At 38.1% G+C, this 61,172-nt stretch overlaps 3 protein-coding genes and 2 long non-coding RNA genes across 6 annotated transcripts; all 5 read right to left on the bottom strand.

Annotated features, from left to right (window-relative positions):
- Positions 1-12,321: 12,321 nt before the first annotated feature.
- Positions 12,322-15,624, bottom strand: LOC131314071 (glutamate receptor 2.8-like). Its single transcript, XM_058342566.1, has 4 exons — positions 15,253-15,624; positions 14,825-15,131; positions 13,887-14,257; positions 12,322-13,031 (listed from the first exon to the last, which is right to left on the bottom strand). Exons 1-4 carry the CDS (start codon positions 15,622-15,624, stop codon positions 12,621-12,623), a joined length of 1,461 nt encoding a protein of 486 aa, XP_058198549.1. The 3' UTR covers positions 12,322-12,620.
- Positions 15,625-22,503: 6,879 nt separating this feature from the next.
- Positions 22,504-24,150, bottom strand: LOC131313304 (uncharacterized). Its single transcript, XR_009196160.1, has 3 exons — positions 23,572-24,150; positions 22,923-23,053; positions 22,504-22,676 (listed from the first exon to the last, which is right to left on the bottom strand). It is a non-coding gene; the product is annotated as an uncharacterized LOC131313304 (long non-coding RNA).
- Positions 24,151-29,934: 5,784 nt separating this feature from the next.
- Positions 29,935-34,660, bottom strand: LOC131313307 (uncharacterized). 2 transcript variants are annotated; one of them, XR_009196164.1, is made up of 4 exons: positions 34,526-34,660; positions 34,316-34,427; positions 34,106-34,208; positions 29,935-32,113 (listed from the first exon to the last, which is right to left on the bottom strand). It is a non-coding gene; the product is annotated as an uncharacterized LOC131313307 (long non-coding RNA). The 2 variants fall into 2 exon arrangements; XR_009196165.1 differs by lacking the exons at positions 34,106-34,208; positions 34,316-34,427; positions 34,526-34,660 and adding exons at positions 32,484-32,607; positions 32,718-32,928.
- Positions 34,661-37,009: 2,349 nt separating this feature from the next.
- LOC131313294 (glutamate receptor 2.8-like) lies at positions 37,010-38,909 on the bottom strand. The gene is made up of 3 exons (XM_058341531.1): positions 38,685-38,909; positions 37,860-38,230; positions 37,010-37,569 (listed from the first exon to the last, which is right to left on the bottom strand). Exons 1-3 carry the CDS (start codon positions 38,896-38,898, stop codon positions 37,159-37,161), a joined length of 996 nt encoding a protein of 331 aa, XP_058197514.1. The 5' UTR covers positions 38,899-38,909; the 3' UTR covers positions 37,010-37,158.
- An 8,665-nt stretch (positions 38,910-47,574) lies between these two features.
- Positions 47,575-50,332, bottom strand: LOC131313291 (glutamate receptor 2.8-like). Its single transcript, XM_058341527.1, has 4 exons — positions 49,808-50,332; positions 49,234-49,540; positions 48,417-48,787; positions 47,575-48,134 (listed from the first exon to the last, which is right to left on the bottom strand). The coding sequence occupies exons 1-4, from the start codon at positions 50,147-50,149 to the stop codon at positions 47,724-47,726; spliced, it is 1,431 nt and encodes a 476-aa protein (XP_058197510.1). The 5' UTR covers positions 50,150-50,332; the 3' UTR covers positions 47,575-47,723.
- Positions 50,333-61,172: the final 10,840 nt, after the last annotated feature.

Raw genomic sequence — 61,172 nt, forward strand, 5'->3', positions numbered from 1 at the left:
AGACATTAGCAGCTAATCGAGAATAATGTTTCTGGAATATCTGCATAGAAACATGAATGAAGATTAATTCTCGTAACCTTGGTTAGTTTAAAAGTTTATAAATAACATAAATGAACTGTATATTATTAGTCGGTGTAAAACTAAACGAGAAACAAAAAAAAAAAAAATTTATTATGGCATGAAATTGCTCATAAAAGTTATGACATAAAAAAAAACTATTAATCTTGTAGAACTTCTCTTATCAGAAGAACCACACAAAAGTAATACTACCACTTATCAAAATCAAGGCAAACTTGCAGGGCTAGCTGATGATTTCCTCCTTCGGAGAGACGGCGAAATTTTGAAAGATTATTATTTTCTAGCACTTTTTTTTTTCCCCCCCCATTCCGATTGATGGGTGTACAACGATACGTTATTAGTTTCAGTGGTGAGTATTGGCGTCACTGGAGAAGAAAAAACGAAAACGTTATTGTTTTGTTGTTTTCGCCAGTCGAGAAAAGAAGTATCTCGACGGTAAATTAAATTGCTCTTGATTTTCTTTTTAAACTTTCTTTTTCTGATAATCCTAACAATAATAAATAAGGTGATCAAAGATTAACAAAGCTAACCAAGGTTAAGTAATACTTATACTACACCTTTTTCAAACCTAGATATAGTTAAAGATAGTGTACGTATAGAATTTGTTATCTACTTAAATAAGACAGGAAAGGGCTGGGGACTCTTTCTATAACTAGAATGGTGATGTTCTGGTGTCTCCACCTTTGTAAGGGGACATGGTATACCCTCTATAATATATCCACATGAAGGCAAAATATTAACTAATCGAAGGCATAACACTTTTTAAAATGACATAATATTTATGATTATTATTATTATTGTATATATAAGGCCATAACACTTTTCAAAAAATGACATAATATAACCACTCGAAGGCATAAAACTTTTCATAAATGGCGTAAAATTTTTACTGTTATGGTGTCTCCCAAAAATAACATAACATAACCACTTGAATGTATAACATTAATCATTTGGAGTCATAATTGGGGACATCTTAAAAGGGGGACACCAATAGTTTTTCCCTAACTAGAATAGAGTAACCATTTATACAAATAAGCAAGGAAATAGAAGTAGGTTTCGTGAACATTGATCCTATGGCATTACGCAACTGTCGAGTCAACAGTCCACCTAGGTCGGATTGAAGTTCTTGGGAGTGAAACTTCCGGAGAATGTTTCATTTTTCGTTTTTTTTCTGCGAGACAATAAGATATTAATTGTTACACTGGGAGTTGAGCAACTTCTCCATGAGGACTCGAACTCAGAACCCCATCTTAAAAAAAAAAAAAGAGTAAAAATGAACCAACAGTATTAGAGAGGTATTTACGGTTGAAAGTGTTTAGATATGGAGCAGGAATGGCAGGTTAGGCAATCACATCCGTCCGTTTAATTATGAAATAGATTAGCAATAAGGGATGCTGCATTTTGTGCTTGCAAGGATATTGATGGTTCTGTTAAGGAAATAGAGTTTCACTTTGCTTGGTAGTGAAATGAATGATCACTTAATAACCATTCAAAAGTACTACTCGAACTCAATTTCGGTTACTTAGTAGTGTGTGTTATTAGAGCATGAGCGTCCTGTTGAGGTAATGATAGTTTAAGTTAACCCTAAGACCGCTACTACATGCTTTACGGTCATCAAGTTCTTTGGAATATTAAAAGGAAAAACAAGTGCAAAAAAAAATGGAAAAAACTAGTGTTCAGTACTCACAAAGCCAAATCCTCCAAATCTTTGCGTCCATCGAATGCCGGTAAAATTCCCGCAATGTTTGTTAATGAAAACTTTGGCATAAGGGCTCTCAAGAAATGCTGCCATGATCTTGCCAGTCTCGAACTGCGTTAGATACTCATCTTCGTCCTTGATAGTAATTGCATTCTTGTAGTGAAGCTTGTCTTGAACGTATTTCTTTATGAATGTATTTTCATCACAACCGACTTTTGCTCGGGACCATTGTTTCGGTCGGAGTTGTGACATTGTGAGCATTGTCGTGAGGTTAGAGCCATAGCTTTGCGTCAAGACCAAAGCCAAAAAAAGCCACGCCACCACCACAACCCGAGCATAGTTGCTCTGAATCCTCTCCCCTGCACAATTCAAATATTAAACTTTTCTTGTCGCGCAATTTAATTTGTTCTTTTTTCATGATCAACTATATATCTATAGACATGAGTGAAGAATTCAACCCTAATACTTCTATAAAATGATTAGAATGGGCAAGAGTTTGGGACACACCATAAGTACGATAGACGTGTGATTGGGCTTAAAACGCTTGTGAGTTTGGTGCAATTTATGGTGCATATGTAGCCTTGCATATTGGAATATAAGTTAATATTTGCATACATAAATATACTTTTAGGAAGCATTCATGCATAAGGATTGATGGGGTGTGAATATATATTTTGTTCCAAACCACATGCACTAGAAGAAATTTGAGTTTTAGCTAGTGGCGACCAGAATTTGTAATTAAATAATAAAAAGTCATAACTAAAGAGTTTACGTTATCTTTGAATGAAATGATAACGTGTTTCATTAGTGTTTTGAATGAAATGATGGCGTGTTATCTTTGATTGGATATGCATAAAACCTGGCCTATATGTGTTTACGTTACATGCGTTTGTTGAATTAATCAATCTCATTATATATACACACGTACACTTACTGTGAGCGAGGAAGAGCGATGTAAAGGTGAACCAGAGAGCATTTCCAAGTTGATCATACCACCGACCCTTGAAATCTGGATTGGACCGATGTTCGACGAACCAAACTGTGAACATAGTGTAGAACAAAACAACGCCTATAGTCAACCACGTCCCCAAGGTGAAAGGCGCGAGAAATATCCACGCCTTTGGACCAGGTCGCACCGGAACTACCAACGTTAAGCCGGATTCCGTAAATGGTACGGTGAATTCCACGTCATCCCAACGATCAGCCAGTATTGTTATGTCGCCTACTGCTGCGCTATAAGTCTTCCATTTGGTAGTTAATCCACATGTTGAAAAGGATATGTTAAAACATTCAAAAGTATAGAAACAAATTAAAAATATATACTGAAGATTTTATGTCATTACCCGTTTTTTAAATTGGCAAAGTTCAATTTTATTTATTCCCTAAAACCACCTAAGTACACCCCCAGAAGTTTTTTCGTAAAGCGTCCATAATATATATGTCACACTGTTACACCAATTCATTTTTTTTTTTTTTGTGTAAATGTGCTTTTCAATTGTAACTTGTAGCAAGACTAAAAAAGGACACGTAAAAGAGAAGTGTTAGCATACACATTAATTCCTAGTGGTGTGTACGGTTTGTGTCTCCTAATCTCATTCCCTATAGTTTGCACAAAAATTCCTAACATCAAGACGTAGAATCATTACATAGGAATGCTATAAATTCAACGTGATGTTCTGAATTTCTATGCAAACCTTTTGGTGAATATATTTTACGAAAGCTTTGAATTCAAGATTTGTGTAATATATAAGTTATGTCCATCTCTCTCTCTCTCTCTCTCTCTCTCTCTCTCTCTCTATATATATATATATATATATATATATATATATAGACACACACACACACCAGTTTTCAAGTCAGGGATTCCTGATTTTGCTACGGTCCGCACCTCCTCTTTTCTGATCGAATTTTAATGATCCAAACCGCTCAATGTGATTAGAACGTGATTTTAAAGGTATTTGAGAGAAATCGGCAAAAAAAATTAACCGGGAAGGGCTTGATTTGAGATTTTTTTTTTTGAACAGTTCAAACAAAACTGTTTGGATGAAGTCCTTTCAGGTCATTTTTTTTGCCGTTTTTTGCAAGTATCCTTAAAATCACATTTTGAACATATTGAGCGGCTCGGATCTTCACAATTCGATCGGGAAAGAGGAGGTGCAGATGGTGCGGACAGTAAGAGGGTGTGGATAGGAAGAGGACTCTCTCTCTCTCTCTCTCTCTCTCTCTCTCTCTCTCTCTCTCTCTCTCTCTCTCTCTATATATATATATATATAGATAGATAGATAACGAAAGGGGTACATTTTGCACACATCCAAGTATGAAATGTGTCCTGTATAGTATATCTGCATATAAATTATAAAAAAAATCAGCTCAATGCATAATGAAATAATGAAACACAAAAGGTACAGCGACGTAGTCATGAAACCAATGCAAAGGATCGGAAAAGAGGCCGAAGAGAGATTGATTACCTTGTTGGTGACATTTTTAACTAGTTCATCGTACGTCCCATCGAACTGCACAAATTCGTAAGGCAGATCACAACCCCAACTCTCCAGAGCCTCTTTAAAAACATCAATGCAGTAACCGGAGTAATTCTTTTCGTCTGGATCCTTAGAACTTGGCGTTATATTCACCAAGGTTTTAAAAGAGGCCTTGCCTGGAACTGCAATTGTAAATGTGTCATTCTCATTATATCCTTCACAATAGTCATGACCTTCACCAACAGAGACTTGAGAGAGAACAAGAAGGAATGACATCAACAGTATCGGCATGGGCAACAAGATTGGTTTAATTGTGCTAGAGTGGAGGAAAGGCATTTTTTGGGATTTAAAATAATAATGGCAAGAGTCGTACTTTAAAATTAATATAGATTATTGAACTACTAGTGGTTTAATTTATAGATGAGAGAGAGAGAGAGAGAAGGTGGATTAAGAATAGAGAAGGTGGATTTAAGAATAACATTTAAACTCTCTGCGCGTACGGAAAGTTCAAATATTGAATAGTAATGCTGATCAAGAACCAAGTGCATGACTAGAGTCAAGTGCATGCAGTATCTTCCAAGTAAATAGTTGTTTTTTTTTTTTTTTTTGGTCAAGAAGTAAATAGTTGTTTTGTCAAAGACTCAAAGCTTCAATAATTTTATCGGTCGCATGCAGTATTTTCCTAATATTCCGTCAACCAATTCCAATTGCATCTCTAAATTCTACATCCCCTTAATTCCTACACTAACCGCGGCCATAAAGTACGAGTTTTGCCTGAAATTCTCTGTATTGAAATTCTCCATATCTCTTTAACAAAATGCATTGTTGGTCGTTGGATCACATCAAATTTTTTACGAAAAAAATTTAGCACAATCTAGAGACCCAAAATACTTGAAAACAGAGATACAGATAATTTCGGTGGCACAGAGGATCTCGACAATGGAAAGTTCTTGGTGGATTCTTAGGACTTAAGGAATTTGAAATTCTGCCTGTATGAAAGTTCAAATTCTAATGATGCTCGAGAACAAAAGTCGAGGACTTTGAGTCAACAAGACTTTAGCAATGCCGGTCAGTATGCCCCGGTCCAAAAAACAAAAATAGTAAAATCTCTGATGAGTGTCAGATTTCACTTTACCCCCTTCTTTGAGAAAATCTTTCGCATTGCCCTTTTAATCCATCATTTAGCTTCTCTTTGCACTTTTAATTTGTTACTCTTCCGTCCAAATTTGCACGTGAAACTGCAATATGACATGAATATATGTCTAATTCAACACTGAAATGCTCCCTTCTTCTTCTTCTTTTTTTCCAAACGATAACAAATGATATTATAATTCCAACGAAAGATTACATTAAGATGAAAACTCGTTCTTAGACAAATGACCAAATAACCAAGACAGCGGGGATTCATTTCATAGACTATATCCCAAACCAACTAAACTTTTTCCTGCGAAAACAAAAAACAACCCAACTCGGAGAAACCCAGTCGAGAGAAAGGGTAACGGCAAGAGAGAAAAACCTCCACAAAAAGAAGAAGAATAAGCAAAAGATCGCAAACCAACAAGAAAATTAAAAAACCTTGCCATCATCATCCACCAACAAAGATCTCCAACTCTGGCAACCCAATCATGCACAAAAAGCTCCTCACCCACAGCCGCACATCTAAACCGCACCACCAGACAAGTCACCGGCAAACGGCGAGTATGGAGGAGGTCCGACGGAAGAGAAACCAAGAAGGCCAACGCATCGGAAGGCGTGAGGGGAGGATGAGGGTAGATAGTGATGAGAGGAGGGAAAAACAGATTTTGATCGAAGGCCAACGGAGAGAAAAACTCCATAAGGGAGATCGCCCCCCCTCCTCTGCCCGTGTTAGGGTGAAAGCCCTAGAAGGAGGGAGGAGAAGGAAGAAACAAAGATGTACAACGGCTCATGGAGTACTATTATAAATACCCTTTTGATTCTTCTTCTTTAGGAACCTCCTTTCAATACAAGGAACATGCTGCTTCGATCTGTTGGTAAATCTCTTGGCAACTAGGGCCTAGCTACTATTGAGCCCGATTGTTATGATTGAACTCATTTCGAGTCTTTGCGAGAGCCTTGCAAGTAACTGTTGAATCCAAAAAAAAATTCCAAAGTTGGGGAAGATCAGAGCTGGACATTGACAAAGCCACAAAGGTACACGGAGTTTATAGACTTTCGATTAATTACAAATTTTCAATTAAATGAGACAGCAATTGTATTTTGGTGCCCAAAAAATCATATTATTAATGTTTCGTCAAAGAAACTACAAACGGAACCACTAGTAGGTGTATTGACAGCTTTTAATTTGGAGTTTAATTTCCACACGCTTGAGTATCCGATTTCCCCACTCCTCTCCTCGACAAGATATGTGGCCCTGAATAATTCCCATGCACACTATCTTCAAATTAATGTTCCCTCATCAACCAATTCCAATTCCTGATTCCAATCTGTCACATTGTACTGAATTTTAGCTCCCATTAATTCTCCAAAATGCTATGGGTACCGAACCATTGCGTACAGATTACGCACAGATGGCATGTGCGGGCGGCTATAGGATTCCACACGGATAATCCGAGCCATTCAATGAGTTTAAAATACTTTTTCAAATGGCCTCGTAAGATATCAGCTCAATTCAATGATAGGTGCGTAAATACATCTATTTACGCCCCCTAACTTAGGTTTTTTATGTCCATTTAGCGCGTTACTTGGGGTTTGATAGTTGTTCATTGCATTTCAGGACGCTCAGAGTACATGGATAACATTTGGAGCTAAAGTGCAAAATAATACTCCGTATTATGCAAAGTCGATGCCAATCCAACTGATTCGGAGACAAGACCAAACTCATACTAGATGACGAGAAGCACCCAATCAAATTCCAACATTACGGAAATCTGTAGCAATAGAATGGTTTAAAATCAAAAAGCATATGAAGAGAATGGGCCAGCTAATAAACCTTTTGGTTTGCACGTGAAATATGAGGCCCGGTAGTTGACAAGTGAGGCCCCTCTTTTTCTCATGGGTTTTCGACACTACTATCAAAGGAGGAGGAAAAAGGATTTCGAGGGATGACTTCTGACGCACGCAGAGCAGGCCGAACGAGGGACGGGGGCTGCAAGACTTTTGGTTCCGATAATTTTCTTTTGAATTTGGTTTCTTTCAAGTTATTTAAAACTTTGTTTAATTACTCGTACAGAGGTAATTCATTTAAATTTTTTATCTTAATAAAAGTTGCTTGTTTGTTTTTATTTGGTTTGGATATCTTGTTTATTTTTCGTATCGAGTAATAGAAGCATGGTTCAAATTAGGGTTTCTTCTTTTTCATGTATAATGATTAGTGAGTAGTCATATAGGTAGGATCGCGGAGTGATTAGCACACCGTGGTCAATTCGGGCACCGCTCCTATTTTCAAACAATAAAAAAACGATTTTAGATTGGAAAAATACTTCCTGTGGACGAATCCAGATATTGTTGGAGTCCATGTGAACCGGTGAATGGGGGTCCAAAACTCATTCTCTGTTGCGCATGGGTAAACGGCGACCCTAAGGTTTCGCATCTTGCAGGGTATCTTTTTCAATCTAAAATTGAACGTTTTTAAGAACACCGAATTGAGGAGATTAATTCGGACTGGTTACGAGAGCTATAAACTCTACGACCGTACCTCCTTTTAATTATTTGAAGAGAACAGTTGTTTCCTTAAGTTTTAGTTAATCTCAATCAAATCGACAAGAGGTGAGAACCAAAGAGCCAATTTAAATAAGTAACAACCCGAGTTTTTAGTCAGCACACATTACTGTCTCTGTGGATTTGACTCCAATTTTACCGGATATTGTGCTGCGTCGGTGTCCGTCCTACGCTTGGGCAATCCTTTATTTTAGGACTAGGAAATCGTCAAGCATTCAATTATGTGTAAGCGCTTCATCAAACATTTCAACTTTTCAATCAAAAGTTAGGATTCGAAATTCTGAACAAAAATTGAAAGATTGGATCGACTACTTAAATGTATCCAAATAACCTGATTTTTTTACGGGACTAGTCGAACAAACATTTTAAATTTACGAAACGGTTTCGGAACATCCGTGTGGAACCATTAATAAAGGGTCCAACACACCATATGTACATGATATGTATCCTATATATATGGGTCGGGTACCCATAGTCGTCGGTCTTAATTTCTATGTCTTCCCTACGTACAACAGGACTTTGAAAGTAAGAGATGAAAATCATGAGGACATTATTGGATTCTACTCAGCTGGCTCTGAATTTTCCCTTGTAAAAACTAAGAGTAGACAACGAATCCAAAGCTTTGATATCGTACGTGAACGACTAGGTTTGTGGAGAACAAGTCAATCAAAGCCCGGGTAGTCAAGATGACTAGGGACCGACATATAGCTAGTCTGGGCACGGGAGACTACCGTGGGCTGGCCTGTTACAGGTATTCTCGTGCATCCATCCAGCTAGAAGCGGGTCACAAGTACGATTTTGAGCTCCGGTTTTAAAAATTGTAACCAAATACCGAACATGATTGTTAGGATCGAAACAAATACACACACGATTCACAAGTATAAAATAGTAAAGAAATCTACACAGCAATATAAGTGGTTCCCCAAAGCCGGGTACGTCCAAGAGAGCGAGAGCAGTTTTTTATTGATGATCACATTACATAGGGTTTTACAATAAAGAATATTTATACCTCCTCCTCTATTTCTGTCTGGCCTTATAACACCGTACCATATAATATACCTAATTGAGGAATTTAGTCTAACTCTCCACTAAATTTTAGATATAGCTATTCCTCTTACGTGTTACTATCAAAATTAGACCACGGCAATATATTTTGAAAACTTGAATCTTCTTTGTTACATGGTACATGCTTGTAATTGTATGGTTCATTCGAACGGTGTCCCGAGCACTAGGGGACGTTTAAAGAAATTAGTGACGTGAGGTTATAAAGTTGGAGATGCAGCCAGGCATCATCAGATATTGATATCATACCACTGTTCAATGGGGTCGCTCCCCAACCGACTGGCAACTATTATTGATCGAATGTGCAAAAATGAAAGAGAAATGAAAAATTCATCTCCTGGACCAAAGGAACGAGCATATGAACTGAAATGGCATGTTACTAGAAATTTAAAGAAAATATTTGAATGTTGCTTTACTCATGAACTGTTATATAATGTAAAGTATTTTCATGGTCAAACTTGTAATTTTGGTATATGTATCTCACTTAAGCTTTGGCTTATGCAAAACCTTTTACATTTTTCCAAGAAAATGGCGTGTCTAGCCATCGATTTATCAAAGCTCATTGGTGTTATGTGGACAAAAATAAGTTGCCTAATGGTTTGTAATTATTATACTTTTACATTTAGAAGCTCTGGGATTAATTATGTTATTTATTCAACATTTCTGCATACTTTTATTTATATGGTTTAAAATGACGATGATGTTAGAAATTCCTAAACTAGAGTATGAGCAGGCCTTCGACAGCTTAACACCTGCTTGGCCAATCACAACTTTTAGGGTCGGTTTTGGGTCGTGACAAGAGGCATGCACGAAAAGAGACAGACATATCGAAGAAAAGAGCTTATTGTGAAGAAAAAATCAATCATGAGCTAAATTTGTTTTATCCACACTTAGAGAGAGTGTCATCTGCGAGTTGAATTTCATTATAAAGGGGGTAGTACACTCGTATTTATACTTTTGTGTGAGTTGATAAGCGTGTAAATTTTCACATACGCGTCCCTTAATTTATCTTTGCTAAGTCTTTTTAATATTGCTATTCGGAATTTAATGCTAAATTTTTGTGTTGTAGGTAATTAGAGGCACTACGCCATTTTTTTCCATTAGCGGCATTAAAAAACTGCCGGTAATAGTCTCAAAACCGCCGGTAAAAGTACATTACCGCCGGTAAAAATAAATTACCGCCGGTAAAAGTTTCGTCGGCAAAACAATTGTCGGGAATACAAAAACGGCGGTAAATTACCGCCGGTAAAGGTTTCGAACTATTAACGGCGGTTTTTTTACTGCCGCTAATAGTTTCGAAAAAAAAATGACATTGCCGAGATTCGAACCCGCGACCCGTTGGTTAATACCCGAGCACTTACCAACTAAGCTACATAAAATTATGTGTTTTATTAGAAAATTAATAATATTTATATTATAATGTATTATTACCGGCAGTTTTTGCTTACCGCCGTTAATAGTTACTTTTACCGGCGGTTTTACATTACCGCCGGTAATAGCAACTTTTACCGGCGGTTTTACTAATGCCGTTAATAAACGGCGTTTATAATTACCTTTTGCGGCGGTTTGTCATTACCGCCGGTAATAGGACTCTTTTCCGACGGTTTTATTACCGCCGGCAAAAAAACCGCCGGCAAAGGCAATTTTTGGCGTAGTGAGGGTTGATACAAAACGAGCAAAGTTAAAATATTAAACGGTGTTTGAAGAAGCAAGTCCATATGGATCAAGAGTTTAATAGCACTGGACTTAATCAGTCCGCACAAGGCTACTGAATTGCAATTCAATTGAGTGGGCCCAATGCATTTGACTAACTGGTGGGCTCATATAAAAGGTATTAGGCCACGAGGGTTTATTAGTCGGCGACAAAAAAATAGGTTATAAAGGAAAGAAAAGGGAAGCTGCGCAAGAGGATTTTTTTCTTCGGACGTACGGAACAGGAAAAAAAGAAAGACGGAAAACAGTCAACAGAACGGGGCTGCCAAGGGTTTCGTTTGTACAGTTTTTCTTCCCAGTTTTATTTCATTCAAGTTATTTAAAGCTTTATTCAATTATTCAAATTACGGTAATTCGTTTTAATTTTTATTTTTAATAAAAGTTATTCGCTGGTATTTAATTAGTTTATATTTCTTATTTATTTTTCATCTCGCGTAATAGAAACATGTTTTAAATTAGGGTTTCTTTTGTTTCTTTCTTAATAATGAGTGAGTAGTTATTTAGGTTGGGTCGTGGAGTGATTAGCACACCGAAGTCAGTCCGGGCACTGCTCCTATTTTCAAACAATGTAAAAATGATTTAAGATTGGAAAAATACTTCCCGCGGACGAACCTGGGCATTGTCGGAGCCCATTTGAACGGGAGAATGGACATCTAAAACTCATTCTTTGCTGCGCATGGATAAACGGCAACCATAGAGTCTCGCATCTTACAGGGTATCTCTTTCAATCTAAAATTGAACGTTTTTAAGAACATCGAATGAAGCAGGTTAATCCGGACTGGTTGCGAGTGCTATGATTCTTACGACCGTACCTCTTTTAATTATTTGAAAAGAAGAGTTGTTTCTTTAAATTTTAGTTAATCTAAATCAAAACTACAAGGGGTAGCCACCTAAGAGCCCGTTAAATTAGTTAAACCCGAGTTTTTAAGTCAGCACACATCACCGCCTCTGTGGATTCGACTCCGGACTTACTGGATATTGTGCTACGACGGTCTCCGCCCAACGCTTGGGGCAACTCATTAATTTAGGATTAGGAAATCGTCAAGCATGAGTTTATCTTTTTGTGAGTGATTTTGAAGGAAAAAAAATATTTGAGGGTTAGGTGTTACTAGCTAGTTCCGGCATTAAAACTAATTGAGTTAGGGATGACTAGCACCCTAGTCAAAATTAGTCTGAGCGATTGAGAAGAATTGTAAAGTTTGTTCGGCACCCACGAAGCTAGAAGAATTGTAACTATTGGAGATAGTGCACCAAATCTTGAGTTGGACAATTGGGGAGTACTGGACTAAATCGTGAAGTTGCGGACTGAACCACTATAAATTCTTGTGTTCGATTTCTCTCTCCCCTAATCCTTTACTTTCAATTTTGCATATCAATATTGCATGAGCAAAATGGTACTCCCTCAGTATTTTTTTAAATGTTCATTACAGTTATTCGTACCAATTTCAAGTGTGTCTATATATCTTAATGTATATTGCTAAAAATATGCTATATGGATCTTGTTTGATAGATTCCAATTATTTCTGCAAGACAATAATTTTAATTAAAAATATAAAACATCATAAATGTTGTGTGATATAAACCATTGACAATAGCACGCAGAATCGTAATATGGACACTTGAAAAAGGGACATAGGGAGTATATCATTGAAATCAAAATTGTGATTGAATAGCTTGCAGAATTAATAGTTGATTAGTTCCATATATTAAAGTCCTAAGAAATCTGTCAATTAGTTCTTTGCAGTTGCAGTAATTCTGTTTTTGAGCTTGCTCCAATTATTCTGTTACTGTGCTACTTACTACTTACTACTTACTACTTCGAACCTGGACCAACAATGGCTTTGTTGTTCATCACAAGTTAAAATGTCCACCGGACCCCATCCAAATATTTAGCACATTTCAGTTTCAGGTACTACCCGATCGGAGGAAGGGGATCTCCATGGACTTCCAATCTCTGCATTCATCAAGTACCGTGCAACTCTAACCGTTTTGATCGAAATGCTCTCATTACTTGCATTCACGTCAGCCACTTGAGATGACTGATGAAGGCAGTAGTCCCTGAGTAAGTGCCCAAGGAATAGAAGAAAACAAACAAAGGAAGTGCCAGCTGAGAAGAGGAATAGGCCCCAAAAGCTTCGGAGGCTCAAGCTATCAATGTTTTCCGTCGTAGTTTCAGATTCTAAACACTCTTGGTTGGGAGTTAACCATTGCTCCTCCAGCCTTTTAAGAGTCCCGTCCTCTGAGAGTTGGAGAATTGCTTTCGAGACATCAGCAGTTAATGGAGAACCTTTTTGGAATACCTGCACAGGACCATGAATGAAGATAGATATTCGTATTAGCACCTGTTTGAGGCGGGAAAAAAAAGAAAAGGTACTTGTATTAGAGGTTTGAGTGGCTGCATTATGCATGCATGTGTTGGCTCGTTGAGATATTTTTGCTCTTGTCCTTTTAATTTCTTATATCATTTATATTTGATTAATAAATAAAATCCCCATTAAAAAAAAAGTAAATTTTCCTAAGACCAAGTTCTTAGAGTCATCACGTTCTTTGGAATGAGGAGGTTGCCTAGATTGCAAATGGTGTGAGGCAGTGAGGGTGAAACTCCCCCAAGTACATGGTCGCAAGTTTGAGTCTCACTTATGGGTAGTTGTCCTTGTGAATCAGATGTTATGTATTGGGTACAATATTTTCAGCTAGCACCTTGGTGTGGTTACAGGGGCGGACCCAGGATTTGGTTGCAGTGGGGTCAAATATCTACCACACATATAATTTTTTGGGATTTTCAGGGCAAAAATATTATCTTTTGGGACAAAATTACGAAATACTCCTCAAAACTATATCTGCTCTAGGGGTATTTTGGAACTCAGCGGGGTCACGTGACCCCGCTTGCCTTAGTGTGGTTCCGCCACTGTGTGGTTATCGTGGCGGACTATCCTACAATAGGTATGGGTTACTCCAAAAGGACGCCCTAGTTAGCTTGGCTCTTTCAATGGATGTTACTGGTTAATTATTGGCTGAATATCCTATGGCGCTTGGATCGAAGCTTCTCTTCCTTGATGGGCTTGTAACTCTGATCTCTCCTCCCAACCTTTTTACTTAGCCCAAAAAGGAAAATTTTAAGAACTGTAAAGAAGATAGTAGTGTTCAATACTCACAAAGCCAAATCCTCCAAATCTATATGTGGTTCCAATGATGGTAAATTTCCTGCAATATCTATTGACAAAAACTTTGGCATAAGGGATCTCGAGAAACGCTGCTGAGATATGGCCAGCCTCGAACTCCCTTACATACGCATCTCCGTCACTGATGAGACGTACATTCTTGTAGTTAAGCACTTCTTCAACGTATTTCCTCATGAATGCATTTTCATCGCACCCGACTATTGCATGGGACAATAGTTTTGGTCGAAGTCGCGAGATCGTGAGCATTGACGTGAGGCTGGCGGTGTAGCTTTGCGTTAACACCAACGCCAGAAAAAGCCAAACCACTACAGCAATCCGAGCATAGTTGCTCGTAATCTTCTCCCCTGCACAATTAAAATAGAACTTCATCTTTTTATAACTCAGTTGTTCGGCTAACTTACGCACTTTAACTAATTCTAAAGCCTAATTCTATTGTCTACTAGCGGAAAGACATTTACCCTTTTTCGCTCATAATTTCAATTTTTAAGGATGCCCCTAATAATTACTCTGAATGATTTCAAAATAAAACGATTCACGAAAGAGGTTTTTTCCTTGAAAAAGATAAACTCGAGCATATACCATTAATTCAAGAACTATCTCACAAACACCCAGTTAGGATTCCTAGAGAAAAAAGAAAGAATCAATTGAAAATACTAAGAGCAGTACTAGTAACGCAGACATCCAAATTTAGGTTTAGACCATTTAAAAAAAAAAAAAAAAGAAAAGAAAGAAAGACCCGTAGGTATTTTCGGAGTCGCCCGATGCATGACAGTCTTATGAATACATGGTTTGGAACCCACGTGCTTGGGAAGACATCTTAATAATTTCTGTTTAGAAGCTTGTGTAAGAAACATTATTCATAAAAAATGGCTATGCCAAACTTAATTATTGTACTCCTATATTGTACTTACTGTGAGCCAGGAAAAGTGAAGAGAAGGTGAACCAGAGAGCATTTCCGAGTTGGTCATTCCATGGGCCACTGAAATCTGGGTTGGACCGATGTTCGACGAACCAAACTATGAACATAGTGTAGACCAAAACAGCGGCGGTAGCCAGCCACATTCTCAAAGTGAAAGGCTCCAGAAATATCCATGCCTTCGTGCTGGGCTTCACCGGAACTACCATCGACAATCCTGATTCCGTAAATGGCTCGGTAAATTCCACGTCCTCCCAACGGCTGGCTAGTATTGTTATATCGCCTACGGCAGCGCTATAAGTCTTCCATTTGTGATCCACGTGCATGTACACAAAGCATGTGTTAAACAACAAATGCAAAGAGATGCGTGTACAAATAGTGTTTTGCAAAAGTAAAAGAGGTCGGGGAGATCAGATTCATTACCTTGTTAGCGACATTAGCGACTAAATCATTATATGTTCCATTAAACTCCACAAATTCGTAAGGTAAAGGATACTCCAATCTCTTCCGAACCTCTTCGAAAACCCGTATGCAAAAACCAGTGTAATTCTTCGCATTTGGATTCTCAGAACTTGGGGTTATCTTCACGAAGTTTTCGAAAGAGCCACTACCCGGAACTCCAATTATCAATTTATCTGTCTTGTGTTCTGTGCTACCACCTTCAACAACAGAGACTTGAGAGAGAATAACTAGGGATGATACGAGAAGTATTGGGATGAACAAAACGATTGGTTTTTTGCTGGAGCGGAGGAAAGGCATTTTGGGATTTAAGACAACGGCAAGTGTCGTATTCATATGCTTTGTGAATTATTGTACTTGTGGTTGGTGGGCTTCATCTCATTTAGGAGTATATATGCCCAATATGTTTGGAGAAGCCTGCCTCCCGAGAGAGAGAGAGAGAGAGAGAGAGAGAGAGAGAAGGGGGAAATTCCTGGTGGATTCCAAGAACTCACGGCATTCGAAATTCTGCGTGTATGAAAAGTTCAAATAATTGAATAGTAATGCTCAAGAACCTAGTGGATGCTTTGAGTCAACAAGGAATTTTTCAGTGCCGAGTGGGCACGGGTCATGTGGTGTCGAGCATGCATCTCAGTCATCCAAACGTGTTTTGAACGGCTCAGATCTATTTGGACTTGAGGGAATGTTTTGGTAATTTTACACTTAAAAATTACTCAAACAGATTTGGGCTATCCAAAATACGTTGGGACGGCCGAAATGTGTGTTCGACACCACATGGTCCGTGCCCACCCGGCACTAAAAAACTTCTAGTCAACAAGACTCTATCAAAGCCGTAAGCCCATGGTCAGTAATCAGTATGCCCCGGAGAATGCCAAAAAAAAAAGGGCAAATTGCTGAGTACCCTCTTAGGCTGTCATACTTTTTACTTTGCCATTATTGGAGAATGCCAAGAAAAAAATTACTCGTACTTGCAAAATTAGGATTCGGGGATCCTGTCGAGCGGCACCCCTGCCAAATTATCGTCATTTTTATGGCTCATTATATTTAACGAGGGCTGATGTCTGTTGAACCTCTTTGTAAATGCCTTTCTAATTTTTTTTTTTATAACCGAATGTCCGTGCCCGTTTACGCACACCTCAACTAATTCCGGTGCACTAAAGGTAACAACCGACCCCATTTTGATGCCTTTCTAATTCTTCCTCCTTAGGTGCATCCATTCAATTTATGTTGCAAACTGTAAGCGAAAATTGGCATTGTTTTGTCGTAAAAGTACTCACATGAGCCTGCCTCATTAGAGTTTAACAATCTAATAGACTTAGACCCCATTTTCGCTAGAGATAAACTTATTTACAGCTGTGCCGTAACTAAGCCATTTGCAGCATTTAAAAACGCCGTCTTTTTTATCAGGAAAAAGGGGGAAACGCACGGCTCTTGCAACACTTATATATTTTATATTAAAAAATATAGTTAAAAAATTAAGTATTCCAATTTTCATTTCTTTTAAATTGGTGCGAAGATTTTATTGTTTTAATCATTTTATCCTAAAGAACCATAATTAATTTTTAACTCTAGAACTTTCATATAAGAGCCCTAAGCTCTAAAACCAAATTAATAACAGATATTTTAGGGCTCTCATATAAAAACTCTAGAGTCAAAAATTAATTATAATTCTTTAGGATAAAATAATCAAAAAAATACGATCTTCGCAACGGTTCAAACGAATTCAAAATTGAAACAATTAATTTTTAGACGGTTTATACATTTAAAAATATGATTAAAAAATTAAGTGTTCCAATTTTGAATACGTTTGAACCGTTGCGAAGATCGTATTTTTTTATCATTTTATCCTAAAAAATCATAATTAATTTTTTGACTCTATGAAAGCCCTAAAGTATCTGCTATTTTTTTGGTTTTAGAGCTTAAGGCTCTTATATGAAAGTTCTAGAGTTAAAAATTAATTATAGTCATTTAAAATAAAATAATCAGAACAATAAAATCTTCGTACCGGTTCAAAAGAAATGAAAATTGAAGCATTTAAATTTTTAACTATATTTTTTAATATATAAGTGTTGCAGGAACTGTGCGTTTTCCCACATTTTCCTAATCAAAACGACGGCATTTTTAACTACTGCAAATGGCTTAGTTACGGCACAGCCGTAAATACAACTTTTTTCTTCTGTCCTTACAAACGAGAATTTACAATGGAAATTTTTATGTACTCTCTCCGTCCCAATTTAAGTATCCTCTACGGGAAAATCGTGCTATTTAAGAATTCATAAATTTTGCTCTAAACTTTCAAAACTAACCTTAAAAACTGTGAAGTTGATTATATGTATTGAAATCGCTTATATCTTTTAATATGGATCTCAAAAATATGAAATATAGATCTTGATAGATTTTAATTAGTTTTATTATACAAAGATTTTAAAATCATGAAAAATATTATAAATTGAATGATATTTTCAATCTAAAATGAAACAAATATAAAAAGCCGTCAAATCAATTAGGAAGAAAATGACTTTTTAGGACTAAAATTGAAAGTCTGGCATATTTTGATGGTTATTTTTAGAAAGTGGACACTTAATTTGGGACATCTCAAAATAGAAATGTGGACACTTAAATTGGGACGGATGGAGTCTTATTGGTTCGTCTTGAAATGGAAATTGAAAAAGTAAAAAATTATGACTTTACACTTTTATTTTTAAAAATATTTAAAAAAAAGCCCAAAAAACTGTGTTTCTAAGCTCTCTTGGATATTAACTGAAAAAATTGGCTATTCAAGTGAAAGCCCAAAAAGCTGACTTTTCTGAGCTTTCTTGGATATTTGCTAAAAAATTTGGGGACAAAGGTACTGAGAGTTTGAAGACTTTTCGTTGAATTACAATTACTCCGTACATAAAAGACAACAATTGTATTTTGGTGCCCACAAAATCATTAATGTTTCCTCAAAGCTTCAACTACGAATATCCGAATGCTCTGAATAAGAGCCCGTTCCAGAACACATTTTTAAAAAATAAATATTTATTTCATATTTTTAAACTAAAAAATAATGTAAATGAAAAAAAAAAATTTGATTTTTTTTGCACCGTATTAAAGATATCTTTCAAACAAGATCTATATTGTATATTTTTAAATTTTAATAAGCCCATCATTTTTGAGCTTAAAATTATCTTCTTAAAAAATAAATACTTATTTCACGTTTCGGAATTAACGGGGCCTAATTCTTCAAGAATATTCTTTCCGAGAAATTTTTTTTTTCTTGATAACTTATCGTCCGAAGTAGCTTACTCGCACATTTATTAATTCAAAGAGATCAATACCAACGGTCATTTGCCGTGGTCCCCAATATTAATAACCAGAGCAAAGCTCTACATGAATGGGCCTAAACTGAGTTAATCCCTAAATTCTAGGGTAAGTTTGGCACAGCGCCAACGACTTTGAATATTCCCATGAACTGTATTCCAAATGTTGCCTCATCAACGGATTCCAATTCAGCGGATCAAAAAAAACAAAAACGGATTCCAATTCCGTCAGTACTTCTCTGATTCTAGTCTTACGCACTAATTGCAATCAATTTTTTAGCTCCCGTTAATTCCTGTGTACGTCTTCCAGACAAACAAGACTTTGAATGTATGTAAGAAATTAGTATGAGATTCTATTCAAAGTTCGAAGCTAGCTAAGACAAATAATCCAAAAAGCTTTCATACGAACGACTAGGTATATATCTCGTGCATTCATGCATCGAGAATGGGTCACAAGTACGACTTTAGAGGGTGTTCAGGTTAGTGATTAACTTATGCAGAATAATTTTTTGATTTTGTCATTATTCAAAAAAAATTAGCATTTGTTAATTTTACACCAAATTTTTATATGATATGGGTGAGTAAGGACGAGAGGAATCGGAAAAGTAAAAAATTTTAACTTTTACACAAGTACTTTGAAAAATATCCAAAGAAAAGCTCAAAAAAGTCAGTTTTTGCGTAAAACTAACAAACATAAAAATACATGATTAGTTTATACATGGATCGATGCTGATTTTGGTGCACCACTTTCTTTTGTACAAAATGGAGCGCCTGCGTATAAAAGTGCAGGACGAAAATCAATTTCCATTTATATATGTCATAGCTAGACACAAATTTCTTACCATAGGGACACATAAACTTATACCCGTAAAAAATTTCACCTTCAAATATGATCATACACCATTGTGGAAAGCGATTACTCCCTCTGTCTATGTTTGTTAGTCTTTTTTGTGAGTCAATGTTATTTTTCAATTGTTTGTAATTTTCAATATAGATCTCAAAAAATATACAATATAAATCTTGTATGATAGATCTAAATTAGTTTTATATAATTCAAAGTTTTCAAAATCAAGAAAAACATTATAAATTGAAAGATATAAATAATTTAAAAATGACACGAATTTTCAAAATGGACCAACAAATACGATGGAGAGAATAGTATTATATATATATATGCTTAGAAAAGTTTTTCAAACATATCCATACATATTTATGCCTACTTTTTTTTTTTGCTCGACAAACGAAACTTTTTATTAACTTGAAGAGGGTACAACAAGAAAACAAGAACACTAAAAAGGAAAGACAAAACCATCCAACAGAGAGTTGGACATTACAACACCAAAGATACTATTAAATCCTTAGCTTTCGAATTCCATCCAAAAATCCTATGAACTCCCCCACCGAATATAATTTAATCTCAAATTTGGACTTCATCCACATAGCCACTCTAGTCTTTACAAGCTCACCCACCTCCCCGATGCTAGTTGTAGCATTGTTAAACACATAGTAATTTCTTACCAACCACAAGAACCAAATGGTTGCATAAAAAGTAGCTTCCTATAAATGTTTCTCCAAATTTTTAAACCTACTATCAAACCACCACCAAATTTGCCAAAGAGAGAGGGCATACCCACCTGACATGCCACCAATTCAAAATGAGAGACCACAAGTCCCACGAGAACTGACAGTGTAGAAATAGGTGTTGGGGAGTTTCCAAGTGCACCAAACACAACGGACAAAGCTGCTGTTCATCCTCTTGAATCAAATTCCTGCTATAGAGCTCTGATCTAGTAGCTACTTTGCTTTGGATTGCCATCCAAGGAAAGACTTCCACCTTTGGTGGGCTAAGATTCCTCCAGATTGATCCCAAAACCGGATTCCTAGCATAACTTTGCTGCTCCCATTGGTAGTAAAGTGATTTAACTGTGAAACATTTGTCCAAAGCCCATTCCCATTGTAAAATATCACGCTTAGATTGATCTAATATCACAGATTGCAGTCTTTGCTTTAGATCCTCCTCAATTGGTTTCTCCCAATCACGTAACACCCTTCTAAATTGCAGATTCCACCTCTCATTCCCAAAGCCATTCTTAACTGAGCTAATCACCTCCTCTTTTTGCATAGTGAGTAAATATAGTCTTGGGAAAAACTCTTTGAGAGTATTGTCGCCAAGCCACAGATGGTTCCAAAAAGAAGTTTCCTGCCCAGAGTTAACCTGAATTCTAAAGCCATCCAAAATTATTGAACTAATACATGAGGAGGAGTCCCCAACAAAGCAAATATCCTTCCACAGTCTGGAAACCCGTCCTGACAGTGGCAGAGAAGGTAACCAAGCTGCCTGTTCCAGCTTGTACTTAGCTCTGATAACCTTAACCCAAAGTGAATCTTTATCCATATTGAATCTCCACCACCACTTAGCAAGAAGTGCAAGGTTTTGTTGTATCAATTTCCTCACTCCAAGACCACCAAACTCCTTCTTTTTCGTGATTGAATCCCACTTCACCGGATGTAGCTTCTTCTTTTCCACTGTATCACCCCAAAAAAATTGTCTCCAGGGCCGGCCCAACCCCAAGGTCCAAGAGGCCTAGGCCTTGGGCATCCTAAAAATGTCCAATTTTTGGGACACTTCAATTTTTTTAGTATTCGGGTTTGACTAGAACTCTTTTTTAGTCCAATACCATAAAAAAAAATGCCCATCTAACATACAAATAAAGGCCCAACATGCAAATAAAGGCCCAATAACCCATATGATCCAAAAATTCGGTGGCATTTTTGTAAATCAGAAAACTAATTGGTCCATTTTCGAAAAAAAGAAAACAAAAGCTCTGGCACGTTTTTCTATGAGTTTGCATTCTCTCCAGCCGGTTAGGAAACTCAGCCATTTCCACCCCATCAATAGATGCGCGCCACCTCAGCAAATGCCTTTAAATGCTTTGGAAAGTCATGTTCACAAACAGAGCCTTCACAACAGTACAATTACTTTGGTTATTCCATTACTTTCCCATGTTTTTGAACGGCATTTCTTCTTCTCCTTTTTTTGTACTACTAGGTTCTTCGCTCGTGCAAGGCACGAATGCCATGCCCGTCGAAGGGAAGAAGTTATGTTTGAGGGCAATAATTTTTTTGGGTTTTTCCTTCAAATTTGTTCTGGTTGTATTTGGATCAGGGATTGGGTAAGTAGCAGGAAAAGGAAATTGAAAAAGTTATTAAATGTGATAGCTTGCAGCAAAAGATACTCAACTTTGCCCTTTTCCATTACCCTGCTGAAATCCTTGATTCAATCATAAGCTCAGTGTTTCTTTTTCTCTCTTATTTAAACAAGCTTATATATGTCTATATATACAAGCTCATAGTAGTTGGTTACACACAGTGGAAGGATTTGCTGCAAACTATACAAGCTTATATGTACAATTATGAAGAATTGCATTTCATGCTCTCTTTCCAGCAGTCCCAAACAACTTGGGTGAGTTTAGTAGAGAACACTTTCCAAACCAAGGATTCTATCCGTATTAGAATTAAACTAAGTTACAGTTTTAACTTTGCGCACAAACATGTACCTCCTAAAATCGTTAATCTCTTGACCGTCAATTTTTTGGAACCCAATGCACCACACAGCAGCACCAGCCTGTGGAAACAAATTCAACAACTTTAGGTCTATATGAGAAAAGTAGAAATATCACATTTGGTCAAGCAAAACGTATCTATGCTGGAATTAATACGAAGAGTAGAAGGAAGAGATCTACAAAATGAATGGAATTGTATGTCTCCTACCAGACAACATGGTATTCATACTCGTATTAGCGCAACTCTTTTGCTTGACCAAATGTCTACTTGGACGCCATTGAATTTAAACTTGGTATTCAGTCACTCTCAACATGGTATTAGATTAAATTTAAACTTGATGTTTACCTGCTTCAATAGCTTTCTTTGCTGCAATACTGAAGTCATTGATAACTTGTGATATTTCTTCAACTGATAACTGATGCGGAGGTGAGAATTCTGCTCCTCCAGAGCCACCAATGTGGACTTTGCTGATTATCGCCTTGTCGGTACATGAGATTGGAGGTTGACCATTAGGTTGATAATCTGTTAAACCAAATATTAGAATGACTATGTAACTAAATAAACGTAATATTCAAAACCAAGCTTTGAAGTTTGGGCATGGTATACAAAAATAGCACCAAGTCTGATGTGCCCATTTTTCTATGCGCCCATGCCCTCATGTGTTTTTAGTTGTTGGGTCATGTCTCTAACTTCAGCGGTACAGAGAAAAAACAGTAAACGGGATTTGATGCCGGAAAAAACCTTGTACGGTAGTGTAGAGTATGTTACCATAGTTAGAGACTCTGACAGCATGGAAAAGCTGGCAAAAGAAAATGCCTCCTTTCTCATGAACAACATCCACAACTGGCTTCCATGCCTCCACATATTCTTTCGTCCAAATCCCAGGCATGTTTGGGCCTCTACAATATGGGACAAAAACAAACAGTTGAGTACTTTTTTGGGGTACTTAATATCACTCAGTATATTTCGCCATCAATTTACTTGACAAGCAAGACCGGCATGATATTTCGGAGACTAAGGCGAACCTCAAAGAGGGGCCTTAATTTTTTCCCTCGGTCACTAAATTTTTTTCTTTTGAGCTTTTATGTTAGGAACTGAAAATAGTTTTAGGCCCTAATTTTACAAATTCTTGGTGGCCTAAGGCCGCCTCTTGCACCCAGCCGGCCTTGAGGAAGATGTCCGCCTTGGGCCCCAATTTTTTGCCAAAATGACATGTCCAACTGTTTCATTACAATTTTATCGGATGTCCTCGAAGGGACCATGCCTAACTGTTATACATTAACAAAAGCAAATGTGTGTGTGTGTGTGTGTGTGTGTGTGAGAGAGAGAGAAGGGGGGGGGGGGGGGGGGGTTATTGACATGAACAAAGAACAATCCCTCTAGACTGTTCTGCATTAAGCATGGAGTGTATTGTTACCCTGTAGCTGTATCCGAAATTAAAGAGGCTTCTGCGATCAAAAAGCCACCTTTTGCTGCTCTCTGGGAGTAATACAAAATGGCATGTGGTTGTGCCACACAATTGTATGATCTCAGTCTCGTTAACGGTGCCAAAACTACCCTACACACATACAGAGAACCATAAATCAATGAAGAAGAAGAAGAAGAATAGCACACAAACAGATAATTCGGATGAACATGTGAAGCATTTTTCAAAGGACCACAACGGATTGCTTACGGCTTCCTCTAATCTGTAGGAAAAATCAGTAAATAATAGAAAATTGTAAGCAGATGCCACCAATTATAGCAACCTCTATTTAGTGTGAATCGTAAAAGTCCCTATCAATTTTATGAGTCGTAAAACTGAATCTGCCATTAACTGGAGCTGATTAGATCCGATATTACAGTACCAGGATGGTAAGAAGGTCAGCAGAGGAAGGGGACCAATATGCTGTTGTTGCAAGAGAAGAAATGGGTGAATCTTGACCAAAGGAAGATCTATTGCTGTTTAGGTTTCAGATCGTGGAGACGGTGAAGGCTAGAGTTGCTCTTTTTGTTACTTTATTAACGTATTTCCTACTTTGAGCTTGCTTTTAGATACAGTCATACAACTATTCTGGGGATTAAGGTCATGTAGTTGTTCCAACCAATCGCAGGACTCATAGGCGAAAATCAAGACTTAAGCATCTCGACAATGTTGAAAGTACCGCGGGCCTTCTAACATAATGCATGGCAAGTGACAATAGCATATTAGTACGAATTACAATCCCCACAATCAGTTAGAGAGTGACTGAAAGATACTATCTATATTTTTCAATTGCTGAAATTGAAACCTGAAGCTTAAATGAATATTGAAGCTAGCTTATGCTTTTAAATGAGTAGGAAAGGAGCAGATGTGAAAGGGTACTTCACCCGGTCCTTGCTTGACAACTCTGAGTGGATATCTGGATATACGATAAGATTTGGGCTTCACCATGTTGATTATACCACCCTCAAGAGAACACCAAAACTATCTGCAACGTGGTATAAACAATACATTTCTGAACATAAGGCTCACAGTACTTTGATGTCGAGGAATATAGCAAGCTTGTGATGATATTTCAGCAGAAATGAAGGCAAAATGCAAATTATCATTCCCTTCTTTCTTAAAAAATCAATCTTGCTGCACGTTCTATCATCTATGCCCTTTGGTGCCCATACAATTTTATTGAACGATCAATTCCTTCAGTATCATTACTTACTCTTTTGTCTAAACACCCTTAAAAGAGACCCTCAGGACTACATACAGGACTACAAGAATAGATATGCGCAAGAACTTCAATTGTATTGTGCCACTCATCCCCAAACCCATTTTCATTTGACATGCTGTCCTCTAACCATTTTGAGCCAACATTTGCTTATGTGGACACATGAAATGATACGGTAAATTCAGGTGACAATTGAACCAAGTCTGAGCCACTGCATCTACTAAATTAACTGTGGTGCTGGATAGCACTGCAAATTCCTTTTGGTTCTAAAATAACTTCATTGTTGAGTTTTGACGAGGTTCCTCCAATAAGCGTGCCCAAACAAAACTGTAAAAGACAAGGTAAAAGACAAAAACAAAGACACACATTAACAAACAACTGATAAAAGAGACAAGCAAGAAAAGACAAACTAATTTGGCTACGAACCACGACAACAGAATTTGGTTTTTGTGGGAAAAACGATAGCATGCAACATTTGATGAATTGATGTTTTGTCTAATTGCAAAGAAGGGAGTAACGTAAACAAGTACCACGAATGGGTAAGATGGGAAATCATTGCGAGCATCCACTACTAATGAGCTAGGGAAATAATGGCACAAAACACGTTCTGTTGATTTATCTGGGTTTACTAAAGCTTTCAATGGTAAACTTTAATAAATTTTATGCAGGTATTTCTGTAACTAATACTACTGTCCTTCAAAATTTGTCTTAGGACAGAGACAAATAACAATTGTTTCACATGCTCATGGAGTAGATCCGTAGGCTTAAACTAATCAACGCAAAATATATACGAAGTTGCAAGAGTGAAAAGTTAATCGGCAACCAGCCACAAAAATTCCCCTGTAATAGGGGAAACAACAGGAACTACGGTCCACCATCAAGCCTCTTAGGTAAGTTGGCTCTCCCAACCCATTCCATCTCACCATCTCACGTCGGGCAATTGGTAAAATGGCCAAAATTAAAGGGTAAATTCATCCCAAATTGAAAAGTTGGACCTCCGAAAAACTGCTTCTTTATATATAGGAGGAGGAAAAAAGTGAAATACATTTAAAAGGAATGTTCTTGCCAAGCACGGACACTCCCAGAGTTTGTTGTATCTGTGTCTAACATGTCTTGGGGGACACAGCAAAAAACGTATGGGAAACGTTGTGTGTCCATTAGGTTCGACCAAAAAATTTCAACGAGACAAGGGGGGACACATATGGTGACACAACATAGGCTAAAATATGCAATTGCTAAAAACTTTTGGGGGGGTAAATTTGCATTGCTACAAATATTTAGGATTAAAAGTGTAATATGATATATATATATATATATATATATATATATATATATATATGATCCTTGTATATGCATATTGATGCTTCATGGCTCTGCATATGACCATGTTTCCACCGTTATAAAAAAAATTGTACATTCATTTGTTTATTTTCGTGGTGTCTCCTGCCGACTCCAAGTGATTGGGACATAAGACTTGGTTTAGTTTGGTTTGGTTATTGTATCTGTGTCTGCATCTTTGATACATAGGTTCATACTCATGACCATAGGGAAAGATGGGAAAATTGAAACATTCATATTGTTAAAGTTCAGAATTACATATGCAAAATTGCTGAGTAACATTCCAAAGGAACGTTCCGGACCATATAGCTGATAATCCGCCCACATGCTAGCAATCTCATCCAGGTAATAGTCAATGCCAGACCAACTTCTAAAGTGCTTAGGAAGCTTTTTATTATACTTACGTCATTGGCCAAGGAACTAATAAAATGATCTTTGTCAAATACATCAGAAAAATTGCTGCAGTATAAACAAATGATATCAACAATAGTTTTGCAGATGCAGAAACTTTTACACAAATACCCGAATTTGAAAAAAATGGTACCTAGTGTCCTGCCAAAATGAGCATTTATCAAGCTCTGGAATCACAAGAGCAACGTTTACAAGGCGGGTGACAGCAACCATGTCACATATCTGCAAGTTGAAACTTGGAAGTAAGAGTGTGAGACATCTTCAGGACATCGTCATAGTAAAAAAATTTATAAGGTCACCTTGGCAGCTTTACTGTTGCATGGCTGTTGTCACTTGTTAATACTTGGAAATTGTTCCAAAAAACAGAAGTTCAGTAAGTTAAGTCATAGTTTCTTATGATTTGCAATCACAATAGACAGGAAAAGGAAAAGAACTTGTTATTAGACTCCTTGTACAATGCAACCATAGGCCAACTAAATTGTGCAGGCTAGACTATAGTATCAATACGAAAAAAGTAAGAACAGTGGATCGCACAATGTCTTTTACACCTAGGAAACTGATTCAGAAAACATCATACTAAGCCAACTATATTAAAGGTGGTAATTACCATTCATAAGCTGAGTGGTTCCACGTCAAATAGTCCAAAACCTACATGGTCTATTTTAATTGGCTAATTGGGACCAGTCCCTGTAGCGAGTGAATCGCTTGTATCTACACTTGTAAACATATAATAGGCAAGCACCCTCAATATGTTGCAACCCTTATAATGATTTATTGAGATAGTATTCAAAAGTAGTACACTGTGGTAACCTAAAAGTGATATACAATTTCTTCATGAAATAACTTTTTAAGTCCTGTGTTTCATAGATGAGAAGGGAACTACTCCGTTCAGTCCACTGAGTAAATAAAAGCAAGCTCTATGTCTTAACTATTACACCACCAAAATCCTATTTACTGAAACTTTAGACGATAAGTTGAAACAAATTTTATACAGGTATTTGTGTAATTCAGACCACTGTCCCTTAAAATTTGTCTCAGAACTGAGACTGGAAATAATATTCACATATGCCGTGGCAATAGATGTGTAGATACAAACTAATTAACGCAAAAAAAAAAAAACAATATTCAAACCCTATGCCCATGGCACAACATAACAAACAATCAAACTCTATTCTACCCAAAACATAAACATACCATTTGCGCATCAAAACTCAAGGAATAAGGAAACCCATGGCTGGGAAGTTCTATAAGTTAACCAAAGGAAGATGGATGGGTGGCCGTGCCGCACCTCTTTGAATGGAAAATCAGAAATGGAGAACCCTGCAATCGTTTCAGTAAATATGTTAAATTAGAACGTAGACTAAATACATTATAGAGTTCAGCAATCCATATATACCAAGTAAAAAAAAAATCACAAATAAAAATTAGATCATTACATGAATTAACTCAATACGTAACCAGAAACAAGGGTTTTGGTAAAAATTAGGGCTTCTTACTCGTACAATCCGATATTCAGAGGAAGACCCAAAAACATATGAGATCTGTTGCTACAAACAGAGGCTCAAAGATCGATCTTCATCTCCTTCGCCACTTCGAGAGGTCTAGGGTTTCTCAGAGGAGGGAGAGAGCAGGGGAGAGAAGCGATCTGGTCTTCGATGGCCGCTCGTGCGGAAGGCGGAGAGGACGCCGGGGTGGCGAAGGGCGGCAGATTGGACGACGGAGAGGAGCTGGTCATGGGTGAAGGAGGAGAGGAGGGAGCGGGCGTCGCCGGGGGTGAGTTGGGGGGCGGCGGCGAGGAGGTCTGTTTGTTGGCCCAGAAACTCCTCCCCCTCTCTCTCTCTCTCTCCACACATGTCTCCGCCTGCACCAGATTAAGCAGACCAAAAGAGGGAGGACGTGGGCTAATATTATTCACCCATCCTGGATCAAACCGAAAAGACGGAAATACCCACCTCCCTTAGTGCGCACTGTTTGCAATCGAGTGACAAATTCGTCCCAAATTGAAAAAAAACCTCCGAAAAAGTCATCCTTTATATATAGGAGGACTAGGTGCACCTTCGTGCACAGCACGAATGCATGCCCGTTGAAGTGAACAAGTTTTGATATAGGCTAGATATGTCTTGTTTGTAATTTCAAAGCCATAAGCAATGGAAGAGCATGGAAATAGGCAGAAAGATATATTACATAGATTGATCAAAGTAGCAAAGTATTAGATGGTTTACACACTACAAGAAATCACGGTTTTCCCGGCATTTTTTAAACGCCGGCAAAAGTGAAAAAAACGAGGGTAAAAGTATTCCAGGCATTTATCCCAGCATTTTCCGTGAACGCCGCGACAGCCGGTGCCGGGAGTACTTCCCAGCATTTACAAAACATATTGTCCAAAAATATTCGCAATATTTTCTATCAAACCACATACAATGTCTCGTAATTAGACATTGAGAGTATGCTACTCAACAAATAAAAAGATGCTTTCTGAATTCTTTTTATACTGACAAGGTCTTCAAGAAATGAAGAGCACTACATCAAAGCATCACTGAATACCAAATAGCAGCACCTCCATTTTGCAGAAGATTAAAATATCATCCCAAGTAGCAGCAGCAAATATATGCATCAGAAATAGGAGATGCAGCATCAAATTGGGAACAAATCGGACTGAAGACAGAAGCTGAGACATTAAACCAACTTGTACTCAATGATTGGCATCTAACTGTTTTCAAATTCAATTCAAGCAATTCCAGTTCAGTTTTAGAAAGGATCTCAATAACATTACAGTAAATGAACAAAGATTTGCCTGCAAGGGGAACCAAACATAAGCACCTTCAGAGTTGCGGAGGTATTTTTACATGTTTGTGGCTAGAATAGAGCACGGTAGTATAGAATTCTTATTTGTGCAATGTAACAGAAATGACGACAAGTATCAGAGAAAGAAATAGTGTCATATCAATTAATAGTAAAAAAAAGTCATTATCATTTTTGTGCACCAAAAGCTGGAAAAAAAAATGTAGTAAGATTCCTAGAAGTACCACTTTCCTGCATGCAAGCAGCAGTAGCAGGCGGCTATCAGTGACAGGAAAAGTGGCTGCTTTTGCTCTTCGTATGTAAGCCCAACACTTCTGTTCTATCTTGTAGCAAGACTCGTACATTCGTAGGAAAACAGGTCCAGATTCCAATACTAAAAGGTTGAACTTAGGATACTGGACTTCAATCTTAAAATTGCAGTTCAAGCGTTAACAACGCAACTGTTATACCCTTTCAGCACAATGTCAAATTCATAAGAAAAGAAGACTGTCAATACTCTGATTTTCATACGTAGAAGTGATTTGGGGCACAGAAGATGCGCCTGAGACAAGAATGGTTCTCTCCCTGAGGTCACTCTCAAGAGAAGGAGCAGCATCATATCCGAGTCCATAACTTATTTTGTAATAGAATAACCCCTGACCCCAAAGTTTGCTCTTCCATTTCCATTATTATCTTCATGCAAGACATACTAAATTCACATGAGCAGCCACAGAAATTCATATACTGCATAGCAATTTGAAAGGATTGACCTGTCCAAAACCATGAAATACGTACTGAACGAAATCACATGCATTTATTCCACATCACACTAACGGATTGCAATCAGCTAGACTAAGATAAAGTCAAAAGCAGGGAACTCACTTAGAAATTAAAGGCAGACTTGAGAAAATTAAGTGTCAACTAAGCCCATAGCTAATCAATATAGTACATGACTTAGCAACATTCTATACCATTTTTGGTCCTTCAACTCAACCACTCATTCTTGCTATAAAGTCGACGACTGATTTTCCATAAAAGAGAGTAAATTTATATGAGAACTCCCAGACCTTATTTTTTGAAGGTGAATCGAATACTACTGGAATAAAGCAAGGACACAAAATCCACCCGAATCACTACTCAAATCCAACCTAAATCATGGAAAAAGAACTCAGAAAATTACCTTCAGAATATCTGAATCCTCGATCTGAAAATTTCATAAACACAAAATCCTATCTGCTCAAACCCAAACATCTGTAGCCAAAACCCATAAACACAAATAAGGGAGAGGATAGAAGTCTCAGAGTTCCCACAAATCGAAATAGGAGTGGATAGTGACAGAGTTATCTGATTATGCATGCTCCGAACAGAGCAGCGAATAAACATGCAAGCTCGGAACAAAGGCCATAAACACAAACTGAACTTGTGAGATAACAAGAGTAAAAAATTAGATTACCATTACAAACTCAGCAGGTGCATGTATTTCGTGGCAGAGCTAAACCTGATGGTCAAGTTAAATATGCATAAACTAAACTTTTGTGACAAACTGATCAATGCGATTAAGGGGCAATGTTGGAAATCAAATCTACCTTTCAAAGGAAACATAAGTAATGTGCGTCCCCTTAAAAAATTGGAAATGGCAAAATGGGAAAAAAAAAGGAGGGATGGGATATCACTTTAGTTGCTAAATCATTACTCAAACAGAATAAAGTGGTCAAGGAAAAAGAATTATTACTCTCCATTGCATGGTACTTGTGTGTGGAATAATTTTTAACTGTGTTGCCTCGTGTTTGTCGTTCTAGTTTTTATTTTTTTAAAGCAAGTATGTTTTTTTTAAAGTTGCAGATATTCAACTGTTATTGAAATGGATTTGGAGTTACTCGTAGTCATAACTCATAGGCTCCTGAAGTTCATCAAAACGACAGAGGGAATATGTAGATGATTTGACATTTAATCCCGCGACTAATGATGTAACTGTAAAACAAAACAGTGCAAGAGTGATGAGCTTTTAGAGCCCCGATTGGACACCGTTAAAAATTAGTCGAGAGCATCACAGGACACATGAGCTATTCAACCCGCGGTTGAGCCACGCATGTGGCAAGTGTTGATGAGTCGTGTTAACCAAATTGATGGGTCCACCTAGCAAAGGGTGATCTGAAAAGTCAAGACTTATTCACACAAAGACTAATGGTTATTTGCGTCCAAATCAGTTGGCAACTACAAAAAAATTGGATGTTAGAAAAGAGAGCCTCCTAATGATTCTGAAAAGCATTAGAATTTCTATAGTTTCTATAGCAATAAAGATAAATAATACCATGGGTACCTAGGCCCAAAATTTAATGCAGCATGACGTTGACGATGATGTACTCTTCCTCTTTCTCTACTAAAATCCTTTTGAACTTCTGAGCTCGCCCTCGAGCAACTCGATGAAATCAGAATCCTTCTTCGTCATGTCCCCCTAAAACTTTAAAAATCACAGGAAACAAAAAAAAAACCCCATTCGGTTAATGAATTTCATGTAGTTTTTGATAGGATATACATGTAATCTCTAGAAGACATACTATCGTCTTTCTATATTTCAAAAGTGATAATGATAGTTTCACCTGAGGTGCAGCTTAAAGATGTCCCTTGGATAAACACAAGCTAGCTATGATTCCTCTCTTGATACCCCAATCAATTTTCAAAACCATTTTTTGGCCTTATCGTGTGATTGAGCTCCATGTGTTGTGAAAGCCATATTTTTCCTTCCTCCAAAAAAAAAGATTACACATCATATACAAAACCATCTCCAGAAGATTGAGAAACCCAACGATCCAGAATAACGCAAGGGAAAGAATTTACTCGCATTTATATATAAGATCCAAGCACATGCATACAACCACAAACTCTTTTTTCTTCCAAATGTCAGGAACACCAAAATGCCACAAAAATATGCACAATCAAAGCCATCTCCAGCAGATCGAAGCCATATTTTCCCTTCCTTTAAAAAACACACACATCATATACACAGAAGGACAAATGCACCACAAACAGCAAACAAAAAAAAAAAAAACACAAAAGCACAAAATCCTAACAAACACACAGCGGCAAAATGCTTTAAAATTAAATCAAGCCGTACCGTAGTCCTTAGCTATCTAGGGTTTGGTCATCCTTCAAAATCCTGCCTCTATAAATCAACCTCTGTTGCTCGAAGAAAGTAATTCTGAGCGACAACAAACTTGAAATTTTCTGCACCTGCATAGCTAACTCAATCGCACAGAAAATGCTTACACAAACAATTACTTTCAGTGACTAAGACAGATAACCCTGACAAACACTTTGAACATGAGGTCGAAAGGCTGAAACAGATTACCCATGAATCGGCGATCAAAGCGTTGACGATCTTCGTTCTTCAAAGTTCAACGCACAGAGGGGATGAGATCTTCTTCCTTTATCGAGACAGGGCAAGAGACCGAAGCACGAATTCATACGCCCAGTTGGATCACTAATTCGTAGATGGTCTCTGAAGCTTCCGCAGAGAGAGAGCGAGAGAGAGAGAGAGAGGCAGGGGATGAGAGAGATGTTGCAGCGGTGTGAAACTTTCGAGAAGGGATAGAGAGTAAAGTTGGCGAGGAATACTTGGACGTGAGAAGAACACGCGCACTCTGACAGAAATGGCACATTTTCAATTGCCCTCCAAAACACCCATAATTACCAAAAAATAGAAGCAAGCAAATGTACGCAATTACCCTCATCCTCCAGCCTTGAGGCTGCCCAATCGAGGGACTTAATTGGAAAAATCAAGCCAAAAATTGCCATCCCTCAAACCGGTTCTTATTATTTAGGAGGATGGATATAGATTTTGACAATGAGACGTCGTTTTGAAGTCCAATTCATTTTTTTGAAGGTCATAACTATTCATATGTTTGTTTTAGTACTGCTTGAACACTCATATTTGGAAGACACAATTTGTCGAATAGTTTGCACAAAGATTGTCGTACGGGACATTGAATTTCAAAGCGGGTAGGAAAAGCGGTTATAAAGAGAAATATGAAGCAAAATTAAGTTTTACGCAATGTATTAGCTGCTAGATTTGGTATGGTGATATTTGGTGTATTTATCTACTCTAGGTTATAAGTTCATGTATTCTTTGATAGGATATACATTTAATCTATAAAAGACACACTGTCATGTCTCTATAATTCAAAAGCGATAATGATAGTAGTATCACTTGAAGTCCAGCTTAAAGATGTTCTTTTAATAAACACAAGCTAGCTATCATTCATCTCTTGATACGCCAATCAATTTTCAAAACCCTTTTTTTTTTCTTAATACTTGATATTGAACTCCATGTGTCGCGAAGGCCATATTTTCCCTGCCTATAAAAGGGGAAAAAATACACATCATATACATAACCATCTCCAGCAAGTTGAAAAAACCCTACGATTCAGAATAGCACAACAGAAATAATCATATATATAAGATCCAAACACATGCATACAACTACAAACTCTTTTTTTCTTTCAAATGTCAGAAACATCAAAACACCCCAAAAATATGCTCAATCAAAGCAACATACATAATCAACCAAAATAATAATTAAATTTTCAAATCGAACAACAAAATTCAGAACATCACAGATAGTAGCAGAACCAGGAGTTGAGAAAATAACACAAAATCAAGGTTACGTTTTGATTTCAGAAAACAAAACCCTACAAAAATTATTAATAAAGAAAAAACAGAAAGCAATTTGGAACAAACCTTGGTCTTCACCGTCAAGATAAACATCATCATCGCTGTAGATCTCAATCATCTCTGCTCCTGGATAGTCATTCTCCAAAGCTTCAAGACGAGCAAGGGCTCCCTAAAAGGTACACAAGTTACGGAACTTTTAGTTAAACCCTAAAAGCTTACTACATAAAACTTGTGCAGTCAAATGGTAGGCGAAAGAGCGGAAGGAATTTGTGATACCTGTGTTCGATTGCCGCTTGAGTGCAGCGACCATTTGTGTCGCAACTTTACGAGTTCGGCTCAACATACGGCGAACCGTGTTGGAAGTGATAGTATCCTCGTCCATTGCTGCCTAGAGGAGCAGAGAAAGAGAGGGAGAGAGATGTTCGATTTAAGATTTCTGTTCTGAGATGAGGAGGAAATAGAAATTCAGGGGTACGAAAAATATACCTAACTGCGTGAAATTTAAGATCGCAGTGTGCAGCGAGGGTGAATCGGAGGCAGGGGCGGGAACGGGAGGAGAGAGAGTGGTGGTGTGAGAGATGGTTTGAGAGAGAAAGAGAGTGGTGCCTGGTGGTGTGAGAGCGGGGAAGGCGTGGGAAAAAGACGGAGAGAGAGAGAAGTGAAAACCCTAAAATGGAAAAAGAACGGGTAAGATGCACCACGCATCCCGCGGAACTCTCAGATCACGCTAGGTACCCCATCATGCCAGGCAGAGAGAAAATTACCATTGTAGACATCGAACAGTGAGGGATTAAGAGGCACAATTGGAAAAATCGGACCAAAAATGGCATCCCCCAATCTGGTTCTTATTATTTAGGAGGATGGATATATAGGAGATATATATATATATATATATATATATATATATATATAGGAAAATAGGAGATAGGAAATAGGAGATAGGAGAAGAGAGGACATTTGAACGACATTTCATGTGACTTGATCAAAAAATAATAATAATAAACGACATTTCTTTCCCTTGTAGCCATTGAGCTTAGATTTTTTGGGATTTTTAGACTTTTGTCCTAATTCAAATTTAGTAATTTTAAGTTTAACTTTTGTGAATTACTGATTCGTCTTGTCAAGACAAATCAGAAGAGTAACAAATTCCTATGACTTTTACCGGCTTTTTTTTTGAAATATCTAAGATAAAGATGGCCTTTTGCACTTTATCTTTGATATTTCAAAAATTATTTGTGTAAAAGTCTTAATTTTTTTTATATTTTCAATTCTTTTCGTTGAGATGAGTCAATAATTCACAAAAATTTGACGCAAAACTAATAAACGCGATTTTTTTTTAATATGAACAGAAACGGAAAAGCCCAAAAATATCTTAACGGAACCACATCTAAAGCTGATTTGTTTCAACAAATTAACTGAAAAAAGAGAGGAATGGTGCGTTTATTTTTAGCCTTCTCATCTACTTCTGTGATGGTGGGAAGGAATTTGTCATGAGGAATTTTTGCTTCTAGAAATGCAAGATGAGTAGTATTCAAGGGATACTAATTCATTGTTGAGATAATATGTATTTGTCTATTTGAATACTTTGTATTTTGTGTTCGTATGTAATAATTAGTAGAACTTTATATTAGTTTGGCTTTCTCGTATTTTGATCATTACTGTAAAAATTATTAAGTATTAGGGGCACACTCTTCTTAATTTGGCCTTGGGCACTCAAAACCCTTGGGCCGGCCCTGCCTACAAAGTATGAAAATATTTATGTGACACGCAGCAGACACATCATAGCCCACGCGGATGCCACATCATCGTCCATGTGATCGCCCCCAATATCACCCACCACAATCTCTTCCACATGGTGAAGTGTTTTGGCTTAATTTGGAGCCGTTCGGAGCAGTTTGGGGCTATTTGAAGATGTCTAGAGCTGTCTAAAATGTTCATCCGGGCGAAAATCGATCTCGCCCTTGCTACCTGAAGTCAGTCCTCGCTCTCTGAATTTTTCGCCTGAGCGGTCGAGCGTGGAGTAGCTTCGTATATAAGCTGTTTTTAGGATTTTTAGCTTATCAAATTCACAGCATCTTTTTCTGTAAGAAGCAAGAGAGGAACTCTGAGATATCTCATCTGTAGGCTTTTGGGCATTTTTTTTCTTCCGTATAGTTAACCCTCGATTGTCTGACAGCCCCTGGAAGTAGGTATTTGTTACTAAACCACGTAAAATCTTTATGGTCTCTCTCTCTCTCTCTCTATCTCTCTCTCTCTCTTGATTTCTATGGTTTGTTCAATTATATAGAATTTGCGTGTGTTTTAGCGTCAAGGTATGGATTGTTCTCTTTGCAGCTGTCTATTATTAAGGATGACCGTGCTTGCATTAGCTCTCAGAGAGGGATTCGTGCTTCTGCCCAGAATATCTCAATTGGGACATCTTGAAGATTTCCTAGAAATGTTTTTGCCCCCGAAGTGTTTTGGGGAAGTAGTTGCAGTTGTTTTTCTAGTTGTTGTTTGTTGGCCAATTTTTTTTCCCTAGCTTGCAATTCCTTGTAAGGACTAGTTCCTTTGGTTTGTAGTTTGTTTGTGCTTATAAAGTTCTCAATTTACCCCCAAAATTTTTTTTAAAACCTTTTCATTTTTTCAGCTTCTTTTATCTTTTTCCAGCATGGAATCAGCTCTAATCCATGCTCAATCCTTCCATATCCCTTCAAATCTCATTTTGTGGACTCATACTGAGCTCCTAATCATGATTCAAATTGTTCATCTTGTCAAATTTGTAAGAAAAAAAAAGTCTCTAAAAATTTGGTTTGATTAAATGTCCATAAAATAGACGGCGTACATATTTTGAACTTAACTCATTCACTATTTTTTCAAGTGCCCCACAAAAAATCATGAGCTCAATATATTGTAAGATACATGTCAGTGCACGATCCGGTCATATAACTTTTCATTCAGATTTTAGGATTTCGGTTGATAGATCTCAATTAGTACTATTAAACAAACTTTTCAAAATCACTTAAAAATAGATTACAAGATATGATCAATCGAAAAGTGACATAAACTTCTGAAAAAGACTAAAAAATTGGAATAGACGGAGTGCAAGTTACAGTCTCCACCAGACAAAATCCAAATATTTAGCACATGTCAGTTTCAGGCACTGCCCGATCGGAGGATGGAGATCTCCATGGGCTTCCAATCTCTGCATTCATCAAGTACCGTGCAACTCTAACCGTCTTGATCGAAACGCTCTCATTACTTGCATTCACGTCAGCCACTTGAGATGACTGATGACGGAGGTAGTCCCTGACTAAGTGCCCAAGGAATAGAAGAAAACAAACAGAGGAAGTGGCAGCTGAGAAGAGGAACAGGCCCCAAAAGCTTTGGAGGCTCAAGCTATCAATGTTCTCCGTCATAGTTTCAGATTTTAAACACTCTTTGTCGGGAGTTAACCATTTCTCTTCTAGCATTTTAAGAGTCCCGTTCTCTGAGAGTTGGAGAATGGCTTTCGAGACATCAGCAGCTAATCCACAACCTTTTTGGAATATCTGCATAGGAACATGAATGAAGATATTTGTATTAGAGGTTTGAGATGGTGGCTGCATTATACAAGTGCTTGCGATGATGATGGTTCAATCGATCAAGCGTACTTGAACGTAATTTCAGTTAGCTTAGCTTCTTTAATGGATGGTACTAGTTCACTGACTGAATATGCAATGGCGGTTGGAAGTTCCTCTTCCCTGATGTGGTTGCAACTCTGATCTCCCCCTTTTTACTTATCTCAAAAAAAAAAAAAAAAAGAGAAAAAAGAAGTATAAAGAAAGTGTTGAGAACTCACAAAGCCAAATCCTCCAAATCTATATGTGGTTCCAATGATGTTAAATTTCCTGCAATTTCTATTGACAAAATCTTTGGCATAAGGGATCTCGAGGAACGCTGCTGAGATACTGCCCGTCTCAAATGCCCTGAGATACGCATCTTCGTCACTGATGAGACTTACATTCTTGTAGTTAAGCACTCCTTCAACGTATTTCTTCATGAATGAATTTTCATCACACCCGACATTTGAATGGGACAGTAGTTTCGGTCGGAGTCGTGAGATCGTGAGCATTGACGTGAGGTTGGCGGTGTAGCTTTGCGTTAACACCAACGCTAGAAAAAGCCACACCACTACCACAATCCGGGCATAGTTGCTTTGAATCTTCTCTCCTGCACAATTATTACAGGACTTTATTTTTTATTTTTGAATTCATAGACTTTCATTTCAAAATAAAACGATTCAAGAAAGAGGTATCTTCCTTGAAAAAGATATAGAAAATCGAGAATACCATTCAAGAACTATCTCACAAACACCCAGTTTGGATTTATAGAAAAAAGAAAGAATCATTTGAAAATTATACTAAGAGCAGTACTAGTAACGAAGCCATCCGAATTCAGGTTTAGACCATTTAAAAAAAGAAAAGAAAGAAAGAGATGTAGGTATGATCGGAGTCATCTGATGCATGACATTCCTATGAATACATGGTTTGGAACCCGAGTGCATGGGAAGACATCTTAATAATTTATGTTTAGAAGCTTGTGTAAGAAACATTATTCATAAAAAATGGCTATGCGGCCTGTGCCAAACTTAATTATTGCAATTGCACTCCTATATTGTACTTACTGTGAGCCAGGAAAAGTGAAGAGAAGGTGAACCAGAGAGCATTTCCGAGTTGGTCATTCCACGGGCCACTGAAATCTGGATTGGACCGATGTTCCACGAACCAAACTATGAACATGGTGTAGACCAAAACAGAGGCGGCAGCTAACCACATTCCCAGAGTGAAAGGCTCCAGAAACATCCATGCCTTCGGACTGGGCTTCACCGGAACTACCATCGACAAGCCCGATTCCGTTGTAAGTGGATAAATTCAAGTAGTGCTTTGAACAGCACTGGAATGCAGCGGCTCCACGTGCCTCTTGAACGTAACCCTAATTCGTCAGAGAAACCCTTATCCTGCAAAACAGACAAGGAGTGAGCGCACCTTTGCCTCTCGTGGCAAAGGCCCTCCGATGCCTTTGTTAGTATTTCGTACTAATGATCAAACCCTAATTATCAGTAGGAAAGCAATAAGAATGCAGTGTATTGCGTACCTTTCACCTCTAGGTTTACCTCATATTTATAGATTTATGGATGCTTGCTGTCCAAGCATCCATGTTGCCATAGAATTCCTAACTTGTATAGGAAACCCAGGATATCAAGGAGTCTCGTTTCCTTTATCAGTTTATGGAAAAGAGTCCTTTTAGGAATCTTTTCCTTTAAGAGCCGAACATCCCATATTCGTTGGGTATCTTTCTCAGATCCTATATTCTTGGGATCTTTATTCCTTTATGGGACATGACTACTCTGGAACCTCCCAGAATGTTCCCTCAAATAGTACTTCTCTCTCTGTTCGGCCATCTCATGGCCGAACAGATGGCCTGGACCAATTACCTCACGTGTTACTGGTCCTAAGGAAACAATTTGAACCATATCCTTTGTAAGGAGCTCTCCTCCTGTTTGGCTCTCTCTTGCCGAACAAGTTTCTATGAACAGTGGCATCTCATGTCACTTTCCTTGTATTTGGTCCTAATAACGTCTCATGTTATTGTACCGAGAATCGTACAACCTCTCTGGACTATTGACTTCTCATATCAGTGGTCCACAGTGCGTTGACCCTTAGTTGACCATGCTCGGGCTCATTTTGCACCTGTTCGGGAATACCTCCCTACAATTGCTCCCCAGCTTTGCTCGTTTATATTTTACTCAGATGACGAGTAAAGCTTTTAAGCGAACAAATTCACTTTGTTTCTGCACCTTATTTCACATATTGGTGCAATATTTCATCACTTTGCTTAAGAAAAAATCATCTTTTCTTGTGGCCGTCACAGGCTTTTAGCCCTAACCTTTACACGCGTCGATCATCGTATTGCGTTCCATTAAATACGAGCTGACGTGTTTATGGGAAAACGGAACGCTCAAACGGCGTCTGGTATGACGTTTCACGTACGCCACCCACTTTTGGGGTATTTTTGGGTTTTCGTCCCATTTTTCAAAACACCCCAATCTTCCCCTTAGACTCCCTCTGCAGAAGAAAAAACTGTTCAAGCGTTCGCCCGCCATTGAAGCTCTGTTCATCGTCTCAAGACCTCTCCTTTTAAGGATTCCATCGACTATTCTCGTAAGTCATCATTTCTTCTTCTTACAACTCCATTTCTCTAGTGGATTGTTTTCAACCGCAGTTTAGGGTTTCATTGTCCCCATTGTTTTACACTTCGTAGAATTCCAAAATCCTATCTGGTAATGGGTAGATTTCGTAGGCACTGTAATACTCCTCAAGCCATGGCTAGTTTCAGATCTCGATATGGGATTCCTGACAACGTAGCTACTGTTTTGGCTCCCGAGGATGCCATTCGTGAAAGCTTCGATTTTGACACCCTTCATATTCCAGTAGTAGCCGTCGTTGAAGGCGGAGTTAGGTTTCCCCTAGCCCCTCTGCTCCGCCAAGTCTTAGCGTATTACAGGCTTTCGCCAATGCAGGTTTCTGCTAATTTCTTCAGGGTAGTTATGGGCATAAATACCTTAAACCAAATGTTAGGGACTTCGCTAGGCCTGTATGATATTCACCATCTATACAGTATTTCCAGAACTGGGGATGCCCTTACTTATTATCTAAAAAGTAGGGATTCTAGAAAAAAGCTAGTCCTTGAACTCCCTGACTCTGCTCGAGGGGATGACGACGACTTCCTGATTGTCACGGGCAACTTCGAACCCAGAGATGAGGACGGCCAAGTGATTGGTTTTCACGCTCCTCATGTATTCGGGAGCCCACGTTAGTGCTTTCCCCTAATTTCAAATTCTTGTCCTTTTTCATAGGAAAAGCTTTTTCATGCTTTCTAATTATTTATGCTTTGCTCGGCTGCAGCTTCGAACATTAACCGGGGTTATAATATCATAACCCCTCAAGTGCACGTAGCTGATATCAAGCGAGCACTTGCTTTCAACGGCGAAGGGACTTACCTTGCTGGCCGAGCAAGAGCGGCTCAGGTTCTGCTGAGTTACAAAGCGTCATACGGGGGGTTTATTGATCGGCGTACCCGAGCAGCGGACAACCTTGCAGCGGCTGGTCCTTCAAGACCTGTTCCCGAAGAGAGGCGTTCTCGGACACCCCCAATCTCCGACGAACCAATTCCCCTTGCCGAAGAAGCCTTCAGTCCCACATCAAGTTCTTCTTCCAGCGGTTACACGTCTTCACCTCCAACAATGAACCAGCCAATTAATTTAGGGAGTCTTCTCACCTTACCTGGTCGAGGCCGTGGCGCTGCTCGGGGCCAAGGTGGCCAAGGTCGTGGCCGCCGTATTCAGACTCAGACGGATGCTCCTCCCGGCTTTTCCCTAGAAGAAATCGAGGCCATCCACAGAGAGAAACGTCAACGGGTGGAACAGCCTCAAGAAAGACCCCCACCTTCCTCCTCGTCTCCTGCTCCAATATGGGCTCCCTCCTTCTCTCATGGGAACCGAGCTATCACTGCTCGGGACACTGTCGAGACCGAAGGGACTGCCCTTGCATTGTCCCAGGCCTTTTTGTTGCCTGGGGACATGCAAAAAGAAGTTGCAATGTCTCCAGACAATCTTCTCAGTTCCTTCATGTCCCACAATGCCAAGGTAAAATTCCTTTTTGTGATCATAGTGTACACAGAACTTAACAGTTATGTTCATCACAATTGTTTTGAATGTTTCCAGGTGATGCAAAAAATGGTGGCCATGGCTCAAAAACTTAGCCAATCAGAGCCCCAACGAACAAAACTTGTCAGTGAAAACGCCAAGCTCCGACGTACCATCATCAGGCTTGAGAGAGAAAGGAACCAGGCCCAGGGGGTTGCAGATGGACTGAAGGGACAATTGAAGGGGACTGAGGACAGTCTTGCCCAGACCTTGAAGGAGCTCGAGACGTCCCAGAATGAAGCCAAGGCTGCCTTTGAAAAAGGATATAACGAAGGAATCAAAGTTGCCACAGAGAGCTACACAAACCAGATGCCTGGAATTCAGGATCAAGTTTGGGTGGCATCTTGGAGGGCTTGCCTTGAAAAAGCAGAGATTCCTGATTATTAGGGTTGTCCGTGGATTGGTTTGATGTAGATTGGTCTGGTTTTTAATTCGATCCCTTCACGGTAGATTGTCGTTTTCTTCATTCATCAACCGTCCGTAGCATTGTTGGGTTGGTTCGGTTTGGATGCGGTTTGGGCGGTTTCAACGGATTTGAGCATGCAATTTATTTTTTTTATACACAAAAAAATTGAAAAATAAAGTCCCAAAATTTCAAGTCCACCACAAATTCAAACAAGTCTAAACCAACATTACTTAGAATTAAGTTACATTCATCCACCCTAATGTCTACAGATAAGCTATTAGACATCAATAACACTCGAACTTGGAGCTGGGCTAGAATATGAACTTGATTCAAATTCTGATGTACCAAAAAAATAGAGAAGATTATTAATATTTTCAACATAAAACATAAAACCATCCTAGAATACATGTTTATTACTTGTGAAATTTTGTTCAGATTACTCAACATCAATCATCCATAACCTTTGGAAGAGAAATAGGAACATTGCGGATTGAGCGGATTTGGCGGATCCGAACCGGATCCGTTAGAATGAATATTTTTAGATCCGTATTCGTCCGTACCATGCCTTGGTTAATTTGGTGTGGATTGAGCGGTTTGGTTCATCCGTTGAACAGCTCAACTGATTACCTACAAATGCAATTTATCCACTCACATATTTCTTCATCGAGCTGAGGCGAACTATTCATATGATAAGACTCGTTGAATAAAATGTCCATGCCAAACTCCATGTTGATCAAACTCTTTGAACCACTTCATCGAAATACTTTTATTCAAAAATGTTGTTATCAAGCATTAGATTCTGGTCAAGGCAAGAGGGATCAGTTACGTTCTAGGGTTTGAGTCTATGGTCCAATATTGGAGATGCATCAAAATCTCGTTTGGTTGTTAATACATTAGCTAGTTCTCGGCTAACCCTACTGATGTATACAATATTAGCAAAAAAAACACATTTATAACAAAATTTGATTTGTAGTGGTAACCAAAAAATTTCACATTCGGCTCCGTTTATTTGGACATAAAATGTTTTTCGGTTTTTGGTTATGTAAAAAATAAGAAAATATTTTATATGAAAAATATTTTTTATTAATTGGATTAAAATAACTGACCCGTAAATCTTTCATAAATTATTTTTCAAAATGAACCCGATACCCTCTACTTCAATTTTCAGTGCTAGTTTCTTCGATCGTCAATCTTGACCCACGTTTAATTTCAATATTCTCAGATCTTTCCACCGATTAAGCCCCCCCCCCCCCCCCCTTCTACATTATTTTCTCGATTTTCGAAATTATTTTCAAATGTCAACCAAACACCAAAAAATTAAAATTTGAAGTTTGTTTTCAGGAAAAATATTTTACATTGAAACAAACAGAGCCTAAATACTAAAAAGTTGTCACTAAAAGTGGCTCACTTATTTACTAAAAAAAATATCGGATTGGTGCTACCCATATAATTTTTGACACTCCATTTCAACCACACAAATCAAGAGCTGAGATTACAAAAGAGCAGTGCTACGTGCACAGCAGCTGCTACACAGCAGCTGTGCACAGACCCTGTTTTCTCCCGCCTCGGGTCGCGCAAAGATGATTGGAGCCGCTCATTTTGTTCAAAATATGTCGTTTAAGGTCTCTGTAAAAAATGAGCTTCGTTCGATATCGTTAGAAGCGTAAACAAAACACCCAAAATCACTTCAGAAATTAGGCCTAAATTCTGAAGTGATTTTGGGTGTTTTGTTAACGCCTGGCCGACGATCCCATCTCCGGCGGCCGTCAATCAGTCTAAATGCATCCTATCTAATTTAAAAAATAAATCCAAAAGCTGTGTATGTAATTCCTCAAATATGCCTCGAATAAACACTATTTAATTCAAACTTAGACCTCGTTCCAGAACACCTTCTTAAAAAATAAGTATTTATTTTATATTTTCAAACTCAAAAATTGTGTAAATAAAAAAAATGATTTTTTTTGCACTGTATAAAAGATCTCATCGAGATCTTTCAAACAAGATCCATATTGCATATTTTTAAATTTGAATAAGCCCATTATTGTTTAGCTTGAAATTGTCTTTTTTAAAAATAAAGACTTATTTTACGTTTACAACCTCAATTTTAGAGAGAGAAACTGAAGAAGAAGACCAGTTGAAATTTGAGAAATAGCTTGAGAACCGCAGAAGCAAGAGGAAAAATCGATAACGAAAAAGAAAACTAAAGAAACAAATTGGGTTATCTTGTTCGCCTCATAAAATTCTCCTTACCGTTGGGTATTTAGATCTGCGCTCTGGTGGGTATCTGATTTTTGTTCTTCTATTATTCTTAAATTTTTTTTTTATAGCTTTGATTGCATCGATATGGGCACTTTTGTATCTGGGTTATGAGCTTGGAAGATTGTAGTCCCTTTTTATTGTGTTTTTGTTCTTCATTAATTATATTTAAGGCCTCGTTTGATAATAGTGATAAATGGATGAGATTCGTAAGTAGATAAGATTATAATTGGGATTGGTAATGCGAAGAGATTGTTAATGATAAGGGATTGATAATGAGTATTTTTGTTTAAGATGAGATTAGATGATAAGATTATTAATATCATGTTTATTTAAAATGAGAATAGATGATGAGATTTGATTGATAGAATAAATTGGTAATGAAAAAGGGTCGGTAATGAGAAGGCGTTGAAATTAGACTATGAATATCAAGTTCCAAGGGATATTCCTAATACCCCTATTGGCCTACTTGAACATCCCAATGGACTAATAGTCAGGACCTTTTTTTATTACCAAACAGAGTAATAATACTCCCATGGAATTACTACTCTAATCCCGACCCTTAAACCTGTCATCAAAGGGGGCCTAAATGTACAGATGTGATGAAAGGTGCATTTGGATGGAGAGGTGCTATTCACACAGACAAATGGGGCACAGATCGTGCACAGATCTTGATGTGGGGCTCACTATGGGTCCCACACAAATGATCCGAGTCGTTCATTAAATTTGAAACATTTTTTCAAGGGTCCCTACAAAAAATCAGATCAATCTGATATCTATAAATACTTTATCAAATCATCTAACTTTTCATTCAACTTTGAACTGAATGAAAACTTATATGATTAGATCGAGTACTTATAGATATCGAATCAAAATGATTTTTCAGGGAAGCCTTTGAAAAAATGTTTTAAATCTAATAAACAGTTAGGATTTTTTGTGTGGAACCCATAGTGGGCTTCACATTGAGATCTGTGCACAATCTGTGCACGCTTTGTCTGTGTCAACAGACTTACGCATTTGGATGTGATGAGCCTTCTGGGTTCAAACTTTAGAGGACTCTTGTTATGAAAACAACGTACGATAGCTTCTAAACCCAGGGTCGCTGGAGAAGGGGCTCGACAGAGATGGGGTCGCGGGAACTGAGGTTGCCAGATATTAAGTGGCCGGAGAAGGGAGGGGTGAATCGGCTGGTGGGTTGATGGCTGGGAGAGACAGATTAGGGGTGAGTTTGAATTAAAAAGTTGAGTGACTTATTTTTTTGTCTTTATTAAAAAAAAATTTGCATTTATTTGTTTTGTGTCAAACTTTTGTGACTTATTGATTCGTCCCGAAGAGAGAAATCAAAAAAGTAAAAAATTTTGATTGAAACTCATAATTTTTTGAATAAAAACAAAAATAAGTCAATAAGACAATATTTTTTACTTATCTGTCTCTTTTTAAAAAAATGTGAGTTTCGATCCATTTTTTTTTACTTTTTTGATTTCTCTAACTGAGACGAATCAATAAGTCATACAAGTTTGATGCAAAACTAACAAATGCGAATTATTTTTAAATAAAGACAAAAAAAAAAGAAGTTGTTATTCCACTTTTTATAAATCCAAATCACCCCAGGTGAGGTTGTTTGTGTACGTTTATTTAAGTGGTTTAATCTTAGCTCTTGATTTGTAAGGCTGAGATGAAGTGTCAAAAATTGTGTGGGTGAAACCGGCCTGAAAAAATATTGTCGTTATGAGTAAATAGTGACTTAAATTTCTGTGTTATCACTAAATCAAACAGAGGTTAGGGATAAAAAGTTTCTGTCACTAAGGTTATCCTTTTGTAACGACAGTGATCGCTACTAAAAGCAAAAAATTGTCACTCGAACTTTTTTTTCCCTACAAAGTATGAAAATATTTATGTGACACACGGCAGACACATCATAGCCCACGCGGATGCCACATCATCGTCCATGTGATCGCCCCCAATATCACCCACCACAATCTCTTCCACACGGTGAAGTGTTTTGGCTTAAGTTGGAGCCGTTCGGAGCAGTTTGGGGCTATTTCGGAGCTATTTGAAGATGTCTAGAGCTGTTTGAAGTGTTTCAGAGCTGTCTAAAATGTTCATCCGGGCGAAAATCGATCTCGCCCGTGCTACCTGAAGTCAGTCCTCGCTCTCTGAATTTTTCGCCCGAGCGGTCGGGCATAAAACAGCTTCGTATATAAGCTGTTTTTAGGATTCTTAGCTTATCAAATTCACAGCATCTTTTTCTGTGAGAAGCAAGAGAGGAACTCTGAGATATCGCATCTATAGGCTTTTGGGCATTTTTTTTCTTCCGTATAGTTAACCCTCGACTGTCTGACAGCCCCTGGAGTAGGTATTTATTACTAAACCACAAAAAATCTTTATGTTCTCTCTCTCTCTCTCTCTCTCTCTCTCTCTCTCTCTCTCCTAATTTCTATGGTTTGTTCAATTATATAGAATTTGCATGTGTTTTAGCGTCAAGGTATGGATTGTTCTCTTTTGCACCTGTCTATTATTGAGGATGACCGTGCTTGCATTCGCTCTCGGAGAGGGATTCGTGCTTCTGCCCAGAATATCTCAATTGGGACATCTTGGAGATTTCCTAGAAATGTTTTTGCCCCCCAAGTGTTTTGGGGAAGTAGTTGCAGTTGTTTTTTCTAGTTGTTGTTTGTTGGCCAGTTTTTTTTCCCTAGCTTGCAATTCCTTGTAAGGACTAGTTCCTTTGGTTTGTAGTTTGTTTGTGCTTATAAAGTTCCCAATTTACCCCCAAAATTTTTTTTTAAACCTTTTCATTTTTTCAGCTTCTTTTATCTTTTTCCAGCATGGAATCAGCTCTAATCCATGCTCAATCCTTCCATATCCCTTCAAATCTCATTTTGTGGACTCATATTGAGCTCCTAATCATGATTCAAATTGTTCATCTTGTCGAATTTGTAAAAAAAAACAAAGTCTCTAAAAATTTGGTTTGATTAAATGTCCATAAAATAGATGGCGTACATATTTTGAACTTAACTCATTCACTATTTTTTCAAGTGCCCCTGCAAAAAATCATGAGCTCAATATATTATAAGATACATGTCAGTGCATGATCCGGTCATATAACTTTTCATTCAGATTTTAGGATTTCGGTTGATAGATCTCAATTAGTACTATTAAACAAACTTTTCAAAATCACTTAAAAATAGATTACAAGATATGATTAATTGAAAAGTGACACAAACTTCTGAAAAAGACTAAAAAATTGGAATAGACGGAGTGCAAGTTAGAGTCTCCACCAGACAAAATCCAAATATTTAGCACATGTCAATTTCAAGCACTGCCCGATTGGAGGATGGAGATCTCCATGGGCTTCCAATCTCTGCATTCATCAAGTACCGTGCAACTCTAACCGTCTTGATCGAAACGCTCTCATTACTTGCATTCACGTCAGCCACTTGAGATGACTGATGACGGAGGTAGTCCCTGACTAAGTGCCCAAGGAATAGAAGAAAACAAATAGAGGAAGTGGCAGCTGAGAAGAGGAATAGGCCCCAAAAGTTTTGGAGGCTCAAGCTATCAATGTTCTCCGTCGTAGTTTCAGATTTTAAACACTCTTTGTCGGGAGTTAACCATTCCTCTTCTAGCATTTTAAGAGTCCCGTTCTCTGAGAGTTCGAGAATGGCTTTCGAGACATCAGCAGCTAATCCACAACCTTTTTGGAATATCTGCATAGGAGCACGAATGAAGATATTTGTATTAGAGGTTTGAGATGGTGGCTGCATTATACAAGTGCTAGCGATGATGAATCGATCAAGAGTACTTGAACGTAATTTCAGTTAGCTTAGCTTCTTTAATGAATGGTACTAGTTCACTGACTGAATATGCAATGGCGGTTGGAAGTTCCTCTTCCCTGATGAGGTTGCAACTCTGATCTCCCCCTTTTTACTTATCTCAAAAAAAAAAAAAAAAGAGAAAAAAGAAGTATAAAGAAAGTGTTGAGAACTCACAAAGCCAAATCCTCCAAATCTATATGTGGTTCCAACGATGCTAAATTTCCTGCAATTTCTATTGACAAAATCTTTGGCATAAGGGATCTCGAGGAACGCTGCTGAGATACTGCCCGTCTCAAATGCCCTGAGATACGCATCTTCGTCCCTGATGAGACTTACATTCTTGTAGTTAAGCACTCCTTCAACGTATTTCTTCATGAATGAACTTTCATCACACCCGACATTTGAATGGGACAGTAGTTTCGGTCGGAGTCGTGAGATCGTGAGCATTGACGTGAGGTTGGCGGTGTAGCTTTGCGTTAACACCAACGCTAGAAAAAGCCACACCACTACCACAATCCGGGCATAGTTGCTTTGAATCTTCTCTCCTGCACAATTATTACAGGACTTTATTTTTTATTTTTGAATCGTCTAGTTTTATAGACTTTCATTTCAAAATAAAACGATTCATGAAAGAGGTTTCTTCCTTGAAAAAGATATAGAAAATCGAGAATACCATTCAAGAACTATCTCACAAACACCCAGTTTGGATTTATAGAAAAAAGAAAGAATCATTTGAAAATTATACTAAGAGCAGTACTAGTAACGCAGCCATCCGAATTCAGGTTTAGACCATTTAAAAAAGAAAGAAAGAAAGAGATGTAGGTATCATCGGAGTCATCTGATGCATGACATTCCCATGAATACATGGTTTGGAACCCGAGTGCATGGGAAGACATCTTAATAATTTATGTTTAGAAGCTTGTGTAAGAAACATTATTCATAAAAAATGGCTATGCCAAACTTAATTATTGCACTCCTATATTGTACTTACTGTGAGCCAGGAAAAGTGAAGAGAAGGTGAACCAGAGAGCATTTCCGAGTTGGTCATTCCACGGGCCACTGAAATCTGGATTGGACCGATGTTCCACGAACCAAACTATGAACATGGTGTAGACCAAAACAGAGGCGGCAGCCAACCACATACCCAGAGTGAAAGGCTCCAGAAACATCCATGCCTTCTGACTGGGCTTCACCGGAACTACCATCGACAAGCCCGATTCCGTAAATGGCTCGGTGAATTCCACGTCCTTCCAACGTTCGGCTAATATCGTTATGTCGCCTACGGCAGCGCTATAAGTCTTCCATTTGTGATCCACGTGCATGTACACAAAGCATGTGTTAAACAATAAACGGAACGAGATGCGTGCACAAATCGTGTTTTGCAAAAGATGCCGATCAAAAAAAAAAAAAACAAATCGTGTTTTGCAAAAGATGGTGCTAGGAAAATTGTCATGAAATTCAGTTGCTTCGATCGTTATTGGCAGTTTCTTTGATAGTTAAAGGGTAGTTTGGAAGAAATTTGCGAGCCAATGTAGAGAAAAAGAGGTCGGAGATAAATTTATTACCTTGTTAGCGACATTAGCGACTAGATCATCATATGCTCCGTTAAACTCCACAAATTCATAGTTAGTTACAGGATAACCCAATCTCTTCCAAACCTCTTCGAAAACTCGAACGCAAAAACCAGTGTAATTCTTCTCATTTGGATTCTGAGAACTCGAGGTTATCTTCACAAAGTTTTTGAAAGAGGCATTACCCGGAACTCCAATTATCAATTTCTGTGTCTTGTGTTCTGTACTACCACCTTCAACGACAGAGACTTGAGAGAGAATAACAAGGGATGATATGAGTAGTATTGGGATGAACAAAAAGATTGGTTTTGTGCTAGAGCGGAGCTGGAAAGGCATTTTGGGATTTAAAACAATAGCAAGTACCGTACGTCCGTCGTATTCATATGCTTTCTGATTTAATTATTGTACTTGTGGTTCGTGAGCTTCATCATTTATATATGCCCAAATGTGTTATTTGGAGAAGTCTGCCTCCCTAGAGAGAGAGAGAGAGAGAGAGGATGTGTGGAAATTCCTGATGGATTCTAAGGACTCACGGCATTTGAAGTTCTGCGCGTATGAAAAGTTCAAATGTTGAATAGTAATGCTCAAGAACCAAGTGCATGCAGGCTTTGAGTCAACCAAGACTTTAGCAAAACCCATGGTCTACACCATGTTGATAGAAATGATTAGGTTGATCGAAATGGGTATTAATTAACGGGAAAGTGCTACAATACACACCATTTATTTGGATGTGTACCATATGCACACTCATTGAAATACACTAAAATGTTATGATTTCTAAAATGTTATGAATTTATTGCTAAAAAGTTATGAATCATATTGATGAAAAGTTACGAATTTTTAGAATAAAAGTTACGATACGAAATAAAATGTTATGAATGACCGGTCCTATAAGTAATTTTTTTATGTGGTGGCACAATATGAACCACACAATAAGTGCATGTGGTATACACCTTAAAGAAGTGTGTATTGAAGACTTTCCCTTAACAATCTAATGAATAGACTTAATTAAAGGACCTCATTCCTAAGTCGGGGAATTAAGATGGGACAAATTAAGGTACAAAGAGTTTGTAGACTTCCGTTGAATTAATCCCAATTACAAAAGACAGCAAAATCATTGTTTCGTCAAAGCTTCAACTACAAATTAACGGAACTAGTTCTGTTGACTTTTGGAGTTAATTTTTCAAGAATAATTTTACCAAGAATGGATTTTTTTGTTATAATTCAAATCCGGGCTAACATACTCACACGTCGACTAACCTTGGGAGACCAATCTTACCGCCTTTTTGTGATGATCTCAAATCCAGTGCCGGAGCCAGAATTTTAGTTGAGGGGGGCCGACGTAAGTAAATACTTTCATTTAGAAATATGCTCAGTATATCGTGTAGCTTTTGTAATACATTACCATATTGTATACGACATTGTTTTATTTTTCGGTCAACTATTACAACGATCATGTGTGATTATTTCCATCTACGAAAAAATTGATAAAATTTTACATGACAATGTAGAATAATTTTAATTTTTTGACAAGATCAAATTAAAACTTATTAAATTTATATACTACTTATATAAATACTAATTTTAGTATATATTTATACTATTAACAAAATTCTAAAATTGGGGGTGGCCGGTGCCCCTCGGGCCCCTACACACTTCTGCGTCTCTCAATTAAAATTAGAGCAAACTAAGCTCTATATAAATTGGCATCAAATGAGTTAATAACACCTCAGAGGATTTTGATTTTGAGATCTTAGACGGAATGATCACTAGGTCAAAGGTTCTGAATATTCGCATGCACACTAGCTATCTTCCAAATGTAATTGCCTCATCAAAGAATTGAAATTGCGTCACTTCTCTGATATTCTAGTCTTCAGTCTTACACATTGCACTGAATTTTCTTAGCTCGGTTTAATTCCTTATGGCTTCCAGACAACACGACTTTGAATAAGAAATTTTAGTAATTAAGAGAGAGATGGAAATTATGAGATTCTATTCAAACTTCGAAGCCAAGTCGACAAAGAATCCAAAAAGCTTTCAGACGTACCAACGACTAGGTGTAATTGTGGAGAACAAGTCTTCTTCTCTTTTTTTTTTTTATCAGCGAGAACAAGTCATTAATCCTCAGGAAATGTCAGGCCCGATCGAGTAGACAAGATGTCATATGGAGGATAAATTTTTCAGTGCCGAGCAGGTATATTCCACGTGGTACTTCGCTCGACACTCTTGAGCCGTCCGATGCACTTTTGGACGGCTCAAATTGAAACTTTCTCTCTCTTCTCACCCCTCCTCTTTCTTTCTCCTTTTTCTCTCTCTAAATTTTAGCCATCCAAAATTAAAATAGACAGCCTAGATACATCGAGCGGCTGAAAATTTTCTCCATATGGAGTATAGGACTGGCCAACTGGGACTGGTATAGCTAGTCTCACCAATGCATGATCACTTTAGATACATAAGAGCATGTCCATCAGTCACACCAAATTTTTAGGAGGCCGGGGAGCTGTTGTCCCTTTAAGGGGCAGCAGCTTGCTGTCCCGGCTGATCGGGACTCGCTCCGGTCTTGCTTCGGTAATCAGTAACGTTCAATTTGTAAAGCTCAACAAGTAAAACAAATATATTAGAAATTAGCTCGTTCGGATATCATTAAGTAACTGATCGGAACACATATAACTTGACAATAATGAGTTCCAGTGGATTTGATCCAGTGTTTCGGATTCATTATTTTCAAGATAAAGATGTTCCGATAAGGCACTTAATGATGTTCAATTAAGTTAATTTTTTGATACACTTGTTCTACTCAACGAGCTATATGAAGTGAACATTTCTAATCATCGAAGTAAGGCCGGAGTGAGCCCCGCTCGACCGGGACAATAGGCTACTACCCCTTAAGGGGCAGCAGCTCCCCTGCGTCCAAATTTTTAGCCATCCAAGAAAGAAAAAGTGCAATTTCTCTCATTTAACTAGTCATTCAATACATGTGTACCCAATAGCCTAAGCAAAACCAAACGCCATTTGTACCAAATCAATCTTCTCTCTCTCTCTCTTTAAAATTTGCAACAGCAGCAACACAAACCAGCAACGCAACACCACGGCTATTTCCGGTTTTTTACAAACCCGGAATCTCTGTTTCAGTCAACAATCTAAAATCCACAAATACAAAATCAATCCTCAAAAAAGTTACAACTCAAACCTCAAGATCAAACCCACAAATCAATTCCGGTCAAAAACATAAATTGAAACCCACAAATTCAAATTCAATTCAGCCAACACACACACACACATATATGCCTATATTATATATACACACACCATTAAAAATTCCAAGAACCTACCGAAAAACTCGCCGGAGAGTGGAAGCAAAGAGAGAGAGGAGTCGGAATCCAATCAACGGGCAACAGCGATCGACGGCGGTTGACAGCGGGCAAGGCACTGTAGCGTAGGTTTTGATTCTGGAATCCATTGTCATCGATTTCACTAGATCCACATCTAGGTCTATATCGAGGGCAAGAGAGAGAGAGAGAGAGAGAGAGAGAGAGAGAGGGAGAGGGCAAGTGAGGATCTAAAATCTCGCCTCAACAAGCGAGCCGTTTTGGCGGCAGAGTACGTAACTGGCGAGGCCGGAGCGAGGCTGTTGTGTTTGGATTTGGGAGTTTTTCGTCACCAATTAATTTTGCTGGAAATCTCCAATAGCTGGGGCTACTGGAGATGCTCTAATTGGACAAGAACACAACGTCATCACAACGTAGGGCAAACATCCCAATTAAGTTGGCACCCAAATCACACGCGATCGACAAACTAAAAGTGCATAACTAAGAGTAATAAAAGCAAAAAATGTTGTCACTATATAAAAGGTATTTTTGCCCGGAGAGTGTACTGCTAAGAGTAATAAAAGCAAAAAAAATCAATAAGTCTACACTTACCGACCATTTTTCCCGATTTCTTTCCCGACGCTGACGTGGCTGGCCCCATGTCAGCAATTGCCAAAAAAATAACCCCGCTGAAATTCTAATTTTCCCCCCAAACCAGACATTTCCCCCAAAGTTCCAAACCAGACTATCTGAAAACCAACGAAGAGAGAGAAAGAGGAGGAGGACCACCAGCGACACCCACCACCACCGTCTACCACCACCACCTCCGGCGATCAACCCATCGCGAAAATTGCAACACCACGAGCACCGACGCCACAAGCACTGTTTGTGTACATCTCCAAGTCTCAAAGCAAAAACTGTCCAACTCCAACAAGAACTAATTAGGAAGAACTAAAAATTGCAAAGGAAGCATACAGAGGTGAATCATCAAGCAAATTATGTGCCAACTCAACCTAGTTACACAATCACACAAAGTCTTCATTCTTTCCCTTAAACCTGAAATTGAAATGCCAAGTTTATATAATTACCAGACCAATACCTAGGTAATTGGGTTGGTTTCCCCTACTGTGCAAACGAGCTAAACCCATGTGGGTGGAGAGGGTATCAAATCCCTATTGGATTTCGATTTGTGTGACAATACAGGAAAGAGAGATTAGACAAAGGAAAAGAAGCATGAAAAAGAGAGCGAGAGACCTTGGCGATGAAATTTGTCGTCAGTGCTCGTGGTGTCGCGATTTTTGCGAAGGGTTGGTCATCGGAGGTGGAGCCGATGGTGGTGGTGGGTGTCGCTGGTGGTCCTCCTCCTCCTCTTTCTCTCTCTTCGTTGGTTTTCCAAATGGGGGGTTTGGGGCAAATGGTCTGGTTCAGGGGAAAATTAGAATATCAGAGGTTTTTTTTTTTTTTTTGGTAGTTGCTGACGTGGGGGCCACCACCACACCAGCGTCGGGAAAGAAATCGGGGAAAAGGGTCGGTAAGTGTAGACTTATTGAAAAAAAATGTTGCCACATCCTCACGTACCCAATTTGACTGCAACGTACTTTTTGGTCCATCCGGGCGCCACATCATCACAAGTCGCCCCATCGTCCCCATGATGACAACATAAATGCATTTTATTTAAATTTTGTTTCCTCCATAAGAAAACATCTACGTGCATTCGAAACCTTCTGCAATGATCTCCACATATATATATATATATATATATATTTGTTTCCTCCCGATCAAATTGTGATGATTCAAGCCGTTCAAAGTGATCAGAACGTGATTTTAAGGATACGCGCGAGAAATTAGCAAAAAAAATGACCGGGAAGGGCTTGATCCGAGCAATTTTTTACTGAACCGTTCAATAAAAAACTGTTCAGATCAAGTCCTTCCCAATCATTTTTTTTGCTGATTTCTTTAAGGTACTCTTAAAATTATGTTCTGATCACTTTGAGCGGCTCGGATCGTTGCAATTCGATCGGGAAAGAAGTGTCCCGCACGGTAACACCGTGCGGGATCCCTCATTGGATCCAGACTGCACATACATACAGTTCGGATCCCATAAGGGATCCCTTACGGCCTTACGGTGCGGGACTCTCCTTTCCCGATCGAATTGTGATGATCCGAGCCGTTCAAAGTGATCAGAACGCGATTTTAAGGATACGCGCTAGAAATCAGCAAAAAAATGATCGGGAAGGACTTGATCCGAGCAGTTTTTTACTAAATTGTTCAATAAAAAATTGCTCGGATCAAGCCCTTTCCGATCATTTTTTTTTGCTGATTTCTCGCGGATACTCTTAAAATCATGTTCTGATTACTTTGAACGGCTCAGATCGTTTTAATTCGATCGAAAAAGAGAAGTCTCAAACTGTTGCACTGTGCGGGATCCTTCATTGGATCCGGACTGCATATATATATATATATATATATATATATATATATATATATATATATATATATATATATATATATATATATAGTAATTTTCAGGTCCACTCGCCCGAATTTTCTTATGGTTCGGATTTTTCATTTTCCGATCGATTTGCGATGATCCGAGCAGCTCAATGTGATCAAAACGTGATTTTAAGGGTACCCGCGAGAAATCACCAAAAAAAATAGTCGGAAAGGGCTTGATCCGAGTAGTTTTTTTATTGAACGATTCAGAAAAAACTGCTCCGATGAAGCCCTTTCTGGTCATTTTTTTTGCTGATTTCTCTCAAGTATCGTTAAAATCACGTTCTGAACACATTGAGCGGCTCGGATCATCGTAAATCGATTGGAAAATGGGAGCTAAGATACAAATCCGAACCATAAAAAAATCCGAGCGACCGGACCTGAAAAGGACTATATATATATATTTTGCTTTCGTAGGAAGCATAATCTCTCCGGAAGAGTCATGGCCTATACTATCTCGTAACCACCCTCCTAAATCTTTCTAGATCGACCAATCCAACGAAAAGAGCGTTCTAACTAATTAAGCTCACGGGCACCATGCCAGGCACGATCGATATCGTTTTAATGACAATAGGTTCTCCTTGCATAGGGAACGGTTGTCAGACTGAACTCGTTTGTCGTTGCCGGTGGATACTATCATCTCTCGATCCTTAATTTGTATCTTTGACAAGTAGAGATCGAAGTTGCAGAAAACAAGCGGGATCAGCTTCTTACTTAACAACGGGTCCTTGCATGTGTTGCTTTCAGCGGCAATATTGATACTTTTGGAAATTCCCCTAGCGGCACTGGATATATGCTGATGTTAATAAACCGTTTGTTTTTTCAGCTTCTTCCATCTTTTTCCCAGCATGGGATCAGCTCTAATCAATGCCCAATCCTTCCATATCCCTCCAAACTCTCGTTTGTGGGGCTTGTTGCAGACTCATATATAATCATGGTTTGAATATTTTATCTCGTAGACTCCGTAGCTAAAAAGTCAATAAAAACTTATTTTGATCGCAGATCCATAAAGTAGACGGTATACAAATTTCAAACTTAAATCGTTCATTGTGTTGGACAAAGTACAACTTTTTTTTTTCCGAGTTTATCGACAGCATTCAAACTACCTCATGCATGCCCATAAAGGCACGGCTCGAAGAATTTGGTATTCTATATATATATGGTTTCGAGTCTTCTACATAAAGTGTGAACAAACTGCTCATACCTAAAGGCTCTGCACAACTTAATATTGAGTTTGCAACAATTGAATCGCTCAAACCAATTATGTATGCACCAATTAAAAGGCATTTGTCAATCTAATCATCAATTGTCTACAATAAACACAATTTTCAGCAATTAAACACTATGTTTAGATATAGGATTTTCCGTTAAATGAATTATCATCCCTATTATTGACCAGCCACACAAACAAACATATATCATCCCAAAAGTTTTTTTTTTTTTTCAATAAACTTCACCATTATGACATCAATGATCTATGACATGCCAACCAAACCATAACATGGATGGCTGCAATGTTCCTAATATTTTCTCTCTACTCAAGAAACCATGATCGCAACTAAACCTAATTAATATAATGATCTCAAGATCACAACCAACACTTACCTATAGAAATTTCTACGAGAACCTCATATTATATGGAATTCATGTTTTCTTATTAATTTTTTAAGGAATCAGAATGAGAGATTCAAAATCTTTCCAAAAATGGCCAGCCCAAGAATTGGGCAGTTGGATTCAAGGAACTTCTTTACACCATTAGATTTATGAATGTACATAAGATTCAAAAACTAAGCTCAGTTATTATATAGATTCTACGAGATAAACGCATCATATCATAATTGTAAGCTCTGGTGGAGCCACCAAAAAAGGAGCTTAATAACACCAAATTTAGTTAGTATTCTTGGATCATTTTTCAATCACCCATGGGTCTTTTGGATCAATCATGATGTCAAGTCGGGTCACAAAATTGCCAATTGGCCAGCATTTGTGTTTGTAAACTCCCAAGTATGCCACAACTATCGTTCTGCAGCCAATATGAACAAGATATAGTTAAAAAATTAAGTGTTCAAATTTCAATCCGTTTGAACATTTGGAAAGATTTTAGTTTCCTGATCATTTTATCCTAAATGACCATAATTAAGTTTTGACTCTAGGGCTCTCGTTGATTAGCCCTAAGAGATATTTGATTCTACGAGACCCAAAATTCATTATGACCATTAAAGATAAAATGATAAAAAAAAAAGATCTTTTCACCGATTCAATTGGATTGAAAATCGGAACACTAAAATAATTTTAAGTAAATAAAAAAGAAAAAAGATACAAATTATAAACATTATTAATTAAATAAAAAACAAATAACAGAAAATGGGTTCGGATATTTTTGGGTCCAACGGAGGTATTTTCGGTTTAAGGGGAGGTGGGGTTGGGGGTAAAAGGGAGAAACAGTGACCCGTGTCAGGAGGGGGGTCTGACATGGGAGGGGCGATTAGTAATTGCCATAGGACAAAGCTGGGACCGATATAGCTAGTCTCACCAATGCATGATCAGTTTAGATACATAATAGGACAAGAACAAAACGGCATCACAACATGAGAAAAAGGTCTCAATTATGTTGGCACCCAAACTACACGATCGGCAAACTAAAAGTGTATAGCTCAGAGTAAGAAAAGCAAAAAATGAAAAATGTTGTCACAATATACAAGGGTTTTTTCCCTACAAAGTACAAAAATATTTATGTGACAAGTGGCAGACACGTCAATTGCTTTGTTCGTTTTCATTTTTAACTTTGTTTTATTTCTGTTTTCTAATCATTATCATATTTCTTTCTTCAATTATTATCTTATTTCTCTAATTATTACTTTTATTTTTCTCTTTTTCTCTCTACTCATAACTCATTACTCATTTCTCCAATTATTACTCTATTTATCTTTTCATCCATTACCAAAACTAAAATACCCAAATATAAAAACCAAACAAAGGCATTATAGTTCACACGGATGCCACATCGTTGCCCACTTTGACCACAACGTACGTTTTCGTCCACGTGACCGCCCCAACATCACCCGCCACACAATCTTCCACACGGACCGCCATGTCATTGTCCACGCGGGCACCATGTCATCACAAGTCGCCTCATCGTCCCCATGATGACACCATAAATTAATGCATTTCAAAGTTTGTTTCCCCCAACACTACAAGAAAAATGGTCATTCCCGGCATTTTTATTCTCGACATTTTAATTAATGCCGGAAAAGCCACTATTACCGGCATTTCAAGAAATGCCAAAAAAAATTAATTATTACCAGCGTTTGTTTAAAAAAATACTGGCAAAAGTTGAGTTTTCCGCCAAACTATTACCGGCATTAATTTGTTGAAAAAAATGCCGAGAATAATCTATGTATAATATAAATATTTTTCATTGAGCAATATAACCCAATATGGTGGCTAGCCCAGTTGGTAGCTTCACGCGCACGCGAGGCAAAGGTCGCGAGTTCGAATCTTGGGGCAAGCAAATTCTTCACAAAATTTGCACGACATGTGGCGGACACATGGGCGGCACGCAAGCGACATGTGGCTGACACGTGGACGACACACAAGCACCATGTGGGCATCTCGTGGCGCCCATGTGGCATTTTGTCTTATAGGGTACAATTTTTCCCGACATTTGTACAAATGCCGCAAATGAGTCTATTTATTCCCGGCATTTATAGAGACTTTTCTCGGCATTTGTACCTTTACCGACATACTCCTAGACGGCATTTGTTATAAATGCTGGTAATATTCTTTACCGGTATTTTTTGAACTTTTAGGGACATTTATGAAATGCCGGGAAAAACAAAATTTCTTGTAGTGCAAAAGAAAACACCTACGTGCATTCGAAACCTTTTGCAATGGTCTCCATAGATATATTTTTGCTTTCGTAGGAAGAATAATCTCTCCGGAATAGTCATGGCCTATAGTATCTCATAAGCACCTTCCTAAATCTTTCTAGATCCAACGAAAAGAGCGTTCTAAGCTCACGGGCACCATGCCAGCCACGATATCGTTTTAATGACAATAGGTTCTCCTTGCACAGAAAACGGTTGTTTGACTGAACTCGTTTTTCGTTGTCGGTGTTTGATACTATCCTCTCTCGATCCTTTGTATCTTTGACAAGTAGAGAAGTTGCAGAAAACAAGCATCAATTGTGAACTGTGTTACAAGCAGGATCAGCTTCTTACTCTAACGACGGGCCCTTGTGTTGCTTTCAGCGGCAATATTGATACTTTTGGGAATTCCCCTGCACTGGATGCTGATGTTAGTAAACCGTTTGTTTTTTCAGCTTCTTCCATCTTTTTTCCAGCATGGGATCAGCTATAATCCATGCCCAATCCTTCCATATCCCTCCAAATTCTCATTTGTGGTGCTAGTACCATGCTCATAATCATGAGTTTATCGACAGCAAAAACTAATTTATTACGGACACATTTTATTTTCAAACTAGCTCATGCCCGTAAAGGCATGTCTCGAAGAATTCAGTATTCTATATGGTTTCGAGTGTTCTAAGTAAAGTGTGAGCAAAGTACTCGTACCTAAAGGCCCTGCGCAATTTAATATTGAGTTTGCAACAAAAATCGTTCAAAACAATAAACACAATTTTTAGCAATTAAATACTATGTCCAGACATAAGCCACCAGGAGATCAGGAGTTGAGTAATTGACTCAGGCGATAGAGATAATAGAGACTTTCCCACAAAATCAGGTGAAACGACCCAAGACCTAGCTCTTATATCATACTCTTTCCGTCCCATTTTTATGAGTAGTGCTATTGGTACCGACGGTACCATAGGGAAAATGTACCGACGGCCACCGGACGGCCGTCTCCGGCCACCGGACGGCCGATCCGAGCCGTCCAAAAATTTTAAAAAATAAAACCGAGTGGGCCTGCGCGGGAATCAATGGCATCCGAGGTGTGTAGAGTACTTGATCCGAGCACCCCTTTTTCGTGTATATACACGTATATACAAATATACACGAAAAATGGGTGCTCGGATCAAGTACCCTACACACCTCGGATGCCATTGATTCTCGCGTAGGCCCACTCGATTTTATTTTTTAAAATTTTTGGACGGCTCGGATCGGCCGTCCGGTGGCCGGAGACGGCCGTCCGGCGGCCGTCGGTACATTTTCCCTATGGTACCCGTCGGTACCAATAGGATTTCTGCATTTTTATTGTCTATTTTCATTTTTCATGCTGTTCTTTCAACGCTTATATCTCCCAATCTATAATGTTTTTTATAATTTTGAAAACTTTGTATTATAGATCTAATTGAGAACTATCAAACAAGATCCATAATGCATATTTTTGGAGATACATATTAAAAGATATAAGCATTAAAAGAACGGCACGAAAAACGAAAATGGACAATAAAAATAAAACGGAGGGAGTATTAGATTTCTTAGAAGGTTCCAACTTAAAACTAATTGACAATAGGTGGAGTAACCTCTAAAATATATTAACTAAGCTTAGGTAACTTAAATAAGCAATGTGGGACAAGTCTAACACTCTCCCTAATGTGT

This window comes from Rhododendron vialii, chromosome 13a (genome assembly GCF_030253575.1).
Source record: "Rhododendron vialii isolate Sample 1 chromosome 13a, ASM3025357v1".
NCBI lineage: Eukaryota > Viridiplantae > Streptophyta > Magnoliopsida > Ericales > Ericaceae > Rhododendron > Rhododendron vialii.

What these genes read in the sequence shown, in the direction of transcription:
- LOC131313291 (XM_058341527.1), bottom strand. Translation starts at nt 50,149, where the DNA reads ATGCCTTTCCAGCTCCGCTCTAGCACAAAACCAATCTTTTTGTTCATC. An exon ending in TCGCTAATGTCGCTAACAAG is followed by an intron (nt 49,541 to 49,807) that starts GTAATAAATTTA and finishes CACAAATGGAAG; the next exon opens with ACTTATAGCGCTGCCGTAGG. An exon ending in GATTTGGAGGATTTGGCTTT is followed by an intron (nt 48,135 to 48,416) that starts GTGAGTTCTCAA and finishes GCTCCTATGCAG; the next exon opens with ATATTCCAAAAAGGTTGTGG.
- LOC131314071 (XM_058342566.1), bottom strand. Translation starts at nt 15,624, where the DNA reads ATGAATACGACACTTGCCGTTGTCTTAAATCCCAAAATGCCTTTCCTC. An exon ending in TCGCTAATGTCGCTAACAAG is followed by an intron (nt 15,132 to 15,252) that starts GTAATGAATCTG and finishes CACAAATGGAAG; the next exon opens with ACTTATAGCGCTGCCGTAGG. An exon ending in GATTTGGAGGATTTGGCTTT is followed by an intron (nt 13,032 to 13,886) that starts GTGAGTATTGAA and finishes GGTCCTGTGCAG; the next exon opens with GTATTCCAAAAAGGTTCTCC.
- LOC131313294 (XM_058341531.1), bottom strand. Translation starts at nt 38,898, where the DNA reads ATGGTAGTTCCGGTGAAGCCCAGTCCGAAGGCATGGATGTTTCTGGAG. An exon ending in TTCACTTTTCCTGGCTCACA is followed by an intron (nt 38,231 to 38,684) that starts GTAAGTACAATA and finishes ATAATTGTGCAG; the next exon opens with GAGAGAAGATTCAAAGCAAC. An exon ending in GATTTGGAGGATTTGGCTTT is followed by an intron (nt 37,570 to 37,859) that starts GTGAGTTCTCAA and finishes GTTCCTATGCAG; the next exon opens with ATATTCCAAAAAGGTTGTGG.